This window comes from Rattus norvegicus, chromosome 11 (assembly GCF_021556685.1).
Source record: "Rattus norvegicus strain SHRSP/BbbUtx chromosome 11, alternate assembly SHRSP_T2T, whole genome shotgun sequence".
Taxonomy (NCBI): domain Eukaryota; kingdom Metazoa; phylum Chordata; class Mammalia; order Rodentia; family Muridae; genus Rattus; species Rattus norvegicus.
In genome coordinates this window covers 38960466-39032554 of record NC_141544.1, presented here as the reverse complement: position 1 = coordinate 39032554, position 72089 = coordinate 38960466, and the positions used below count along the sequence as shown (strand labels likewise).

The window sequence follows — 72089 nt, the reverse complement described above, 5'->3', positions numbered from 1 at the left end:
TATGCTGACTCTGAGATATTTACCATATAAAATTAATTCTTAAAATACTCTTACCAGCTACAATCATTTTATTACTTTTTAGTACAATGATGATCCATTTTCTTCCAGCAAAAATCCATTATTTAAAAAAAATTGTAGTTCGTGTATGCACCATTTGATTTCCAGTAAGTAAACCTAACAAGACTAATATGCTTTCTGGAAATGAACTGAGAGAAAAAAATTTGCCTGTTCTTTCTTTTTTTATTGATGATATTTTTATGAAATTATTTCTCAGACATTTCCATTTTAAAGTTACAAAATATAAGTTTACAATAACCAACAAATCCAACCTCTTAGAAAGTGAAGAACTTTAAGACAATGTGTCCTGATGGGTAGACGGCACACCCTTCACCCTAACATAAGCCACATTGAGTATATTACAGCAATTACACAGTGATTTCAAGTATCTTTTCCTCAGCATTCTTTCTTGAAATAGTTATGCTTTCTGTTCCCATTCACTTTGTTCTTGGAGAGTGTCAGTTCCATGTGAACCCAACAAAGTTCTAGAGGACTTCAGACCAAATAGATCAAGCTGGTGGAAAGTAAGCACACGTTGAATGGGTTCTTTCCTCTTACTGGATATAAATAAAGATATAAATCTTCCTCAAGATTCTCCAAAGACATGAAATATTGACAGCAGAGTATCTTGGACATTGAGACTCGGAATGTCTAAATGTAAGAGGCCACTGGATATCTGAATCTACCTTGACACAGAAAGATCACAATTTAGTATTTGCTGATAGCTTAATTGTCAAATTTTACAGAAATTTGCTTGCTTTAATTAATAGGATTATTTCAACATGATAGAAAATAAGGCTTGAGTTGGAGCTTATCTGTACTATCAGTACCAGTAGTAGAAGCACAAACTATTACCAATGTGTGATGAAGGTTATCTTCACTTTGGAAAAATAAATCTAGATGTTAATTCTTTGCGTTATTTTTACACTTTAAGAATTTTTGGCATCCTATAATCTTGTATATTCACCTTAAAAGCAGATTTGGGGTCTTTATTAGTTGTCTGTGAAGCACAGATAATTATAGCTAACAGTTGCATTAAATCCTCCAAATTCTATTGTTCTAGCTTCAACACCAGAAGTTGAATAAGGAACTATGTGTTTTCTTTATCTTGTCTGGATAGACACATGGAAGAGCTGAATTTTATGACTTCCAGCAGGATCAAATTATGCATGCTGTCAGTGTATATAAATCCAGCTTTTCTAATGACATACTTGTTCTAAAAAGAAGCATGATATGAGATTTTCTTTTAAGATCATACAGAAGGATCATCCAACAAAGCGAATTCTTCTGGTAAATTATCACAAGCTCTAATTTGAAAAAATTCTACTTACAAACAAAATAATTACAGTGCACAAAGGCTAATTAATATTCACACTATATAATCAGCACTTTCAAGTTAGAAATAAAATGAATAGTTTAAAGCTGAAGGGGTAAGAGTCCTTCTGTTGTTATGGTAGATGTTTGAGTACTGTATTTCTAGGTTACAACTGCAATTCTGAACTAATGTGGCAAGATTTAACAAACTTATCAGATAAAATGTCAAACATTAAATGTTAATATTTAGTTAATGTATTATAAATTAAAAGTGGGGGATAGGTAGGTAGTCTATCTGTTAAGAGAACTTAGATCACAGTAGCTCCATGATGGCTCACAATCATTGAAACTATAATTTCAGAGGATCTGATGCCTTTTTCTGGCCACGCTGTGAATGGACATGCAAATCATACACAAAACTCATGTGGATTCACACACAAACACACATACACACCCACACCACACTCATACACACACACATACACACACATGCACATACACACACACTCACACCACACTCATACACACACACACACACACACACACACACACACACACACACACCAATATAAAGCTTTAAAAAGTTTTCATATTGTACAAAAGAGTTACATTTGACAGGTAGCAACATACTGACATATGTTTGTCTGTCTGTAACACTACTACGTATCTGGCTGATAAATATTCAATCAAACCATGTCCAAAATCTCATGTTGAACACTCTGTCTAGATGATTTTGTTTGGTTTTTAGTTGGTTTGTTTTGGTTTTGCTTTGGTTTGGTATGGTTTTGAATGGTTTGACTAATCATATCTTCTTAATGTTAAACTAATTGCTATTATTGTAAGTTTCAATATTGTGTGCTCTCTTTGATAGATAGTAGAGAATTAATATTTGTGGCTTTAATCTAAAAGAAAAACACAAAGGGTAGATGCAAGAGTCACTTAGAAAGTTTAACTCAGTAAATGAAGAGCTCTGTCTTTGTCATTTTATTTCTATCTCTCTAATTTCCTTCCCTCCTGCTGCCTCTTGCTCTATTTGTGTCTATGCTTCTTTCTCTCTCTGTCTCTCTGTCCATGTGTCTGTATGTCTGTCTCTGTCTATATATATATATATATATATATATATATATATAATATATATTATAGATATCAACATTCTCTACATTGACCTGGCAAGGTGCCCTCTTATGAACAAGAAGGTCATAAGAATCATGGCTGCTTAAACAGAAATTACAGAGCAGGAACTCCCAAATATAGGAGTCCACATAAGTTATACAACAGTTGCTGGTCAAATGAATAATGCATATTCATTTTAAATCTGTTATCCTAGTTTAATGTATTTACTTACTTGTCCAAAAGCCGTAAGTAAAAAATACTGAACTTTGTTTTGTTTTGTTTTTAAGAATAGATATGGAGTCCATGGCTTTGTAAGGGGTCTAGAGTACTGGTATACCATCCACTCACTTGGTCTTCAGCTTTTTTATTTTGATGCTGAAAGATCTGTACAATTTTTACAGGGATATCACATGAAGAGCATGCTTAGAACCTTGACATGATGATCCTGAGATATCATCAATTCATTCCCAGATGTATCTTATCAACCAATGTAAGTCTTCAGGGGGAAAAGATCACTTGAGGATAAAGAACCTCGGATTGCTGCATAGCCATAAATTACAAATTCCAACCAGTTGACAGACTTAGAGCAGGGAACAATGAAAAAGGAAAGAAAATGTCAACTCTAAAGTTTAAACTGTAAATATGTTGCCTAAAGCCATTAAAAAGTCTCTTTGTATGAAACTCTCAGAACAACACTATAAAAAGCCTGCTGGAAAAAGACAGGGTTGCTTTTGCTTCAGGATACTTCACAGAACTGGGGATCTGATTTTCTTCAACTGCAGTGGCACTCAAAAGTCCTGATGTTGCGACCCTCTGACACAGCTCCTCAATTTGGGCTGACCCCAACCATAAAATTATTTTCATTGCTGCTTCAAAAACTATAATTTTGCCACTAATATGAACCATCATATAAATATCTGTATTTCCTAATTTTCTTAAGTGACTCCCATAAAAGGGCCATTTGACCCCCAAAGGGGTCATGACCCCACAAGCTAAGAACTACTTCTCTACTACCAAAGAAAATAAAAAATGCAAGTACTTGACACAAGAGTTGTTGTAAGGCTGCTCTGGTAATTTCTGCCACTTGTAAACTTGTTCATAGGAATCTATAGAAGGCCACAGCTGTAAGAAATACCTTTGCTCATGACCTTTATCATGGGTAACTACACATCTTTATCACAACCTCATGAATGTGGTTTCCTAGGCAAGTTAAGAGGATGGCAATGTAACAAGAGATACAGAGTTTTCCCAACTCTGAAAAACTTGCTGGAACTCCATGAAATGATAGGCAAGGCATCATTTTGAAACCAAGTTTGGCCCTTCCTGTAGGGTGACTATAAAGTCTGTGAGGGGCCAAATCACCCCAACCTCTCACCACGCATAAATCATAAATCAGGTGGGATTTAATTAGAATGTTCTTACTCCATATAAAGCTGTGTCTTAGTGACAGGAGCACTTGGAGAAAAGATGGCAGAATGTTATAGCCCTGGATGTGAAGGACCCTATAGCCTCATGGGAAGACTCAAGCTCAACTGGCAATGATTTTCTAGGAAGTTCATGTGCTTCAAGATTGCATAGATTCTTCCCCTTCTAGACCCTGTATCTGTCTATTTCCTTCTCAACTTCCAAAGTACAGTCATTCTCCTAGGGTTGTGCCATAAAGTGCAGAAAAATTTATTAAGTTTGAGGCATAGCTTTCTTAATTTCAAGTTTCTTCCTGAATCTATGGTCAGTGTAAATCTGGATCGGTGTCCTCTTGTAATTATAAGAAGAAATATATGAAGGTAAATGGGTGATGTCACCTAGATCATTTTGTCAGTTATGTCAGTGAGACAGGAATTAAATATTATAGACACATGGTATAAACACAGGTCTCTTGGCTTTGATACCATGTGTTATTATTTTTTTTTTTTTTGGAATGACAAAAGCTACATAGACATTCACTCAGCTGTGCTTGAAACTTCTGGCGAATATATGATGAAATAAAATAGTTCTAAGTTAAACACAATATTGATTGTAAAACACCAGATTTTAATCTAAGTGAATAAATATAAAGAGTAATAAATGGATACTATATTTATAATATAATTGATAAAATAAATTATGTGAAATGGAAGAAAAATAAAAATGAGTGAAAATGGTTCATATTTTTTTTCATTTTTTATCCATTTATGGTAATGTTAGAGATTGAATTTCAGTTACACAAATGTTTGGGAGGCCCTCACTGCTGAGTCACATTCTCAATTCATCCATTTGTTTAGAATAAAAAATAACTAGGCATTATTATAAGCAGAATATATAAATAGCATTATTTTCAAAACCATACATTTTAATTGAAAACATATGCATGGTCTATTAAGGTAGAGAATTTTTAATGTACATTTTCTTTCTACAATCAAGATTAGGTACATTTTGGAAATTGACTTCCTATAATGAACTAATGTGTGTATTTTAAAAACATATTGCAAGTAATTATTCAAAGCTACACTTCAGGGTTACACTCTCAGAACCAGAACAAGAAACTTACGTTATTTAAAGACAAATCCATCAAAGGTTTATTTTCTACATTTATGTTCAATATTTCACCAGTAGCTTACTCTGGCAATTTAGTGTTATTAATAATGAAAATGGAAAATTCTGAATTTTCTCTTAAGTATTTGATAGGAACTGTAGGTAATACATTAATGTTGACATGATAGTTATACATAATATAATAAAATACAGATAGATACCCAGAAGTGTTTTAGTTTGAAATTTGACTGTTGGTTTTATCTCCAATTGAAAACTATATTTTGTTTTTGTTGTATTCTGAAAAATTAGCATCTGTAGCTTTACACAATTTATCATATAAAGCTGACTTCTAATATTTTTTAATCTAGCCCCAGGTTTATTCAATATTTCTAACACTTTATATAGTTTCTTCTCTTGATGATCTTGTATGTCACTAAATTAAAGTCTCTACTAGGACTCTACATCATCCCATGTTAAATATCAGAATTCTGAAGTCAGTGCATTAGCACTTTTGTACATGATAGGCCCTGCTATGACAGGCAACACTGATCTGAGGTGTTTTTTCACAGAAAGACGTTGACAATCAGACCAATCAGAGAATCAACATATATTCTGGTGAAAGGACCTTGGTGGAGTAGTTTTCTCACATATTTGCATATGGAGGCCACAAATTATACTTGATGTACAATCCCAAATCTTGTGATAGAGAGCATGATTTGATTGGACCTGTCACTACACTTTGAACCAACTTTTACTAGCATTTCAGTAATTTTGTTTTCTGTGGATGTGCCAGTTCAAAATGGTAATTCAAAGGAAGCCAACATAGCGGCAATATTTATATATGAAATGTTGAATGTTTGCATATGTAAACTTACTAATTCAATATTCTTTATATTTAAATGTTTCAGCTTTAACATATTTTTACATTTTTTGATAAATATTTTATAAGAGTTGATGGTTTTATCACTTTCTTATTTAATATATTCCCAGAAATCATGGCTTTAGTGCATTACCAGTTATAGTTAGAACACTAATCTCTGAAGAATAGAATTTATTTTTTAATTAATTAATTATTTTATTTACTTTCCAAATGTTAGCCCTTCCCAGTACTCCCACCCACTCAGAGTTCTTCACCCCATCCCTCCTCCTCTTTGACTCTAAGAGGCTGCTCCACTGTGCCCCCAGATATCTTCATTCCCTGAGGAATGAAGACTTTAAAGGATTAGGCACATCCTCTCCTATCGAGGTTAGACAAAGCAGTCCTCTACTACATATGTATCCGGAGGCCACATATCAACCCGTGGATGCTCTTTGGTTAGTGGCTTGGTCTTTCGGAATTCCTAAGAGTCTGGATTAGTTGACAGCATTGGTCTTCCTATGGGACAGCCATCTGCTGGAACTCCTTCAATTCTTCCTCTAACAAAGCTGAGGGTACATCTCAATGGTAGTGTGTGTATATTTACACACATCCACACATATGTATAAATATTTTATATGTAAACTATATAAAATATGTGTGTATATGTGTGTGATGGTTAATTTTGTACCAAGATGATTGAATCAGCCATCTCATGCATTGAGATACCAATCTAGACATTGGCACCTAAATCAATAGAGGTGGGGCAAAGCTGATTACCCTTTTTCATGATGGTCATCTTCTTTCAATATCTAGAAGCTGTCTGTGGTACTCACAGAAGTAATATCATGGCTAAACTGAAGACGCATTTATGTCTCACAGGTTAATTTCACTGAATAATCCTGACAGAGCAAGACCTCACCTTGATTCACATGAATAACTTGGAAGAAGTTTATAAGGGACAAATTAGTATTTTTAGTTCACAGTGTTCATGTTTTACAATTATTTCTTTTATTTTTAGGTTGTACTTTAATTACAAAATCCTCCTCCTTTTTTCTCCTGCCAAATACTCCTATGTACCTACTCTTGCTCTCTTTTATAGTCATGTCACATTTTCAATGTGTTAGGTTTGTTTTATCTTATTATATTATATTTTGTTATTATTCCACAGATGCATATTTGTTTTCTTGTTGTTGTTGTTGTTCTTTGGGGAGATTTATTTAGTTACACTTCAAATGTTATCCCCTTTCCCGTTTTCCGTCCATAAACCCCCTATCCAATCCCACCTCCCCCTTCTTCTATGAGGGTGCTCCCCCACCCATCTACCCACCCCTCTCGGCCCTGGCATTTCCCTACACTGGGGGGTCCAGCCTTGGCAGGACCAAGGGCTTCTCCTCCCTTTGGTGCCCAACAAAACCATTCTCTGTTACACATGCAGCTGAAGCCACGGGTTTGTCCATGTGTGCTCTTTGGATGGTGGTAATACTACCTGCAGTTTTGTTGAGTGCCATTTCATTTTTTATTTTATTGGATATTTTTTATTTACATTTCAAATGTTATCCCCTTCCCCGGTTTCCTGTCCATAAACCCCCTATCCCATCCTCCTTCTCCCTTCTTCTATGAGGGTGAGATAACAGTGATTGAAGGTTATGATAAAATTTTTGCCACCCAATAGTGATATAAGATGACAGAAGAAAAATGACTAGAATTGAAGTCAAAATGCTTATTACAAGGATATATGCATCTCGGCAAATGTGTTCTGGTCACAATGAGGAGCTTCATAAGTAATGAAAATTACACATCCACTAAATAGTCACTGGGTTTCCAGTGAAAATTCAGAATGATGGTTGAACAGAGAAAATTGTGGAAGCATTTTTTGTTGCCTTTTCTATGAAAACGTAAGAACTAGGGCTTTTTCTAAATGTTATTCTGGACTTGGTTCCATTAAACTGTGTACCGTACATGTGGTTTTCAATTCAGTAATGTGAATGTTTTTACACACTTTGAGTTTGCCTTCTGTGAGGTTGATTTTGAATTGAGAATTTTTTCCAGTGACTCCACATCAAGGAATGGATGATTTTAATTTGCTTCAGTGAAAACTCATCCTCTTTCTTTATTTATATGGGGTCTGATTTTTTTCCATTGCTAGTTCCTAGTCATTCCACATCTATCTTATAAAGAAAGGTATTTGTGAACAAGATGACCAGTAAGTATTATGTAAAGAGTTAGTAAGTACTTATTAGCCATTCCAGACTCTTACAAATTTTATTTTTTAATCTTTTTGTTTTTTCCACAAATTTTATGTTTTAATCCTTTTGTATTTTTATAGGCTATAAATCTGTATCCATAAGGTAAGGTCTACCAATACGAATGGATTGGCTCATTAAGTGGATGTATTAAAAGTTTAACTGCTGTCAGAACAGTTTAAATGCTTGCCAGAGTATGATCTCATTTTCATGAATGCTGCACTGTGTTCACATTTCAAATGTAGATGTGTCCAAATGATACTGTGCTCTCAGATAGACATTAATGTGAGAAAATATATGATCAAGTCTAGAATTATTTGTCATGTATTTTACCTTTTAATTTATTTTTTGGAACTTTTTTTTACACAAAGGTATAGTTGTCTATTTTTTCACTCTTCTCTTGAATGTGAGAATTATACATTCCCTCAAGTTGATGGAAGACTGTCAGCTTGTTAACTTTGCCCCAGCATATAGGTATGTATGTTCCTAAGTTAAGTCATTCTCTGAATACCCAAGATACAATTCACAAACCACACGAAGCTCAAGGAAGACCAAAGCCTGGTTGCTTTAGTCCTTCTTAGAAGGGGGAGCAAAATACTTAATGGAGGAAATATGGAGAAAAAGTGTGGAGCAGAGACTAAAGGAAAGGCCATCCAGAGAGTGTCCCACTGGGGGAATCCATCCCATATACAGTCATCAAACCCAGACAAAATTGCAGATGTCAAGAAGTGCATGCTGACACAAGCCTGATATAGCTCTCTCCTGAGAGGCTTAGGCAGAGCCTTACAAATACAGAGATGGATACTCACGGCCAACAATTGGACTAAGAATGGGATGAAGGAGTTAGAGAAAGGACTAAGGATAGGAAGAACAATATCAACCACCCAGATTCCCAGAGCTTCCAGGAACTAAACCACCAACAGAAGAGTATATATGGAGCGACCGATGGCTCCAATTGCATGTGTAGCAGAGGATGGCCATTTTGGACATCAATGTGAGGAGAAGCCCTTGTTCCTGTGAAGGCTTGATGTACCAGTGAAAGGAAATGCCAGATCAGGGAGGCGGGCAAGGATGTGTGGGTGGGTGAGTAGTGGGGAAGCAGAGTAGGAAGGATGGGAAAGGGGTTTCCAGAGGGGAAAGCAGGAAAGGGGATAACATTTGGAATGTAAATAAATAAAATATCCAATAAAGAAAGCTGTTGAAGATGATGAAATATAATTCTTCACAGTTGATGGTTTCTGGGGATAAATGGCGGGGAAGGTGAGGATGCAGTTTTCTTTAAGGGGCTGAATACAGTGAGTTTAAGTTCCAATGAGAATGTGGGCAACACAAATTGAACTAGGTGTTTTGTTTTGTTTGGAGCAAAGGTGGGAGGGTAGACCTGGAAAAGAATGAGCAATGAGTGTGATCGGGATATATTGTACGAAATTCCCAAATATTACAAGTTATGTTGGAGGTGGGGGAAGATGCAGAGAAAACATTTGACAGAAGCCGAATCTACTCAGGGTAAAATATCTTTTTAAAAGTTTTTTTTTTGCAAGTGTTGTCTGACTTACTGATTCAACAAACCAGAAGTAGTTTTGTGAGAGTTAATAAAAAGAAAGAACTAAAACAAACAAACAAAAACAGGGCTGAAACTCAAGAGAGGGTTTTTCATTAAGGTACTTATAATAATCATTAACAATACTAGAAATCTCTTAAAACAAAACAAAATAAAAAATAAAAAATGACAAAAAACACCTCTTCCCTCATACGCTGATTATCGACTACAATGTATTTATGTATATATGTAGGATGTTGAAAGTGTAGATAAAGTCTAAAAACACTCTAGAGAAGAATGTGAGAGCTATAAACTTAGATAATGAGATAAGATGGGAATATACCAAAAATATGTGAGACATGAAAGGGTGAAAGATTCTGTGGAAGAGGTAGGCTCCAGTAGGAGGAAGAGATGGGGGTTTGTTGGAAATAGGGAAGGAGAACCATAAAGTTACACTTTGTTTGAACAATCCTGACAGTTTCGAACATGTAACGTGCTAATTTTGCAAAACAAAAAATCCTTTTTATAATTAACTAGCTATGTTTAAAATGTGTTTTGAAAAGCTTCAACCATAAGATTAAATTAACGATCAAAATTTAATTCTGTTACTATAAAATTTATATTTCATGTAATCTATGTTTGACAATATATCATGTAAACTATTAATTTTTGTTAAATTATAGTAGCATGTCAGTTGAAGTATATATATATGAATTTCAGTAAAATCACGTTTAATAATTTTCTTTTAACTGATTACACATCTCATCAAGTCTAACTGTGCATGTCTATAGCCCCAGCACCCATGAAAGAAAAGTACTGCAATACATAGGAAATTTTTGGCTAGCTGGAGGTAAGGCCTCAACAGTATATTTACAGTTTCCTCCGACAAAGGAAGAACATCATAATGATAAATCTAATAAGACTTTAGCTTACAGTTAAGTGACTACCTTCTTAGATTATAATTGCACAGAATTTCCTAGCTCTGGGTTTTATCCACATCTTACCACTTCAATCTCAGTTTGCCATTAACACACTGTTAGATAACAACAGCGCCTTCCTCGAAGTCATCATGAACTTAGCTACTATTAGAATAGCTGCTCCAGAGAGTCACATGCCAACAAGTATCAAGGTTTCTGCTGTGTCCTTGGCTGAAGGAAACTACTTTTGTAGAGGAGAAGTATGATAAACAAAAGGATAGAATGGGCAAAAGTTAAGATGTTATTTCTGGAAATGCTCTGAAGAGTTCAGCACATAAAAACAAGGCAAAAATAACACTAGCGAGAGCGAGTCTTTCAGCAGAATCTAGAATTGGCGGGAACTGAGGACAGGCAGCAATGTGTTTAAGTTGGAGTTCATTCAGGCTTAGTGAGTGTAAAAGACAGAGAAGAGGCTCAGTAAAGAGAAAAACACAAGTATGTGATGTAATTTGAATAATGTCCGTCAACCATAACCACCCTCCGACTCTCTCTAATGTCACCTTAGGAACACCAGAGCCCAGTTATTGCTTCACCTGTGAAGCATGAAGTGTTAAGATAGCCACTGTGGCATGAGCTTCCTTCCAGACATCACTTCCCCAAAGGAGACTCACTCTCCTTCCTTCTGTATCCATAAACTAACAATTTCTGTCTCGTAGAAAGCGTCCTGGAATGTCTGCATTGTCCTCAAAAAGACTTTCACTTCACTTCTTTGCATTCACCCATCCATTTCTCCCAATGCAGGTAAAACATTTATAAAAATGTATGGTAGATAGTAAGTTCTCAAAAGCACATTTTTTCTATTCTCTCCATATCATGGAACTGTACACTAAGGCTTTGCTTACCAATAAATTATCAGTTCAGTTTTTATCATGGCCATGCACTTTATCTTTAGATATGAATCTGCACTAGAGATGAAGAAAATGTCTATACCATGGTACTGGAGTTGTTAACACTGAGGTTTGAATGACCCTACCTACTTGAGACTGTGCAGTCTAGCTTGATTCCTTTTCACATCACAGATTTCCATCCATCCCTTGGTTCTCTGGAGAGAAGAAAATGTCGTTTCTAAGCAACTGCTGCATTATGAATCCCTAGTGACTTCTATTCTATTCTCACTGAATGAGATGATAAGGGGTACCTCGTCTACAAGCATGGAGCTTTTAGAAGACATGCTTTCTCTAACATTCTGTTGTGCAAATAGACACAGATGGATCATGTTGAATAGAGGACTGTATTCCTTGCCATGTTTCCATTCCAATGTATTAACTTTGCAAACTCATTTTTTCTTTTCTTTATAATTTTATTGGATTTTTTTATTTATTTACATTTCAAATGTTATCCCCTTTCCCGGTTTCCTGGCCATAACCCCATATCCCCTCCCCTTCGCCCTTCTTCTATGAGGATGTTCCCCTACTTGTCTATCCATCCCTTCCTGCCTCCCCACCTTGACATTCCCCTACATGGGGGACTCCAGCTTTGGCAGGACCAAGGGCTTCTCCTCTCATTGGTGCCCAACAAGGCCATCCTTTACTACATATGCAGCTGGAGCCATGGGTCAGTCCATGTGTCTTTGGGTAGAGGTTTAATCCCTGGGAGCTCTGGATGTTTGATATTGTTGTTCTTATGAGGTTACAAACCCCTTCAGCTCTTCAATCCTTTCTCTAACTCCTCCATTGGGGACCCAGTTCTCAGTTCAATGGTTGACTGACTGAGCCAAATATTATCGTTGTGCTCATAGCTTATCATGACATGTCTTCTTGCCTCTTTATGGATTAGTGTAAAGTTGGTTTTGCTGTCTCAAAAACTGATAATTTGTGCATATTTTAGGTCTCTATTTTTTTTAAATTAGCCAATTTCATTTGTATAAACTAACTGAAATATTCCCTGTATGAATGAGAGGAAAAATTTCCCATATACCATCTGCTCAATGTAAGACACAAAGACACAGAAACAGAGAAACACACACACACACACACACACACACACACACACACACACACACTTATACAGATACTATTAGTAACATCCCATGTTATATGAATTATATATTAAAACATGTGATCCTATATTAATACATCATTAGTACTTCTAAATTCATAGTATGCATTAGGGATTATTATTCTCTAGTATATAGATTTTGATAATTGTGTGCTGATGCCTATTCAGCTATAACATCCCTAAAGCACTGTTCTTTTTTTTTTTTTTTAATTAACTTGAGTATTTCTTATATACATTTCGAGTGTTATTCCCTTTCCCGGTTTCCGGGCAAACATCCCCCTTCCCCCTCCCCTTTCTTATCTGTGTTCCCCTCCCCTCCCCATCCTCCCCCCATTGCCGCCCTCCCCCCATAGACTAGTTCACTGGGGGTTCAGTCTTAGCAGGACCCAGGGCTTCCCCTTCCACTGGTGCTCTTACTAGGATATGCATTGCTACCTATGAGGTCAGAGTCCAGGGTCAGTCCATGAATAGTCTTTAGGGAGTGGCTTAGTCCCTGGAAGCTCTGGTTGCTTGGCATTGTTGTTCATAAGGGGTCTCGAGCCCCTTCAAGCTCTTCCAGTTCTTTCTCTGATTCCTTCAACGGGGGTTCTATTCTCAGTTCAGTGGTTTGCGCATTCGCCTCTGTGTTTGCTGTATTCTGGCTGTGTCTCTAAGGAGCGATCTACATCCAGCTCCTGTCAGCCTGCACTTCTTTGCTTCATCCATCTTGTCTAATTGGATGGCTGTATATGTATGGGCCACATGTGGGGCAGGCTCTGAATGGGTGTTCCTTCAGTCTCTGTTTTAATCTTTGCCTCCCTCTTCCCTGCCAAGGGTATTCTTGTTCCCCTTTGAAAGAAGGAGTGAAGCATTCACATTTTGATCATCCGTCTTGAGTTTCAATTGTTCTAGGCATCTAGGGTAATTCAAGTATTTGGGCTAATAGCCACTTATCAATGAGTGCATAACATGTGTGTTTTTCTGTGATTGGGTTACCTCACTCAGGATGATATTTTCCAGTTCTGACCATTTGCCTACGAATTTCATAAACTCGTTGTTTTTGATAGCTGAGTAATATTCCATTGTGTAGATGTACCACATTTTCTGTATCCATTCCTCTGTTGAAGGGCATCTGGGTTCTTTCCAGCTTCTGGCTATTATAAATAAGGCTGCGATGAACATAGTGGAGCACGTGTCTTTTTTATATGTTGGGGCATCTTTTGGGTATATGCCCAAGAGAGGTATAGCTGGATCCTCAGGCAGTTCAATGTCCAATTTTCTGAGGAACCTCCAGACTGATTTCCAGAATGGTTGTACCAGTCTGCAATCCCACCAACAATGGAGGAATGTTCCTCTTTCTCCACATCCTCTCCAGCATCTGCTGTCACCTGAGTTTTTGATCTTAGCCATTCTCACTGGTGTGAGGTGAAATCTCAGGGTTGTTTTGATTTGCATTACCCTTATGACTAAAGGTGTTGAACATTTCTTTAGGTGTTTCTCAGCCATTCGGCATTCCTCAGCTGTGAATTCTTTGTTTAGCTCTGAACCCCATTTTTTAATAGGGTTATTTGTCTCCCTGTGGTCTAACTTCTTGAGTTCTTTGTATATTTTGGATATAAGGCCTCTATCTGTTGTAGGATTGGTAAAGATCTTTTCCCAATCTGTTGGTTGCCATTTTGTCCTAACCACAGTGTACTTTGCCTTACAGAAGCTTTGCAGTTTCATGAGATCCCATTTGTCGATTCTTGATCTTAGAGCATAAGCCATTGGAGTTTTGTTCAGGAAATTTTTTCCAGTGCCCCTGTGTTCGAGATGCTGCCCTAGTTTTTCTTCTATTAGCTTGAGTGTATCTGGTTTGATGTGGAGGTCCTTGATCCACTTGGACTTAAGCTTTGTACAGGGTGATAAGCATGGATCGATCTGCATTCTTCTACATGTTGACCTCCAGTTGAACCAGCACCATTTGCTGAAAATGCTATCTTTTTTCCATTGGATGGTTTTGGCTCCTTTGTCAAAAATCAAGTGCCCATAGGTGTGTGGGTTCATTTCTGGGTCTTCAGTTCTGTTCCATTGGTCTGTCTGTCTGTCTCTGTACAAATACCATGCAGTTTTTATCACTATTGCTCTGTAATTCTGCTTGAGTTCAGGGACAGTGATTCCCCCTGAAGTCCTTTTATTGTTGAGGATAGTTTTAGCTATCCTGGGTTTTTTGTTATTCCAAATGAATTTGCAAATTGTTCTGTCTAACTCTTTGAAGAATTGGATTGGTATTTTGATGGGGATTGCATTGAATCTGTAGATCGCTTTTGGAAAAATGGCCATTTTTACTCTATTAATCCTGCCAATCCATGAGCATGGGAGATCTTTCCATCTTCTGAGGTCTTCTTCAATTTCTTTCTTCAGAGTCTTGAAGTTCTTATTGTACAGATCTTTTACTTGCTTGGTTAAAGTCACACCGAGTTACTTTATATTATTTGGGTCTATTATGAAGGGTGTCGTTTCCCTAATTTCTTTCTCGGCTTGTTTCTCTTTTGTGTAGAGGAAGGCTACTGATTTATTTGAGTTAATTTTATACCCAGCCACTTTGCTGAAGTTGTTTATCAGCTTTAGTAGTTCTCTGGTGGAACTTTTGGGATCACTTATATATACTATCATATCTGTTCTTTACTGTAGTCTATGATCTACATGACTTTATCACTGAACGATTTTTCATTTTGGAAACTGCATATTCTTTCCTATCCAAGAACATAATTTGCCTCTATTTTATTTGTTCTCAGTTTTGGCAATTATAAGTTAAAAAAAATCTATAAGCACTCATGGGTGATTTTTGTTTGGATATAAGTTTTCAGTTCATTGGAACAAGTATGAACAAAATATGTTCACAAAATATCTTCTGAATATTTTTCAGAATTCTCTGAAAGTTTACTAGTACATTAACATTTTATGCACTGAATTTTAGTGTTTCTCAATAATCTCCTTGGTAATTATTCAAGTCTTTGAATAATTGAATGCTATTATAACATTGACAATTATAGGGTATTAACAAGCTATTGCATCTAACCTTTACTCTGATTATAATTAACCTTTTATGAAAAAGCATAATAAATTAAAGTGCCATTTACATAGTGGTAATATGATTAAAAGGAAAGAAAAATACTCATGATCAATATTGCATGATTTCTATATTTCAAGCACTTTATCAAATTGGAAATGCAAATTCAGCAGTCTGGCTTCTCTTTTAGATGTAGAAGCTTAGGGGAAGCTTGAACCATCCCTCTAAGAACAACACTGCAGTCTCCCTCTGAAAGACTAGGAGTTCACATCTTCATGGTGCCTACTAGTCTTGACTTTGGTGGAGGCCCATTTCAAATGTACTAGTTCACTTCAGTTTTATTTCTTTTCCCCACAAGAAACTTTTAAACTGCATGCCTGGGCATACATCCCCTGTGAATTCTCACTGTGTAAGTGGGAGGTGGGGCTGCAAATGATTTTGTAATACACAGCTCAAGAATCTAAACCATATGGCTTTATTCTGTGTTTTAACACAAATAGAGTGTTATCTCTACTCAGCAGTAGCAGTACATGTGTAATTATATCTGCACACATCAAGCCTCCACCACTCCAGTGCAATCCACAGTAACTATGGAGACTCAGAAACAATGGGATCGTACATGTTCATAAAAGGAGAATGAAAATGTAAGCTTCCGTGAAACTCAAAGGTCTGTTTTGGATGCAAATTATATTTATGCTAATGACGATGGTAGCAAAATTCCTTGCATAAATTAATAGGCATAGAAGTTCTTTCAGTTCCTTAGTAATTAATGTTTTCTTCAGTGTACATCTTAAGTTTCTCTGCTTCTGCAACAGGCAAGTATGTGTCTTTAGGAATAAAATGGCCTTCTTTTGCACCTCAACAGTTTGTAATTTACCTCAGTGGTCAGCTTTAAAATTGAGTAAATAAGCTGCAGGTCAGGCACATTTGTCAAAGTCATTACTGCTTTAGTCGAGCAACTGAAAGGAAGAGGAAGTCTCCAGCATCCAAGGGGAAGCTAGGGAAAGGAAAAAGCCCCCAGGAGGTAAACCCCTAGAATGATTCACTTGATATGGGGACCCCTGAAAAAGAGATGTGTCTTTTCAGCTCCTGCAGTGTTCTTATAAAAGACAAATTACCAAGTAGGTGACTCTTCCAGCAACCAGACAGAATTTCCCTTAATCACCCTCTCTAAGCCACACACAAAAAATATATAGAATGATTGTATTCCATTCCTACTTTCCTTTTTTTCAGTGTTATGATAACCAATGTATTATTTAATGAAATTATCAGGCTCGACTCTTTTGAGAGGAAGGACATGATATTCCTTGAGATGGCAATAGATGGTACTTTGTTTTTTTTTTGTTGTTGTTGTTTTGTTTTGTTTTTTTTTTGTTTGGTTTTTTTTTGGTTTTTTTGTTTGTTTTTTTTTTGTTTGTTTTTTTTTGTTTGTTTGTTTTTTTTTTTTTTTTTTTTTTTTTTTTTTTTTTTTTGGAGCTGAGGACCGAACCCAGGGCCTTGAGCTTGCTAGGCAAGTGCTCTACCACTGAGCTAAATCCCCAACCCCTAGATGATACTTCTTAATGAAGAAAAAAAAATCAAAGTTTCTTAAGTATTCCTGTGTGAGTATGAGATGTTGTATTTCTATCTTAAATGTGATGGGACAAAAAGAATATTATCCACTAGACATTACAACAGGCACACAAAACACCAAGCACTCATACCTCTTAGAACTTGTGGATACCAGTGGAATGATAACACAGCCATGTGAATCTGAGTGTCTTGCCTTCCCTGGGTTTGATTATAGGAATACGTGTTTGCACAATGAGTCAGTAACAGGGAGCAATGAGCAGAAGATTTTCCTTTTAACAATAAGTTGTATTTCATGGCTTTAAAGTTGAACATTGCTTGTAAAATCATTGCACTGTTTCTGGCTCAGAGGCTCTTCAAGTCTAAAATGAAATTAAATATTTAGAAGTAAAATGTTTAGCCAAAAAACTAAGCCTCTGAATTCTTCATTATTTTCTTGTATAGGTATAAGTGCTTATAAAAATGAAGATTTAAGTGTTTGAAAGATGCTGGGAAGTAATTTGCTGATTTAATTGTAAAAGGCTCCAAACATGTGGCTTACATTTCTCAGTTCCACTACAGTCCCATTGGGTTTTCGAATAATGGGTGAAAACTTCATTTAAAAAAATGTGAAAAATGGCTTGAAGGTTTCAACAACCTCAAAATCAGCAGGATGCACCCTTCCCAAGTGAACAATTGACCTAAATCAGAGCCTTTCTGTACAAAAGCATACTTTGTCCTTGTCAGCGTGTTCAACAACATCTATTAGGCAAAATAACAGTGAATTTTTGTTTTTACACACATTTTTTAAAAACTGATAATGAATTGAAGTTGAAAAATAAACTCGTCAGTACTGCCAAATGGGAGAAAACTAACAAATAAAACCAATTGACACAACATAGTCTTTTGTGTTGGCTATTTTTTTTAAAGTTGCTTTGCAAGTCATGTTAGACCACCTAAGGAATGTCACTAGTCTCTGCCCATAATTCTGCTTCTTTCTTGATTTTGACACACAGGCTGAAAACACAATTATGTCTCATGTAAATCTCTTACTCACCCTCTTGAAAGCCATCTCCCTGAGCAACTTTGCTCACCTCAATTTGTTTTGCAGTGGCAATTGTTATGCTTCTAAAATGTAGTTTTCACAACTATTAGAAAGTGAACATGTGACCTGCCAACCCTAACCTGATAAAAGTCATAATCTAGTGATCATGGACTCTGTCATTTAAAGCATTCTGTGTGAATTGTGATGGGGGAAAACAGGCTTATAGTTTGGAGTTGAGGGAAATAGACTTGAGGAGATATATGATCAATAGACTAGAAGTGTATATGCCAATCACATTTCAACCCTGGGTAACACATTCAGGTGGTGATAGACTAATTTTGTTACTGTTATTAACACTTGAAAAAGGAGACATTTAATTAGGTAACAAATTTATGGTTGGCCACCTGGGTTCTTCTGAACTGCTATAATGGAATCTAGCAGGATGGATAACATAATTCATAGAATAACCTTTGGTTTATACTTCTAGAGTGTGTGATGTCCTAGCTTAAGGAGTAACAAGTAAGAAGGACTTTCAGATTTTGCTATAATATGGCAGAATGCATTGTGTAGAGACAGGGCAAGAAAATGGAGTTATTTGCAGAAGGCACTTCATAACTATCTTGAATATATTTGTAAGTGTGGAATCCTTGTGTTTTAAAATTCTCTCACTAGGCCTCACACCTAGCACTTTCAATTGGGTATTAAATCCTGAATATATATGGCACTGTCTGGTTTAGTTCATCAACTTGACACAAGCTGAAGTCAACAGAGAGGAAAGAGTCTCAGGTGAGGAAATATCTCCAAGAGATTCAGCTGTAAGGCATTTTCTCAATGGGGAATGGTTCCACCTACTGTGGGTGGTGCCATCCCTTGGCTGGTGGTCCTGGATTCTATATAAAGGTAAGTCAAGAAAGTTGTAAGAAGCAGGCCAGTAAGCAGCATCCCTCCATGGCCTCTGCATCAGCTCTTGTCTCCAGGTTGCAATCGTGCTTGAGTTGATATTCTGACTTCCTCCAATGGTAGACTGATCTGGAAGTATAAGCCAAATAAACCCTTTCCTTCCACTACAACTTACTTTTGAACATGGTGTTTTGTCACAGTAATAAAAACTCTAAGACCAGTTAGTTGGTACCAGTATAGTAAAGTATTACTGAGACAGACCTAATGATGTGTTTGAGGGAAGCTTGTGGAAGTACTATGGAACCTTGGGCTAGAAAAGCAAGTGAGTGTTAAGAATATGGTGGGATGTTCTGCAGGAAGCTGGAAGGAAAGTATGTTGAAAGCAGTGAAGAGGATGGAGACCTGCCTTGTGACATTTCATGTGGAAGATTAAAGACTCTGTTTGCCAGGGCCTTTTGCTATTTTTGATTTAAGATTCTGTGGTTCTGGACTGCTGGAGATGAAGACTCAGTTGTGATTATCAAGATAACAGAACTACTAAGTTGAAATCTTTACTGGGACAACTGATGCTGGTTAACTGGAGCTAAGAAATTAGTGGCGATTAAGAGACCATTGGTATCGAGGTATAATTTTTTGAGAAGTGTTTTCTAAGAGCACAAAGAAACTGTGTTTCTGGGATCACGTGCTGTCGCCAGGCTTAGTGATGTGTAAGAATCACTCATGTGTACTGGTTTTGAAGGTATGAAAGTGTCATGGAATGAAGATGAGCATTGGCACTGTGACAGATCAGGAAAGGCCATTGGTGAGGGTGTGTGTTTGAAGGGCTAGGACTGAAAGAGCCACTCAAAGAGGTTGAGCCTTGGTACCATGAAGAGATCCTATGAGAGGCTACTGGTGAAAGTGCAGCCTAGTTGCAGCAGAAGATCTCAGCATTTTAGTGATGCCATTACCATGGGATGGCTACCAAGAATAGCAGCAGCAGTGGAGTGGAAACATCTTGAGCCTAAAAGACAAGCTGTCTGTGCTACAGAGGACAGAGCTGGAGAAGCAAGCCAAGCCCTGTGGATGAGTCTCAAAGATTGACTGGATCCCAGACATTGGACAGTTGGTGTTTGATTTTGATATGTCCTACACGTGGGCAAAATAGTCAGAACCCCTCCCTTGTGCCCAACACACACACACACACACACACACACACACACACACACAGTTAAGGGTCCAACAGAGCATAGCATGTGTGCAGATCCATGAAGAATCTGAAATTGCTCTTTCACTCTCTGTGAACCCTCCTTAGTTGATTCTGGAGGCCATGACCTTATGGTGCCTTCTATCCCTCTGGATCCTATAGTCCTTCCTCCACCTATTCTATGCTCCAAGCTTCACTAATGTAAGGCTGTGGGTACCTACCTCTGCTCCCATTAGCTGCTGGAGAAGTCTCTCTGATGATAATTAAGCTATGTACAGATCATATGAGTACAACAGAATATTATTGGGAATCATTTCATTAACTCTGTGTGTGTGTGTGTGTGTGTGTGTGTGTGTGTGTGTGTGTGTGTGTGATTTTTGGTTCTATCCTAGATCTCTGAGCCATCCAATTTCTCAACCCCCACCGTTTAGGCAGTGTTGGGTGTCACACCCACCTCGGCCAGCAAGGAAGACACAACAAGGTTGGATTCTTCTCAACAGCCTTTACTGCAGGACACCTTCATTATTGACACGGGGACCACGAGCGGCAAATTCGCTCACCTTATATACACAACAGTATGCTAATAATCTCTCAAGGATTGGTGGGGCACGGGTCACCCCACTATCACCCCACTACTTGTCCTCCAGGGATTGGCGGAGAACGAATCACCTCACCAGCATGGTACCGCCCCCCCATTAGCATGTTACCAGCCAACTGACACCAGGTGCAAAACCTGCGCACCACAGGAGGGTGCCAGATCATACAGCTGACCTGACCAGGGGACAAGCCTGCACATGCTCAGTAAGTTGTTTACATTCAGACGGGGCTGGCTGTTGGTGCCATCTTTGTTTTGCCGCGCCACTCCCTACAGTTGGGAATATGGTCCCACTTGTAGTGTGGTCCTCGGAATGAACCAGTCATTGGTCAGACATTCCTACAAATTCTTTTTTTTTCTTTATTGACATGAGTATTTCTTATTTACATTTCGATTGTTATTCCCTTTCCCCGTTCTGGGCCAACATCCCCCTAGCCCCTCCCCCTACCCTTCTATATGGGTGTTCCTCTCCCCATTCTCCCCCCATTACTGCCCTCCCCCCAACAATCACGTTCACTGGGGGTTCAGTCTTAGCAGGACCAAGGGCCTCCCCTTCCACTGGTGCTCTTACTAGGCTATTCATTGCTACCTATGAGGTTGGAGCCCAGGGTCAGTCCATGTATAGTCTTTGGGTAGTGGCTTAGTCGTTGGTTGGCTCTGGTTGTTCATATGGGGTCTTGAGCCCCTTCAAGCTCTTCCAGTCCTTTCTCTGATTCCTTCAACGGGGGTCCGTTCTCAGTTCAGTGGTTTGCTGCTGGCATTCACCTATGTATTTGCTGTAATCTGGCTGTGTCTCTCAGGAGAGATCTACATCCGGTTCCTGTCGGCCTGCACTTCTTTGCTTCATCCATCTTGTCTAATTGGGTGGCTGTATATGTATGGGCAGCCACTATTTCCCCAGTGCATCTTGCAAGCAGGTCTGATAGGAGATTTTGTGTCTGGATTGGTGTCCTACCCTCACCACTGGGAGCCGAGCCTGTCCAGAGAAGATAGAGAGTTCAGATCCCCCATTAGAGGATCCCTCATAGGATCACAGTCACAGGTTCCAGGAAGTTTCCTTCATCGTCCAAACAGTATTTAACATATAACATTTCTATTTTATTTATTTTTATTCTTTTTGTTAAAGGGACTTTTCATAGAGCTGAATGTTTGAAATCACAATCTTCCTACATCAGTCTCTCAAGGATCCATATTGATTAACTTATGTGTGAATATAGAAAATTCACAAAACCCATCTAAAGTTTTTGCCAGTGGTTTTGGTCTACTTTCTTCAACACCCTTGATTTTACAAATGTAGAATTGGAAAAAAGTAAACAATGTCCTTGTGGGCATAGCTCTGTTTCTGTCCACAAGCGGGATGCAGAAAAGATTTTATTGCTTCACTAATTCTGAGGACAGTCACTTGGGAAAACTGGAGCCTAAGAAAGTAGGTCATCTGCATGGTAGAGTATTGGAATGCATGGAATGGCCATAATTTTGTGATGCTTTCTTCTATGCAGACAGCTTAGCCACAAAACACACAATCCTTACCCTTAAATTTCAATAAGCTATAGACATGCATGTAGAAATCATTGTATAATACTTGGCATGCATATTTATTGAAAGATGAATTTCCTATTTAAAAATTCCTTTGGTGTTTTTTAACATCTGTAAGTTTCAGCTTCCTTATGCAATTTGACTGTTTTTCTTTGTCTACTTCTTCTTTAAAAATAGACTGAGCATTTCTGAACTCAGAAAGTGTTCATAATTGAGTTTGATTGTTCTCATCTATCTTCATTATAAAGTGACATACCTTTTTCAGAGGCTTGTCTAGTTAATAAAATGTTGCTCATTTTAAATAAACTAACAAATTTAAGTATCTATCATATGTCTAATTCACAGAATATTTTTCCTTGGGAAAAAGGTAATGAAATTTGGTTTTTCAATAAGATATATACACACAGGTATAAGGTAATTTAAATGCATTAGAAACATGCATTATAATTTGTATTTTCATTAATAAGAAATTCTAATAATATATGTCACATCTACACTGAAGAAGATGCCAAATAATTCAAATTTCCATTTGTTGCTATAAATTATTTTATAATTACAAAATGTTGTAATGTATAAGAGTTGATAGTTGACTTATTTTAGCTACCTCAATGAGTACTTTATTTATAGGCAAAACCAAAAGTACATTTTCTAAATTAAACAAATAATAGTTGAGGCTGTCATGTCATATAGCCAGAAGTATTTGAGGGATTTTTTTCAGATATGTTTCCTCCATAGTTTCACATTTGTCTATTTTTTTATTCTACTAGAAGATAATCTGACTTGCCTTTTGACTATTTGTTTTGTTAGGAACCCAGGACAACTCAGGACAAGTCACAACACTGTCTAATACAATGCAGTCTTGCATGTCTTCTAAATGAGCAGTAGAGTCCTATGGGTAATTGAGACCAAATCTTCAAACCAAAGTTAATTATGTTTCTGTTATTCATTGAAGTTGGACAAATGCAGAAGATTTCAGGAATAGAACTGTTTGAAGTTTGGCTTCCTCTTGAGCTAACTTCCTCTTTCTGGAACATGTGGTTTCATAGCACAAATACATTTTCTTAACATGCATTGCTTTGAAGGAGCTGAAGGGGTTTACAACCCGTAGGAAGAACAACAATATTAACCAACCAGACCCGGACCACCAGAGCTCCCAGGGACTAAACTACCAAGCAAAGAGTACACATGGAGGGATCTATGGCTCCAGCCGCATATGTAGCAAAGGATGGCATTTTTGGGCATCAATAGGAGGAGAGGCCCTTGGTCCTAGGAAGGCTAGATGCCCCAGTATAGGGGAATGCTAGGGTGAGGAGGTGGGAGAGAGTGAATGGGTGGGTGGCTAGGTGGGGGGAGCATCCTCATAGAAGCAGGCAGAGGGAGGATGGAATAGGGGTTTTCCAGAGTAGAAACTGGGAAGGAGGACAACATTTGTAATTTAAATAAATAAAATGTTCAATTTAAAAAAGAAAGAAAACTATGCTAAATTGTTGATTATGTTAAGGTTAAGTATTACCAAGGAAAGTACTAAGTTGGAATGGGAATACAATTATTTCAGGTCCTCTGAGAAGCCATCAGGAAAGTATCAATGAATGGGATCTTAGGTCTGTAACCAATTATCTCTTCATGCATTTCAATTAATCTGACATACTGAAATGATTAAAATTAAATTATTACTATATTGAAACTTTCTCATACTTGAGTCCAAATTGATCTTATATTTTTTCCAATTTTCTTCTCTATAACTTAAGGTTTCTGGAATTGTGGCTTCAATTGGACAATAGACATGTTTTCTGGAGTAAAAGTTTTCATGACACATGTTTCCAATACATCACCTCTCCACCCATAATTCACATATCCTCTCATCCATTCATTGATTTGATATTCATGTAATTTGTATATTAATTTCATGCCAATTTGACATTATGTATAGCAATAGCTTAGTATTGTGAATTAAGAAGTTTTAACTCAATACCACTTCTTCAGCTCACTCTCTTTTATTCTTCTGAAAAAGTTGATTGAATGCTACTTTAATTAATGTACTAATGGTCAACATGTTATGCTGATAATAATTGTGAATGACTACTCTTAGACATGTGCTGGCCAAATTTTTCATAACAGTTTATGGGCAGTAGTGGTACCAGAACCTGCAAGTTTCATAATCATGTTTCAAAACAACTAAACAAATATTCTATTCTATCCACTTGGTAGGACCTCTTTAATTTGTTTCCTATTACATTGATGGTTAATCTCTGTTTTTTTCTCCAAGGTATTTAAGAGAAATCCTTCAAAAGGAGAGGCATACTATTTACAGATTATTTCTCTGTTGTTCTGTATAGTCAAAAGAATGACTTCTCATGGGCATTAATTTGTTTTTTGAATATGTGTGTTCATTAAATATATAACAAATCAAACTAAAAAAAGCAGAGATACATAGACAGGTAGACAGACAGGCAGACAGCAAAACATCAATTAAATCAGGCACTCAAAAGTTCCAGTGCAAATCACCTGGAAGATGTTTAAGGACAGTCAGCTGAAGTTATTGTCAGCAACAGTCCTATACAAAGAAGAGTGTGCAGTCTGGAGAGACTTACAGATAATAAAATGACATAAAAGAGATACCAGATATCCTGAGATCCACAGCCTATAGCAGAAACAAACTAGGCAGTTGATAGAACAAGCTGGAGTTCCCAGAAGAGCTTTTTCACCATGAAAGAGGCTGGCCTTCAATCTTTTCTTTCCCATCATAGGCACTTGCACAGTTTAGGATAAATAGCAAACTCTATTACAGGACTAGTGTTCTAGCTGTTCTCAAGGATCCTTGGGCTGTTTAGTTGCTCTCTTTCTCTATTACAGAGCTGGTGGAATAATTCCATCTCTAGACAAAGGACCCTAATCTGGAGGACACACTAAGATAAGTATGTTTGTGTCTGTAAGAAACGGCAAGTAAGTCTGCTCCCAGACATCACTTCTGAGTGAGTTCAAGAGACACATAATAATTTGGCAAAATAAAGTGCGTTATGTCTACCCAGAGAGATTTTCTCTGAATAACTTGAAATATTTATGGGATTCATTTTTCTTCATTGTGCAAAATCGTCTCTTGAATTCTAATGACATATTTGTACTTTATTTATGAATGGTTTTTAGTGTTGGTTTGTCACAAAGACTTTTTGATGTGATTGAAAGAGGTTACAAAGAAACACTGAAACAATTATTCAGAAGATGTGCCAACACAGCATGGTCCCAGACCTGAGTTTGCCCATCCTTCTCTAAGGCTCAGTTAACTTCTAATTCATAATTTCTTTCTATCCTCATGGCTCAGTGTATGTTCTTCATGATCTTGAAATATTTTAGAACTGTGCTCTATGCTCATGGACTGAGAGTTTGCTACTTTGATTTTAATTTACAGAAGTCCTTGATGTGTGTCATTTTGACCTAATCTTTAAACTTAAACAGATCTGCATCTATACTGAAAAACAACCATGATAACAGTACTAACAACAGGATGCCAAGTTGACTTAGTGGTAAAGTTGCTTGCTGGCAAACCTGAGGACCTAAGTTCTTTCCCTGAATTTCACATGAGTAAAAGAGAAAACCAATTCTTGCAAATTGTTTTTGGACCTCCAAACATGTGAACCTTGTCACATATAGGCAATAAAACACACAAATTAATTAATTTTAAAAATTGCACAAATTGTATGTACTTTGGTCTTGACTTACTATGTCAATATCTAAAATATTTAAGTCAATGCATACAATTTCCATGGACTTGTGGCAGATTTTGAAACGCTTATGTAAATTCTTCAGCTCTTCAGAGGCTGAAACAGTAGTATCACGAAGGAGAAGACAACATTGGCTAGGTAGAGACACATTCTATAAATAAACAAATAGTAAGAGGTTCCTGTAACTTTAATTTTGTCTTTGTTTTATTTTAAACTCAGCATGTCTTGTTGCTGAATCCTTTCCATTAGCTAATCATAACACTTCTCTGAAATATTTTTCAAAACTTTAATGCTGAATACATAAAGAACTGGTTTCTGCGTTTTCAGAAAGCAAATGTATAACCTACGCGTCAGTTAATCTAGAATAGTAGCACTTTCCCCAGCATTTAGGAGGTAGAGGGCTGTGATCACAAGTTTGAGGTCAGTTTCAGCTATGTAGAGAGCTTCAATCTCTCTCTCTCTCTCTCTCTCTCTCTCTCTCTCTCTCTCTCTCTCTCTCTCTCTCTCTCTCTCTCTCTCTCTCTCTCTCTCTCTCTCTCTCTCTCTCTCTCTCTCTCTCTCTCTCTCTCACACACACTTACACACACACAGACACAGAAACACACACATACACACACACACACACACACACATAAATATATATATATATTATATATGGAGGATCAACATTGACTATATGAAGAAACACTCTGTAAATTAGCATACATAGCAATACTTTAGTCTTTGTCCATGTTTTATTTTAAGGTGAATATGTCTAGAAACATTCTGTCTTCAGAAGTTGGTACTTTTATGAATTCATTCTTTTTTCATTTCTCCAAATGAAGTTTCTTGAACTCTAAGGACCTATTTATACTAGATACAATCATGTTTTGGTTTTATGATTTTGTTTGTTTGATATCTGATGTATGTCAGGCTGCCCTTAAGCTTTCTGTAAGTCAGAGATAGGACCTCTAATTTCCTCACCTTTCTGTCTTTACCTCTCAGTTGTGGGTTTTCAGGCATGTACCACCATACTTGATTCATATATTTCCAGGGATCAAGTCCAGTGTCTCCTGAATGCTATGTATGCACTCTACGAAACAAACAAACAAAACAAACAAACAAACAAAAAAAAACCTGAGCTGTCGATTCAGTACTAGTCCTATATATTTAAAATGCAGAAATATCTGAAATATCCAAATCTTCAAAGGAAGAAAGAAAGAAAGAAAGAGAGAAAGAAAGAAAGAAAGGAAGGAAGGAAGGAAGGAAGGAAGGAAGGAAGGAAGGAAGGAAGGAAGAATCTAGACCAGTGCTCACATGATCCAGAATCTCTTCACCATTCTCTTAAGGGAATCTGCCAGACTACAGTGTTTAATAGAGTAGAGGCACTCTTAGTAATGATCTTTGTTCTAGGACCTCCTTTTTTTCAAAGCAAATCTTTGTTCCTTTGATCAGAATATCAAGATGAGCACATGATAAGTATCACAAATTGTGACAATCAGATTCTCACTGTTTTACTTCATTGACAAGAGCTCAAAGAATAACTTTCCCTAGGAGTAGACTTGAAATTAAGAATACAAATTACCCCAATTTTGGAGAGCTTCTGGGTTCAAAGACCAGCACAATCATTAAAAACTACTCTTCAATTATAACTCTTAAACACACTGCTCACTGAGGGAACACTGCACAGAGAATTGTCATAATGTGAAAATGATTCACTCCTGCACTGGAATGGTCAATCCTGATTACAATTCATGGTATTGAATTTATCTTACATTTTTTTTCTTTGTCAAGAACACAGCACTTTTGACACCTTTCTCCGTGTCCCAACCCTTAACAATTTCACTTTGGGCAGACAAGCCTGGGAAACCAGAGGAGACTGCTCTCTGCACACACATCTCGGACGCCAGAGGAAAAAGCCAAAGACCATCTGGAACCCTGGTGCACTGAAGCTCCCAGAAGGGGCGGCACAGGTCTTCCTGGTTGCTGCCGCTGCAGAGAGCCCCTGGGCAGCACCCCGCGAGCAAGCTTGAGCCTCAGGACCACAGGTAAGACCAACTTGTCTGCTGCAAGAGAGCTGCCTGGTGAGCTCGGGACACACGAAGGCAGAGTTCATCTAGGACTGGGCCCTTCCTGTGTTTACCGGAAGTCCCACACCCTCGGATCCCAGCCGGCAGCAGCTCTCTGCTCCCAGACCCCTTGGGAAAGAGGCCTCACCGCCTGGTCAGGTGGGCACTCATGAGGCTGCAGAGCGGAAGACACCACCAACACTGCCCACCCCTGCCCACATCCCTGACCCAAGAGGAAAATGTATAAGGCCTTTGGGCTCCCGTGGGGGAGGGCCCAGGAGCGGCAGGACCCCTGCGTGAGACACCTCGTGAACCTGAGGGAAACAGACCAGATAAACAGTTCTCTGCACCCAAATCCCGTGGGAGGGAGAGCTAAACCTTCAGAGAGGCAGACAAGCCTGGGAAACCAGAGGAGACTGCTCTCTGCACACACATCTCGGACGCCAGAGGAAAAAGCCAAAGACCATCGGGAACCCTGGTGCACTGAAGCTCCCGGAAGGGGCGGCACAGGTCTTCCTGGTTGCTGCCACCGCAGAGAGCCCGTGGGCAGCACCCCGCGAGCAAACTTGAGCCTCGGGAACACAGGTAAGACCAACTTTTCTGCTGCAAGACAGCTGCCTGGTGGATTCAAGACACAGGCCCACAGGAACAGCTGAAGACCTGTAGAGAGGAAAAACTACACGCCCTAAAACAGAACACTCTGTCCCCATAACTGACTGAGAGGAAAACAGGTCTACAGCACTCCTGACACACAGGCTTATAGGACAGTCTAGCCACTGTCAGAAATAGCAGAACAAAGTAACACTAGAGATAATCTGATGGCGAGAGGCAAGCACAGGAACACAAGCAACAGAAACCAAGACTACATGGCATCATCGGAGCCCAATTCTCCCACCAAAACAAACATGGAATATCCAAACACACCAGAAAAGCAAGATCTAGTTTCAAAATCATATTTGATCATGATGCTGGAGGACTTCAAGAAAGACGTGAAGAACTCCCTTAGGGAAACACAGGAAAACATTAATAAACAAGTAGAAGCCTACAGAGAGGAATCGCAAAAATCCCTGAAAGAATTCCAGGAAAACACAATCAAACAGTTGAAGGAATTAAAAATGGAAATAGAAGCAATCAAGAAAGAACACATGGAAACAACACTGGATATAGAAAACCAAAAGAAAAGACAAGGAGCTGTAGATACAAGCTTCACCAACAGAATACAAGAGATGGAAGAGAGAATCTCAGGAGCAGAAGATTCCATAGAAATCATTGACTCAACTGTCAAAGATAATGTAAAGCGGAAAAAGCTACTGGTCCAAAACATACAGGAAATCCAGGACTCAATGAGAAGATCAAACCTAAGGATAATAGGTATAGAAGAGAGTGAAGACTCCCACCTCAAAGGACCAGTAAATATCTTCAACAAAATCATAGAAGAAAACTTCCCTAACCTAAAAAAAGAGATACCCATAGGCATACAAGAAGCCCACAGAACTCCAAATAGATTGGACCAGAAAAGAAACACCTCCCGTCACATAATAGTCAAAACACCAAACGCACAAAATAAAGAAAGAATATTAAAAGCAGTAAGGGAAAAAGGTCAAGTAACATATAAAGGCAGACGTATCAGAATCACACCAGACTTCTCGCCAGAAACTATGAAGGCCAGAAGATCCTGGAATGATGTCATACAGACCCTAAGAGAACACAAATGCCAGCCCAGGTTGCTGTATCCTGCAAAACTCTCAATTAACATAGATGGAGAAACCAAGATATTCCATGACAAAACCAAATTTACACAATATCTTTCTACAAATCCAGCACTACAAAGGATAATAAATGGTAAAGCCCAACATAAGGAGGCAAGCTATACCCTAGAAGAAGCAAGAAACTAATCACCTTGGCAACAAAACAAAGAGAGTGAAAGCACACAAACATAACCTCACATCCAAATATGAATATAACAGGAAGCAATAATCACTATTCCTTAATATCTCTCAACATCAATGGCCTCAACTCCCCAATAAAAAGACATAGATTAACAAACTGGATACGCAACGAGGACCCTGCATTCTGCTGCCTACAGGAAACACACCTCAGAGACAAAGACAGATATTACCTCAGAATGAAAGGCTGGAAAACAATTTTCCAAGCAAATGGTCAGAAGAAGCAAGCTGGAGTAGCCATTCTAATATCAAATAAAATCAATTTTCAACTAAAAGTCATCAAAAAAGATAAGGAAGGACACTTCATATTCATCAAAGGAAAAATCCACCAAGATGAACTCTCAATCCTAAATATCTATGCCCCAAATAAAAGGGCACCTACATACGTAAAAGAAACCTTACTAAAGCTCAAAACACACATTGCACCTCACACAATAATAGTGGGAGATTTCAACACCCCACTCTCATCAATGGACAGATCATGGAAACAGAAATTAAACAGTGATGTCGACAGACTAAGAGAAGTCATGAGCCAAATGGACTTAACGGATATTTATAGAACATTCTATCCTAAAGCAAAAGGATATACCTTCTTCTCAGCTCCTCATGGTACTTTCTCCAAAATTGACCATATAATTGGTCAAAAAACGGGCCTCAACAGGTACAGAAAGATAGAAATAATCCCATGCGTGCTATCGGACCACCATGGCCTAAAACTGGTCTTCAATAACAATAAGGGAAGAATGCCCACATATACGTGGAAATTGAAAAATGCTCTACTCAATGATAACCTGGTCAAGGAAGAAATAAAGAAAGAAATTAAAAACTTTTTAGAATTTAATGAAAATGAAGGTACAACATACCCAAACTTATGGGACACAATGAAAGCTGTGCTAAGAGGAAAACTCATAGCGCTGAGTGCCTGCAGAAAGAAACAGGAAAGAGCATATGTCAGCAGCTTGACAGCACACCTAAAAGCTCTAGAACAAAAAGAAGCAAATACACCCAGGAGGAGTAGAAGGCAGGAAATAATCAAACTCAGAGCTGAAATCAACTAAGTAGAAACAAAAAGGACCATAGAAAGAATCAACAGAACCAAAAGTTGGTTCTTTGAGAAAATCAACAAGATAGATAAACCCTTAGCCAGACTAACGAGAGGACACAGAGAGTGCGTCCAAATTAACAAAATCAGAAATGAAAAGGGAGACATAACTACAGAAACAGAGGAAATCCAAAAAATCATCATATCCTACTACAAAAACCTATATTCAGCAAAACTGGAAAATCTGGAGGAAATGGACAATTTCCTAGACAGATACCAGGTACTGCTGTTAAATCAGGAACAGATAAACCAGTTAAACAACCCCATAACTCCTAAGGAAATAGAAGCAGTCATTAAAGATCTCCCAACCAAAAAGAGCCCAGGTCCAGACGGGTTTAGTGCAGAATTCTATCAAACCTTCATAGAAGACCTCATACCAATATTATCCAAACTATTCCACAAAATTGAAACAGATGGATCACTACCGAATACCTTCTACGTAGCCACAATTACTCTTATACCTAAACCACACAAAGACACAACAAAGAAAGAGAACTTCAGACCAATTTCCCTTATGAATATCGACGCAAAAATACTCAACAAAATTCTGGCAAACCGAATCCAAGAGCACATCAAAACAATCATCCACCATGACCAAGTAGGCTTCATCCCAGGCATGCAGGGATGGTTTAATATACGGAAAACCATCAACGTGATCCATTATATAAACAAACTGAAAGAACAAAACCACATGATCATTTCATTAGACGCTGAGAAAGCATTTGACAAAATTCAACACCCCTTCATGACAAAAGTCCTGGAAAGAATAGGAATTCAAGGCCCATACCTGAACATAGTAAAAGCCATATACAGCAAACCAGTTGCTAACATTAAACTAAATGGAGAGAAACTTGAAGCAATCCAACTAAAATCAGGGACTAGACAAGGCTGCCCACTCTCTCCCTACTTATTCAATATAGTTCTTGAAGTTCTAGACAGAGCAATCAGACAACAAAAGGAGGTCAAGGGGATACAGATCGGAAAATAAGAAGTCAAAATATCACTATTTGCAGATGATATGATAGTATATTTAAGTGATCCCAAAAGTTCAACCTGAGAACTACTAAAGCTGATAAACAACTTCAGCAAAGTGGCTGGGTATAAAATTAACTCAAATAAATCAGTAGCCTTCCTCTACACAAAAGAGAAACAAGCCGAGAAAGAAATTAGGGAAACGACACCCTTCATAATAGACCCAAATAATATAAAGTACCTCGGTGTGACTTTAACCAAGCAAGTAAAAGATCTGTACAATAAGAACTTCAAGACACTGAAGAAGGAAATTGAAGAAGACCTCAGAAGATGGAAAGATCTCCCACGCTCATGGATTGGCAGGATTAATATAGTAAAAATGGCCATTTTACCAAAAGCAATCTACAGATTCAATGCAATCCCCATCAAAATACCAATCCAATTCTTCAAAGAGTTAGACAGAACAATTTGCAAATTCATCTGGAATAACAAAAAACCCAGGATAGCTAAAGCTATCCTCAACAATAAAAGGACTTCAGGGGGAATCACTATCCCTGAACTCAAGCAGTATTACAGAGCAATAGTGATAAAAACTGCATGGTATTGGTACAGAGACAGACAGATAGACCAACGGAATAGAATTGAAGACCCAGAAATGAACCCACACACCTATGGTCACTTGATTTTTGACAAAGGAGCCAAAACCATCCAATGGAAAAAAGATAGCATTTTCAGCAAATGGTGCTGGTTCAACTGGAGGTCAACATGTAGAAGAATGCAGATCGATCCATGCTTATAACCCTGTACAAAGCTTAAGTCCAAGTGGATCAAGGACCTCCACATCAAACCAGACACACTCAAACTAATAGAAGAAAAACTAGGGAAGCATCTGGAACACATGGGCACTGGAAAAAATTTCCTAAACAAAACACCAGTGGCTTACGCTCTAAGATCAAGAATCGACAAATGGGATCTCATAAAACTGCAAAGCTTCTGTAAGGCAAAGGACACTGTGGTTAGGACAAAACGGCAACCAACAGATTGGGAAAAGATCTTTACCAATCCTACAACAGATAGAGGCCTTATATCCAAAATATACAAAGAACTCAATAAGTTAGACCGCAGGGAAACAAATAACCCTATTAAAAAATGGGGTTCAGAGCTAAACAAAGAATTCACAGCTGAGGAATGCCAAATGCCTGAGAAACACCTAAAGAAATGTTCAACATCTTTAGTCATAAGGGAAATGCAAATCAAAACAACCCTGAGATTTCACCTCACACCAGTGAGAATGGCTATGATCAAAAACTCAGGGGACAACAGATGCTGGTGAGGATGTGGAGAAAGAGGAACACTCCTCCATTGTTGGTGGGATTGCAAACTGGTACAACCATTCTGGAAATCAGTCTGGAGGATCCTCAGAAAATTGGACATTGAACTGCCTGAGGATCCAGCTATACCTCTCTTGGGCATATACCCAAAAGATGCCCCAACATATAAAAAAGACATGTGCTCCACTATGTTCATTGCAGCCTTATTTATAATAGCCAGAAGCTGGAAAGAACCCAGATGCCCTTCAACAGAGGAATGGATACAGAAAATGTGGTACATCTACACAATGGAATATTACTCAGCTATCAAAAACAACGACTTTATGAAATTCATAGGCAAATGGTTGGAACTGGAAAACAACATCCTGAGTGAGCTAACCCAATCACAGAAAGACATACATGGTATGCACTCATTGATAAGTGGCTATTAGCCCAAATGCTTGAATTACCCTAGATGCCTAGAACAAATGAAACTCAAGATGGATGATCAAAATGTGAATGCTTCACTCCTTCTTTAAAAGGGGAACAAGAATACCCTTGGCAGGGAAGAGAGAGGCAAAGATTAAAACAGAGACTGAAGGAACACCCATTCAGAGCCTGCCCCACATGTGGCCCATACATATACAGCCACCCAAATAGACAAGATGGATGAAGCAAAGAAGTGCAGACCGACAGGAGCCGGATGTAGTTCGCTCCTGAGAGACACAGCCAGAATACAGCAAATACAGAGGCGAATGCCAGCAGCAAACCACTGAAGTGAGAATAAGACCCCCGTTGAAGGAATCAGAGAAAGAACTGGAAGATCTTGAAGGGGCTCGAGACCCCATATGTACAACAATGCCAAGCAACCAGAGCTTCCAGGGACTAAGCCACTACCTAAAGACTATACATGGACTGACCCTGGACTCTGACCTCATAGGTAGCAATGAATATCCTAGTAAGAGCACCAGTGGAAGGAGAAGCCCTGGGTCCTGCTAAGACTGAACCCCCAGTGAACTAGACTGGTGGGGGGAGGGCGGCAATGGGGGGAGGTTCGGGAGGGGAACACCCATAAGGAAGGGGAGGGGGGAGGGGGATGTTTGCCCGGATACTGGGAAAGGGAATAACACTCGAAATGTATATAAGAAATACTCAAGTTAATAAAAAAAATAAACATACATGATTTGAAAAAAAAAACAATTTCACTTTGTATTTTCTTAATGGGTCATAGATACAATTTTACAGCAATCATTCTGTCTCAAAGCTAAAAAGAAAGTAAAATAGAACAGTGTCAAGAAGCAATTAGGCACATAGCTGCTTATCAAATGTCTTTGTCTAATGGAGTCAAGATTCTTCAACCCTTCCTGCACTTAAGTTTGGCTTCAGCTACTATGTCTTCATAGAATTACTTCATGAGAGCACTGAGAAAACCATGCTTGTTAATGTTAAGAGTATGAAGTGTTTCAGTGTTGACATAAACTTAAAAGTTGAAATATCTAGTCACCTAAATGATATAATTTTGAGCTTAGAAATGTTTTCTTTTGAGGAGTGGATGTTCATGACATATGCAAGGATTGAGAGAGGGGAGTCTGCATACTGTGTTCAGAAAAATTCCTAAAACCACATTCTCCCAAACTTAATGTAATACGTTTCGTAAACGACTTTTACAGATTCATTTAGGTTTTGTTACACCCTTTGGGGAGTTAACTTAGAAAGTGTTCCGTAACATTCAAATGTTAGGGATGCATTCTTTAGAAATTAATATCCTATTGGCATATGAGATATATTACCTCATCCTTTCCTCTGCCTAAAATTTTATGACATTTTGGGAGGGGTAAGAAAAGAGTGGCCTATCAGTGACATTGTATTCCATTATTAATGTTATGAATTTAAGCAAGAAGATCTTGACCATCATGTGTTAATGGAAAATTCATACCAGAAACACAAAATACAAGATTCAAAGTTGATGTGCGTTAAAATCAGTCTCTATTATATTATAAACATTGAATAAAAGATTAAAATGTAAAGATAAGAAACAACAGATTTCTTTAACTCTCTGTGCCAGGCAATGAGATATGTGCATTTCAACTATTTTCTCTTCATAGTTCTGACATCCAATGTTCTTAAACTACATGCACTCGAGCCAGAGAAGAAGAAATGTAGTTCTTTATATCTGTAAATTCCTGCAATGTGAACCAAGTCCAGCAATTTTATATGATATGCTTGTCACATAAATTCTCATAAGAGAATTTCGACTTGTTTATATTTTCATTTTTGTTCAAGAAAAATCATACTGGCAGATTGTCTTTTATCTCCTCCTGAGGAATGTGCTCATTTGAGGAATCTTGGAAAATCCTATTCAGATTTAACATCCATTGACACCTTGTTCTCTTTGCAACAAATAAAGCTCTAGCAGATTTTAACATCAACTTTAGTTTTTGATTGCCTAAAATACTTTGAAGCAACAAAATTATTTTTATTTAATGAAATATAATTTTTACATATCTCCCTCTGCATTAGCTCTCCTACATGTCTCATGTTCCCTCACATTCCCTCTTTCCTAAATTCATAGCATCTTCTTCTTCAACAATTGTTATCGCACACAGACAGACAGACAGACACACACACACACAAATGAATAAATATACAAATACCCCTTGGTGTATCTTCTCAGCATTGCTTGCATTATTTAAGCACCAAGACAATGACTGGAGAACATTTTAGACAGAGAACTTAAGATTTGAGGTTCACCTGAACAGGATTGATTGCAATTGCATATAATAGCTGTGAATTTAGGAACAGGAATGATTTATGTTTTGTTCTTCAAATAAATATCTTGGGGAATCAAACACATTGACATGTAAGACTTAGGACTTCCAATCTCTGAAGGAAACTTGATTATCTGCAAAGAAGAAAGTGAACCAGGATCAAGACTTGTCATTAGAAAGATCAGAAAGATAATCTGAATTATAGGGACACAATAAAAACCCAATGAAGCTCCTTCACATTACAGCTGGCAAAACAGTTTATAAGCAATGTCTTGAACTGAGATTAGAAATAAACAGTTCTGCTACATACTAATCAAGATATTAAATAGGATAGGATTACATGCCTCCATAGAGAAACATCAAGTTTCCTACGTAATTCTCTACTTCATTCTGTCTTGCCTGCAAAATCTGTTAATCCCTGGTGCAGCATGAAGCAAGAATATCAAGTGGTACCAGCAGTAAGGCTGTACTCCATATTCCAATTGTGAGAGAAAAGCAAAGCTCCTTGAATCTCCACATTGTTGCATTTGAAGACTGATGGATGTGTTTCTTTGTCCTCAATAATGTTGTGAAAACAGATAATGAGAAGTGATGATAACTCTTGATGGCGTTTAGCCGCTTAAGACTTCCTGGTGTGGAATAAGCAGAAGCTTGCGCTGTAGCAGAGCACATGTGTTTCCCTTAAGGGAATTTGTGGATTGCTGTCCATATGTAGGTGAGGGCAGGTGAAATGTAAGACTGGAGTCTGTGATTGGGTAGTGAAAAAAAAAGAAAAGAGAGACAGGACAAAGAGGACAGGGAACAGAGAGGACGGAAGGACAGAAAAGATGGGAGAGAGAAGAGGATGAACCCAGTACACATGGCTGTAAACAGCCACAGGTAGCTATGAATATCTTAATATAGGGAAAGTTGTCCAATCTAGGTGGGCAGCTTGTTATCAATATTAATTGGTTTGGAGCTCATTGTTTGGGCATTTTGTGAGTTGAGAATTTATTGTTATAAATCTGACTGATAAATTACAAGCCTTTAGAGTTTTGATTTTACTGTGTTACAGGGATTTGTGACAGCTAGCCCCCAGGAGCAGATGACAGAAATGTGAGCAATTCCAAGGCAAGGGAACTGCAAGTTGAGCAGCTACCACAGAGGGATCATAGGGGCAGAGAGATTGCTTTACTAGAACATAGCCTGCGATAATGTGGTTGAATTGATTTTTGAATATTACATGCAACAGGGAGTGTTCTACTATAACAATCATTGCTTTTGCGAAATTTGCTTCCTAAATGTTAAAAAACAATGTTTGAGTTAGTAACATTAAATTTGGTACTGTTGATATATATATATATATATGTATATATATATATATGATATGATATATATATATATATATATATCCTAGAAATCATGGTATTAATCATGATCTGGTGATCTCATCATCACTGTAGTCTATAGAACTTCTTTCACAAGTAATTCGGTACTAGAGTTCTGAGGATTCCTTCAGAAGGTAAAAGGGAAGTGACAGCTATTGACAAATAGGTTTGTTAATCACTGGCTAAGAATAGTGCATCATTGATCATCAGTGAGGCTACGTAGGAGGAGCCAAATTTTATTTGGCTTGTTGTTCTATTTTTACATTTGGACTGTGAACACATAGCTACACCAAATAATTACATATCACATGTGTCCAACGGTAGTATAAAATCATAGACCAGTTCAAATGCTAGCCAAGTCTCTGAATGCAAACATATTTTCCTGTTTTTTTCCCTTACAATCAGTTTCCTTGTGTATTATTGTATTTAAATGTGTCCTACTTTATCACAAATAAAATAAATATATGCTAAGACAGTATTTTACATAATTTTAAAATGTAAATAATAATCTAATTAAATAACTTCTATAATAAACTGTATTAATATATTTAATAATATTCAGTAGTATATAAGCTAGAGATATTAATGTATAAAAGTAATATAGATATTAACATTAATTAGATAATTAATATTCGATAAATTAGTTAATATAGATGTTAAAATAGCTGCTAGTATCTACAATTATACATATTATAAGAATAAAATTAAACACAGATACATAGACAATGTAACAATCACTGAACTGGGCCTATTCAGCACAGAACAAAAGTATCAAAGTAGAATTTGAAAAATTTTAAAGCAGATTGTCATTGATTCACCTGCACTCCATTTCTTTGCAGAACGCAAGTCTTTCTTTGGTAAATAAAGTCAACATGGGCCATACTTAGCCACCTAGCTAGAGTTTCTCCATGCTGAGGAAATCATGAGAGAAATACAGCACACACAATGGAGTTTTCAAACCAAATACCTTAACTTTGAATCTTTTAAAGTTGTGTGGTGATCACCCTGGAAGACTCTGCAGTGGAGTGTTTTATTTATTTACAAGATTTAAAAAAAATGTGTTCATGTTAGAATGGAAAAATTACATGGGTCTTCCAAACATAGAATCAAACAAAAGATATCATAAAAAAAAAAAAAGAACAAGCTTCTAGTCTCCATCTGCATTCAGAGCTAAAGCTGTCCCGTAGCCATTCATACCCAAATTCTGCCCAAAGAGAGCTGGTCACCAAGGAGTGCTCTCACTCCTAAGTCCACAGGTGAGACCCCACTTTCACTTCAATAACCGTCCAAAGAGAGACTCACCAGGAGCACACAGGACACAGGAACCGTTGAGCAGCCTGGAACAGGATTCTTCCAGTCTCTATCTGCATTCAGAGCTAAGGCTGTCCCACAGCCCACTATGGCCAAATCTGCCTGTAGAGAGCTGGTCTTCCAAGAGTTCTTTCACTCCTAAGATCATAGGCTCATAGGCCCATGAGAGGTACAAATTCCAGTCAGAGGCAGCAACCAGCTAACACCAGAAACCTGATGGCAAGAGGCAAGTGTAGACACCTAAGCAACAGAAACCAAGACTATGGGGTATCATCAGAACCCAGTTCTCCCACCAAAGCAAATACTGGATATCCAAATACAGCGAAAAAGCAAGATTTGAATTTAAATTCACATCTCATGATGATGATGATGAACTTTAAGGAAGACATAAATAAATTGCTTAAAGAAATACAGGACAACACAGGTAAACAAGCAGAAGCCATTAAAGAAGAAACACAAAAATCCCTTAAAGAATTACAGGAAAACACAACCAAACAGGTGAAGGAATTGAACAAAACTGTCCAGGATTTAAAAATGGAAATAGAAACAATAGGGAAATCACAAAAGAAAACAACTCTGGAGATAGAAATCCTAGGGAAAAGATCAGGAGTCATAGATGCAAGCATCACCAACAGAATACAAGAGATAGAATAGAGAATCTTAGGGGCAGAAGATACTATAGAAAACATTGACACAACCATCAAAGATAATGTAAAACCCAAAAAGCTCCTAGCACAAAACATCCAGGAAACCCAGGACACAATGAGAAGATCAAACCTAAGGATAATAAGTATAGAAGAGAGTGAAGACTCCCAACTTAAAGGGCCAGTTTATCTTCAACAAAATTATAGAAGAAAACTTCCCTAACCTAAATAAAGAGATGCCCATAAACATACAAGAAGCCCACAGAACTCCAAATAGAGGGCACTAGAAAATAAATCCCTCTCTTCACATAATAATCAAAATAGCAAATGTGCAAAACAAGGAAAAATATTAAAAGCAGCAAGGGCAAATGGTCAAGTAACATATAAAGGCAGACATATCAGAAACACACAAAACTTCTCAATAGAGACTACAAAAGCTAAAAGATCCTGATCAGATGTCATACAGTCCCTAAGAGAACACAAATGCCAGCCCAGGCTACTATAGCCAGCAAAATTCTCTATTACACAGAAAAAGAAACCAAAATATTCCATGACAGAACTAAATTTTCACAGTATATTTCCACAAATCCAGCCCTACAAAGATAATGAGTGTAAAACTCCAACATAAAGAGGGAAACTACACCCTAGAAAAAGCAAGAAAGTAATCTTCTTGCAACAAACCCAAAACAAGAGAGTCAAATATACATAATTCCTCATCTATAACAGCAATAACAGGAAACAACAATTACTTTACCTTAATATCTCTTAACAACGATGGACTCAATTCCTGAGTTAAAAAAAGAAAAAAGACATAGACTAACAGACTGGGTACATAAACAGAACCCAACATTTTGCTGCATACAGGAAACACACCTCAGTAACAAAAACAGACACCACCTAAGAGTAAAAGGCTGGAAAAATTTTTCCCAAGCAAATGGTCCCAAGAAACAAGCTGGAGTAGCCATTCTAACATCAACTAAAATCGACTTTCAACCAAAATTTATTTAAAAAGAACAAATAAAATGATCCTTATTTTTAATGATACAGAATAATTATGTTTATTATTGGAATGCTGAGTATACTTTTAGTACATGTATGCAATGTACACAGATAAGGCTGTTCAAAATGACTTCCATTACTTCACGCATTCATCTTTTCTTTGTTTTAGGGACAATCAAAATCTTCTTAAGTTGCCATTCTGATACATCCTAATTTGGTCAAACACAGAGATTCCCTGTGCCACAAAAGTTGTGAATTGAATTTTCTTCTCCATCTTCAGTCTGATTCCTACTTAAAAATTTTGCATTCTCTCTAGTACAGACTTGGAAGCCTATGCCTTTTTGTTGTTGTTGTTGTTGTTGTTGTTTTGTTTTGTTTTGTTTTGTTTTGTTTTGTTTGTAACATGTACTGATGACTTGGTTCCTGCTTCATATAATGAGGATCATTTGAGATTTAATGAGAATTAACTGACCAGTCACTACAGACAACATATTACCAGATGAAATAATGCCTTTTAAAATGACTGTTTATCACAATAAAAGAGACCTTTCTCCCTCTTCAGTAGTTTTAAGGACACAGGAATCATCTTCTGTCTTATTACACCAGAATTCACCGTGTTGAGATGAAAGGTGCTACCATCTTCTCTATTATATTAAGCAAGTTTTATAAAACTAGTATAATTATATATGTTGCTACTACCTGATAGAATTTATTCCTGTGTTGCAGCAGAATACAGTAGAGAAAAATCAGACCAATTTCAACCATAATGGCAAGCTTTGGTTTTTTAATTAAGTTCTAGTATGTATATAATATATATTATCTCTCTATCTATATTTGTGTTTACATCTATCTTTCTATATATCAGTTTACATCTACTTTTTATGTTATCATCAAATTAACACTTCAAAAAGTTACATAGATTTTTATAGGTGTTTGACATACGGTATCAGTTAATCTTTTCTAATGCAAATTAGAATATTCTAAGAGAGACTACAATCTCAAAATGTCAGTGACCAAACAGAACATAATATATTTCTTGTAGCTGTGAAATGTAGAACCTTGTAGGTAATGACTCAATAAACATGACTTGTCATCCTATTTACACCATTTCCTTAGCAATAGCCAATCTCTTCAAGACATTGAAGAATATGGCACACATAGAGCTATACAGGAACTTACTACTGCTGCAGCCTAAGAATGTCACCCAATAAATACTTTGGAGAGTAGGACCTGCATGGACTTGCCCCTGCAACACCAATAGCAGTCTCAAGAGTAACACCATACTGTCAGACACATACTTCCTTCCACTCTGTGTTGCCTATTAATGGCCTAGGTCTCCAAGCTAGTGTTTACCATATTGTCAAGAAAAAAGATAATAAGGTATTTGAGTGCTATTATTTTCTGGTCAATCTTGACAAAAGTTCTTTCCTTCCCCTACCATAGCTACTCATTTTGCTTTATAGGCACATGTTCTTGCCATAGTCACTGACAAAGCCAATCTCCCAAGCCTTGAAACAGAAACTTGATAATAACACAAAAATTTAAAACATCAGTAGAGTATACTAGAGAATTAATATTATACTTTCGTTCAACTACCTCCTCTATTTTCTTTTCCTGAAGTATTGCCTGCAATCCTCTTTAAACAATGCAATCTGAAGTGTTTAATTTATCTACAATATTATTTCAAAACAGCACAGTGCTCTGGACTCATTCCACGAAATGAGGTTAGACTGAAGCTAGAGAAAGAAATGTTATTTTTTTTATCAATAGACAACCAAATGTTACCTAAAGTGTAAAAGATCTTAACATACATACATACACACACACACACACACACACACACATATATATACATACAATCTCTGCAATCTGAATATTACTACATGTATGTATGTTTTCAATCTGATCATTTGTGTTCTCCTTCCTACCGAAGACTATTTCTTTCTCTCAGTGCCCCTTAATTACTTATGGTCCTTTGTGTAGAGTTAAGAACACATGGCCTTTCTCCCACCCATATTAATATGTCTACTGCTTTGATCTTGATATATCTAGTAGAATATGGTAGAATATGACAATCAAGAACATTTCAGAGTCCTAAAGCCAAGTCCCAAGGAATATATCTACAAAAAAAGACTCACTGATTACTGGGAGACTATAAGAGCCAGAATAATATGGAGTCTGTTTTGAGTTTACATCTTCTAGGAATGAGAAGTAATTTTTATCCATAATTTTTAATTTACTCATGCCATAACATTAATCTTCATTGTAGGTTAAATCTTTGTAAGAATATTGTATACCTTTATATGGCAACTCATGTCTCAGATAATACCTGCTAGGGTTATCTTCTTGAGTTCAGCATTATAAATGTTTATGCCTGTGATGACCATAAACTGCTCCATAAATAGCATTCCCAATAAAAATATTCACAGGATCACCTATAATAATAGTGTACTGTTTGGATATACTCACTTCTTACTGAGAACTTAACCAAAATTGAATTTTAAAAAAAATGTTAAAATAAAAGAGAGATCATTTCTTGACAGATAAAAATCAACCAGGCCATATGAACAAACTACAACTAATATTATGTCAATGTTCCTGATGGTCATTATTTAAGTGATGAAAGACTACAGCTAATACTCTGTTATTCTGAAAGATTACAGAATCCATAGTCATTGTCAACTTTACACAAATGTCTTCATTTGCTTTTCCAAGCCAGTCTGCAAGTCCATGTGGCTGGCATTCCTCTGTCTGTCTTCAATTTGATTTTTCCTAACTCCGATACAGTTCTTCCCAATGAACCCTAGACTATAATGCATTCGTAATTTAATTTGATTCTACTCTTGGCAATATGATATACACAATTTTATTTAAAACAATGCTATGACATAAAAATTATCTTCTTACCTTGACACCATAAACCCTGGCCAGGAGATATGTGTTAGCATATAATTTATTTTGTGAATTTTTTTGAACTACAGAAATTACAAAGGAAAGTATTTAGGTATGAGTCACATGAAAACTTTCATTTCTTTATTTTAAGATCTACAACTCCTGGATAAAGAATCCCTCCATTTCTCAGACTGCTCTGTGTCCCTTTGGTACAGGCTACTCTGTGTTTTCTATTTTGTTTGATTCTTGGAAGTCAATGCTGGAACACAACTAAGAAAATCTCTACTTCAATGTATTATGAACTGATATTGTGTAGCATTTAATAGACTTCTAAAGCTAAAATTACTAGAGCTTGATTTTAATGTATTTTTCCAAATGTGTCTTTTCTAGAATCATAGGCATCTGCATTATTTAAGAAATAAATTAAAGAATTGCTTCATACAATAGTGCTATTACACATTCCTAAGAGTTGGAAAAAACCTTAGATACTCTATAGTTTTAACCTTACATGTAGCAAGACCGTATGGAAAGTTCTTTATTAGATACGAAAGAGACAAATCCTAGAAATAGTTACTATTATAAAATATTTTGCTTTAGATGTTTTACTAATGTGACCATGCTAATAGTCTCACTTTGTCTAGGGACATATACTTGAGTCTGTGAAAATAACTGCATGTGTTCTAAAGAAATATCAAGTCCAAAAGTCCAAAAGAATGAAACAACATACACACATACACACACACACACACGCATGAATGCACAGAGAGAGACAGAGACAGGGAGAGAAACAGAGAGAGAGAGAGAGAGAGGGAGGGAGGGAGGAAGAGGAGGAGGAAAAGGAGATAGAAATATAGAGAAATAATAAGAAAGAATTGTGAGTGAATACCACAGAGATACGGTGACATTAAAGAATGTAAAAGAAAATAAGACAAAACAGTAAAATTATAGTGTGTCACCCTATAGATTCTAGTAGTCAGGAAGATGGCAGAGGAGTAGTGTCACAGCTCTCAGGCCAGCCTGGGCCATGTGGATTTAAACAAAACAAAGCCATGGGTCTTATCATAGAAGATGTTTATCAAAACAATTATGCATAAATATTATGCATGATAATCAATGTTTCACATTTCTCAGAATTGATAGAAAAATATTACATTACAAATAACCAAAGACAAATTCCCTGGCTTTTTTCTCTGTTCACATTATTCTGCTTAAGAAAATGAAAACTATTAATAAAACCCAAGTTCATTAAGCATAATACATAGAAGCAACCATGGGAGTCATTCATATTTTTGTCATAATTATAAACACATTTTGAGTTACATAGTAACTTAATGCTAATTATTTTTTGAAAATACAGTAGTAGTTCCATTGGAGCATCTTAAATAACTTAGCTGAAGGACCTTCTACTCCTCTAGTATATTGGTAATACTAGCATGTTTATGTAGTCTAGAAGTTAAGATACAGTTTTGAGAAATACTATTTCTGTATGAAAAAAAAAAGGATGTATGACATTAAAGTGAGAAGAAAACACAAAGAATGTCTGAGATCCAGACCAGGAACAGAAAGGTAAGTGGAAGGGAATTTTCCAGATTCATGGCATCTTTTCAGTACATTTCAACCCAGAGTTCAGCTAAATGAAGTATCTTATGGTGTCATCAAATGTCTAATCTCCATTGTTGGTGGGTGATTGGAATATGAATGCCTTGAACAGCTAATACAAAACACTGGCTTAGGCAGTACTCCATGGGGTACACTGTTAGAACAGCGTGCTTGATGAGAATGTATAATGCAACAATGAAATTTCCCACAAAGATGTTGTTGAAAAGATAGTTTAGCTTATGACCTGTAATAACTACATGAGTAATGCTTGATGTGGCAAAGAAATGCTAAGTAATTAATAGGCTGAATTAATAACTATGGGGATTTCATCTTGAAAATTATGCAAACCAAGAGGCAAGTTTAGAAAAGATCTACTATCTAATATAGTAGAATAGATATATATGTATATAATAGAAGCATGCCAAAGTGATATAAATTTATCAGAATGGTTGTAAATATTGATATTTCACTTATGTTAGGATTAACTATCTTTATTTTGAATTTTTTATTAGATATATTTCTTTACTTACATTTCAAAAGTTATTCCCCTTCCCCATAAGCCCCCATTCCCTCGGCTCCCCTTCCCCCATACAAGGGTATTCCCCCTATACATTTCCCTTATTGTCCCCCACATATTCCCTGCACTGGGGATTAACAGTCTTCCAGCATTAATGGTGACATCTGAATGTAACTGCACACTGATACAGAGACATATTTTCCAAGTGTGAGAAGGTGATACATCTTACCACCAAGTCAAAGGTTCATTTTCCATATTCATAACACTCACATAGAACATAGCACAGATAATGGTTTATCACGCTGGCTGGATTCCCAACAATTCCAGTGGTATATATGATGACAGGACTCCATTTGAGCTGTTTTTTAAAGTATAGAACTCTCTCAAAATTAATTGATGAGCTTCCATAAAGATGAAGTACGCTATGTGTGAGAGATCATAGAAGCATTATTTTCCAACCAGGACAAAAAGATTATTAACCAGTGAAAGAGAAATTAAAATTCAAGGAGAAAGTGAAAACCCAGTGTCTTCCATAGTTTAAAGTAGTTTTAATTCCTTTTAAATAGAAAATAGTTCCCTAATCATAATATCTGTAATAATTTTAAAAGAAAATCAAATATAATTAGATAATATTTTTCTCTTATTGTAAATAATTGTTTTTCAGGTTATACTCCACCCCTCTGACTCAGATTTTTTCAGGTTTTAGCAGGGTTCCCCAGACACTAGGGGAGAGAACTGATGGAGATTAGACTCTCTTTCTGCATAATGTCTTGCTGTCTGTTTCTGTACCCACTCCCACTCTAATGAAGATTCTATGAATATAGCAGAAAAACATTAGCAATCATTTTGTCAATTTTTTGGGGAGGCTTTATCCAGTAATGTTTAGTTCTATGCTAGGTCTCCTGGATAACAGTCTCCATGTAGGACTTATGTGACCTCACAGGGACCGAAACAGCAAGCATAGGGCCCACATGGGTCTTTACAAGGTCCTCCACATATATACTACATACATGTGCATATATATAGTTATTAGCTTGGTGTCTCTGTGGGTTTGCTAACTGTTGGAGCATGTATGTCTCTCTCTGGATCTTTTGTCTGCTCTTTTCCTCCCACTGGGTTATGATATCCACTCTCAATATGAGAGCTTTCCCTCTGTCTTAATATATATTGTTTTTTTGTGTTTGATTTATCATCTCTAGTAGGTCTGCTGTTTTCTGAAAGAAAACAGAGTTGGAGTGGATCCAGAAGAAAGGGAAGGTGCAGGAGGAGCTAGAAGGGGTAAGGTTTATGAAAACTGTGGTTGGAGTTATGTGTGGAAGAAGGGAGAAAGATTTGGGAATTGATATAAATATATTTAAGGACATAAGTTTATAAATATATATATATGTGGTATTGGAGCTTTGTCTAAACAATTAAAAATTTTAGGGACTTCCAATGCATTGTACTTTATGAAGTCAGGTTTTGAGTTTACAGTTCTTTACAAGTATGCTTTTCTTATTTACATCTCCTGATGTTGTGGTTAATCAGACGCTTTCAGAAAAGCACCTGAAGAGAAAGGGTACACAGTGGCTCACAGTTCCACAGGAGTGGATAGCAGCAACAGGACACCTTGAGGCTAATCACCCATCATATCAGCTGTTATAAAGTATGGGTGAATGATAAACACATTTGTGCAGTTAGGCTCTTTCCTTTTTTGTGATGCAGGATCCAAGACCAGGTAGACATGTTTATTGAACCCCCTAGGAGCAGTCAGGGAGAGGATCCTTCCAGTCTCTGCCTGCACAAGAGCTGAAAGTCAGTCACCAGGAGCTCTGACACACCCGAGAGCACAGGTAAGACCACCACTTCTGCTCCAAGGGACCCACCTGTATCCTTTATGACACATATCCAGGAGCATTCTGGGACAGGACCCTTCTAGTTTCTGCCTGTGCCCAGAGCTGACCAAGTCCCACAACTCTCTGTACCCAGATGCCAATGGGAGAAAGCCTGTCTCCAGGAGGGCTGTCACACAGACTTACAGGAAGGTCAAGCCACTGTCAGAGATAGCAAGACCAGCTAACACCAGAGACAACCAGATGGAAAGAGGCTAGTGCAGGAACCTAAGCAATAGAAACCAAGGCTACTTGGCTTCATCAAAGCCCAGTTTTCCCACCAAAGCAAATAATGGATATCCCAACACACCAGAAATGAAATATTTGGATTTAAAATCACACTTCATGATGATGATAGAGGACTTTAAGAAGGACATAAATAACTCCCTTAAAGAAATGCAGGACAACACAAGTAAACAAGTAGAAGCCCTTAAAGAGGAAACACAAAAATCCCTTAAAGAATTACAGGAAAACACAACCAAACAGATAAAGAAATTGAACAAAACCATTCAGGATCTGACAATGAAAATAGAAACAGAGAAATCACAACATCAATGCAAAAGTACTCAATAAAATTCTTGCAAATCAAGTCCAAGAGCCCCTCAAAATGATCATCTATCATGATCATGTAGGCTTTAACCAAGGTATGCAGTGAAGATTCAATATAAGGAAATCAGTCAACTATCCACTATATAAACAAAGTCAAAGAAAAAAAACACATGATAATTTCATTAGATGCTGAGAAAGCATTTGAAAAATTCAATGTCTGTTCATGTTAAAAGTCTTGGAAAGATCAGGAATTCAAGGCCAATACCTATACATATTTAAATCAGTATACAGCAAACCAGAAGTCAACATTAAACTAAATGGAGAGAAACTTGAAGCAATCCCAATAAAATCAGGGACTAGACGAGGCTTCTCACTCTCTTCCTATTTATTCAATATAATACTCAAAGTCCTAGCCAGAGCAATTAGACAACAAGGGAAAAGGGATACAAATGGGAAAGGAAGAAGACAAAATATCACTATTTGCAGATGATATGATTGTATATATAAGTGACCCCAAAAGTTTCACCAGAAAACTAATGAGTCTGATAAACAAATTTACCAAAGTGGCTGGATATAAAATTAATTCAAACAAATCAGTAGCCTTCCTGTACTAAAAAGAGAAACGTACTGAGAAAGAATTGGGGAAATGAAACCCTTCACAATAGTCACAAATAACATAAAACCTTGTTGCGACTGTAACCAAGCAAGTAAATGATCTGTAGGACAAGAACTTCTGTTTCCAAAGAAAGAAATTGAAGACGATCTCAGAAAATGGAAAGATCTCCCATGGTCATGGATTGCCAGGATGAAAATTGTAAAAATGGCCATCTTGCCCATAACAATCATCAGATTCAATGCAATCCCCATCAAAATGCCAACTTAATTCTTCATTTAGTTAGAAAGAGCAATTCTCACATACATTTAGAATAACAAAAAACCCAGGATATTGAAAAATATCCTCAACAATAAAAGAACTTCTGGAAGAATCACTGTCCCTGATCTTAAGCTGTACTACAGTGCAATAGTGTTAAAAACTTTATGGTATTGATACTGAGTCAAGCAGGTATATCAATTTAATAGAATTGAAGACTGGGAAATGAACTGCCACAACAATGGTCACTTGGTCTTTGACAAAGGAGCTAACACCATCCAGTGGATAAAAGATAGCAATTTCAACAAAAGACCCTGGTTCAACTGGAGGTTAGCATGATGTAGAAGAATGCAAATCAATCCATTCTTATAGATCTGTACAAAGCTCAATTCCAAGTGGATCAAGACCTTCACATAAAACTAGATACACTCAAACTAATAGGAGAAAAAGTGGGGAAGAGGCTCGAACATGGGGGCATTGGGAAAAATTTCCTGAACAAAACACAAATGGCTTGTGATCTAAGATCAAGAACAGACAAATGGGACCTCATCAAATTGTAAAGCTTCTATAAGGCAAAGGACACTGTCATTAGGACTAAACGGCAACCAAGAGATTGGGAAATATCTTTACCAATCCTACATCTGATAGAAGGATAATATCCACTATATACAAAGAATTCAAGAAGTTAGACTCCAGAGAATCAAATACCCCTATTAAAGAAGGGGGTACAGAGCTAAACAAAGAATTCTCAGCTGAGGAATATCTAACTGCTGAGAAGTATCGAAAGAAATTTCAACATCCTTAGTCATCAGGGAAATGCAAATCAAAACAACCCTGATATTTCACCTCACAACAGTCAGAATGTCTAAGATAAGGAAAAAAACCCTCAGGTAACAGCAGATTCTCTGGAGGATGTGGAGAAAGAGAAACACTTATCCATTGTTGGTCAGGTTGCAAGCTGTTACAACCACTCTGGAAATCAGTCTGAAGGTTCCTCAGAAAATTGGACATTACACTACCTGAGGACCCAGCTATACCACTCCTGGGCATATACCTAAAAGATGCCCCAACATATAACAAGGACACAAGCTCCACTATATTCATAGCAGCCTTATTCATAATAGCCAGAAGCTGGAAAGAACCCAGATACCCTTCAACAGAGGAATAGATACAGAAAATGTGGTACATCTACAGGATGGAGCACTACTCAGCTATCAAAAAGAGTTATGTCATGAAATTTATAGGCAAATGGATGGAACTAAAAAATACCATCCTGAGTGAAGTAACCCAGTCGCAAAAAAAAAAAAAGAAAGAAAGAAAGAAAGAAAGAAAGAAAGAAAGAAAGGAAGGAAGAAAGGAAGGAAGAAAGCATGGTATACAGTTACTGATAATTGGATATTAGCCCACAAGCTCTGATTACCAAAGATACAATCCACAGACCACATGAAGCTCAAGAAGAAGGACAACCAAAGTGTGGAAGCTTCAGTCCTTCTTAAAGGGGGAAACAAAAAGATTCATAGGAGGAGTTATGGAGACAGAGTTTGGAGCAGAGACTGAAGGAATGGGCATTAAGAGCCTGCCCGATATGAGGGTCCAGCCCATATACTTAAAGCCACCAAACCCAGACAATATTGTTAATGCCAAGAAATGCATGCTGACAGGAACCCGATATAGCTGTCTTCTGAGAGGCTTTGCCAGAGCATGACAAATACAGAGGCAAATGCTAGCAGCCAACCATTGAACTGATAATGGGGTCCCCATTGGAGGAGTTAAAGAAAGGATTTAAGGAGCTGAAAGGGTTTACAACACCATAAGAACAACAATACCAACCAATGCATGCTCCTAGGGACTAAACGACTACCTAAAGACTATACATGGACAGACCCATAGCTCCAGCTGCACATATAGCAGAGGATAGTCTTGTTGGGCACCAATGGGAGGGAAGCACTTGGTCCTGCCAAGGCGGGACCACCACCACCAAAACCACCCTCCCAATGTAGGGAAATGTCAGGGTGATGAGGAGTGGGTGGTTCAGTGGGGGAACACTCTTATAGAAGAAGGGAGAGGGGGGATGTGATAGGAGGTTTATGTACGAGAAACTGGGGAAGGGGATAAAATATGAAATGTAAATTTAAAAAAATGTCCAATTAAAAAAAAGTCTATTCACATCTCAATTAACCCAATACATATAATCATCTTAGAAACATGCACAGAGGCTAATCTAAGGCAAACTCTCCCTGGTGAAAGTACCCACTGTCTTATCTTCTGTGTGATTACAGATGTCACCATGTTGACAATCAGCACTGACTATCACAAAATCATGTTGTCAATTCTTACAAAGATTCACTCAGACACAGAGAGTAATGTCAAGATTCAGTGCATACCCCACTGAAGCATGGCTGTATCAAGTAGCATTTTATTACTATTTCAAAGAATATGAGAAATAAAGTGAAATGTTACCATCATCTTTATATTTGGTTGTGAGCCTAGCCTTCAACGGCTGAGCCATCTCTCCAGCCCTACCATCATCTTTAAAATGTAGTAAAATTATATTTTCAAAACTATTTGAAATAGAAAAGTTGAGTAGAGTCATTGCTAGGGGAAATTAATTAATTAATAATAATTAAAATAAAGTAGCAAAAACGTAAATCAATCAAGTTCAAAATACTGACTTAGCCACAAGTAGTCTTATAGAGCATCCACCTATTAGTAAGTTATATCAACTAGGAAACAGTCAGTAGCAGTACAATGTCACTCAAGTGGTTTTAATCTCTTGATTCTGATTATTTATATCATTAATTGTGTTTCACATTAAAATGTTTTACATATTTTCCTTGATATTACTTTTATACTTCAGTAACTCAAAACAGCAATGAAACAAAAATCACATATTTAAATCATTACTATACTTTATACATTTAAAATTTTATATGTGAACAGCTATTGTGGATAATATATTTTCAGTGATAAGGCAAACATTCACTCACTCTACTTTTGACAAGGGTGGCAACAGGGTTATATCACAAGGGAAATATTTTCTGGTGGGTTTTTATAGGAAATCTACTTTAAATATTAACCATTTCTTAGTAATATGTTCAATTATGTTATGAAAGTAATTCTAGAAAATTGTAAAACATTTTTATGAATAGTTTTACACTGATTATAAATGTAAAATTGGTCTTTCCTCAATTATTTAACTCAAACATTAGCAACTTGCAAGCCAAATATATAAAGTGAATTTAGTGCATTCTTCTAATCACAAAACAATCAGCAGCCATATCTACAAGTGTGCAGGTACATTGGAAAGCTCAAAGTTATGTATTTTCCTGGGCCTGAAATACACACTATTAATTAGTGTTGAATATCTATATGTAGAGCTAATCAAAAAGTAAAGGAAATATTAATATGTACCTGTGTCTATTTAGTCAGTATTTCTATCCCTGCACTAACATTATGACCAAGAAGCCAGTTGGGGAGGAAAGGTTTTATTCAGCTTACACTTCCACATTGCTGTTCATTACCCCAGGAAGTCAGGACAGGAACTCAAGCAGGCCAGGAAACAGGAGCTGATACAGAAGCCATGGAGGGATGTTTCTTACTCACTTGCTTCCCCGACTTGTTCAGCTTCCTTTCTTATAGAACCCAAGACTAAGGGCCCTGGGATGGCACTACCCACAAATAGCTAAGCCCTCCCCCCTTGATCACTAATTGAGAAAATGCCTTTACAGCTGGATCTCATGGAGGCATTTCCTAAAGGAGGTTCCTTTCTATGTGTTAACTCCAACTTATGTCAAGTTGACACACAAAATCAGTCAGTATAATTGAAACCCTATCAATTTGGTACACAAACACATCACTCTAAAGTCTCAACCCTTACTTTCTTATTCATCCCCAAGATCTAAATAACTTTAAAATCCCACAGTCTTTACAAATTCTTACATATTAAAATTTCCCTTTGAAATATCCAATCTCTTTTATAGTTCAAAGTCTTTAAAATTCAAAGTCCCTTAACTGTGGTGTCTACTAAAATATTTTCTTACTTGAAGAGGGAAAAATATCAGGTCACAGTCACAATCAAAAGGAAAATCAAACTCTATGTCTGGGATCCACTCACAATCTTTTGGGCTCATCCAACTTCTTCAACTGTCACTTCTCCAACTCTGCCCTCTGTAGCATTAAGCTCAGCTTGATCTATTCCACTGATGTTGCTGTTCTTGGTGATCATTCCATGACACTGTAATCTCCAGTACACTGAGGTCTTGTGCTGCAACTAGGCTTCACTAACAGCCTCTCATAGGGTCTCTTCATGGCAGCAAGTGTCGAATTCTTTACATGGTCCCATGAACCCTAGGCTATCAACTGCAACTGAGACGACCAACACCAATGGCCTTCCATGGCCTCTCACAGTAGCAAGCCTCAGTTGCTCTTCATGGTCCCTTCATTCCTTCAAAATCAGTACCACCTGGGTGGCCCTTAAGACATTACAAGGGGTTGGGGATTTAGCTCAGTGGTAGAGCGCTTGCCTAGGAAGCGCAAGGCCCTGGGTTCGATCCCCAGCTCCGAAAAAAAGAACCAAAAAAAAAAAAAAAAAGACATTACAAACTCCAACTGCAGCACGAAGTACAACCTTGGCTATCTCTGGAACACAGCTTTTTTGTGCTCTCATAATACACTTCCCAGAAGATTTCACCTCAATGGTGCTTTTCTTAACCACCACTAATTTCTTAGCTCTGGTTAATGAGCATCAATAGTCCCAGAATGCAAAGTTTCACTTAATAGTTCAGCAGAACAAGATACCAATCCTGTTAATCACAGCTGACCAAAACCACAGAATCTGCACAATCAAAATAGCAACATCCCTCATAAGAGTCTTTAATCTTCCCTCTGAAATTTCACAAGCCAGGCCTCCATCTTCTGCACTGTTGACATTATCCTTCAAAATCCTACAGAACATCCCACAGAACTCTTAACATCCCAATGGCTCTTATAGCTCAGAGTTCCAAAGTCCTTCCACAGTTCTCCCCAAATATGGTCAGGTTGTCCCAGGAATAGCCCACTGTGTTGGTACCATTTTTCTTCTATCCCTGCACTAACACCATGATCAAGAAGCAAGTTGGAAGGAAAGTGTTTATTCAGCTTACACTTCCACATTGATGTTCATCACAACAGGAGGTCAGGACTGGAACTCAAGTAGGCCAGGAAGCACGAGCTGAGGCAGAGGCCATAAAAGAATGTTACTTACTGGGTGGCTCAACTTGTTTCCTGATAGAACTCTCAGGACTACCAGCCCAGGGATGGCACCACCCACAATGGGCCCTCCCACCCTTGATCACTAATTGAGAAAATGCCTTACAGCTGGATCTCATGGAGGCATTTCCTCAAGGGAGGGCTCCTTTCTCCGTGATAACTTCAGCTTGTGTCAAGTTAACACAGAAAACCAGCCAGTATACTATGTGACATTACACATGAACAAATAGAAATCTTGAGTCAATTTTTACATGTAAGGTTTAAGAAATAGGGTTAGGGACTTAACCAAAAGGTAAAAGAAATACATGTAATCTATTCAGAACCCAAAGTGCCTTTTTACTCACACCTGAGGGATAAAGATAAGTTTTGGGATAGAGGAGTAGATCCAAGTTTGGATGATTACAAGTAATGTACTCTTTCAATTTTGCATATGTATACGTTCAGGTGTTTTTTTTTTTCACAAGATTCATAGAATATGGCATCACGATCTCAGTGGCGTACACCTATAATACCTGCACTTGGGAGACACAGACAGGAGGAGAATCAAGAGTTTTTAAATTAAGGTCAGTTTCAGTTACAGAGTGGGTGTCAGGCCAGCCTGGGTTAAATAAGACTTTGTCTCAGTTAACTAAATGACTAATTAGTTTGACTCCTTTGAGCTTTGTTTTATGGTTATGGAAATTGAGATTAGAAGTTTTCATTAACTTTCCCAAGATCATGCTAAAGAGTGAACAAGCAAAAACATGTGTCTCTGCTTCACGGGCTGTGATCGCAGGGGCCCTCGCTGGTTTTGCTCCCATCTTAAGATCCTAAAGGAGTCTCTTCAGTTTCCTTGCCCTAAGACTCAAATGTCATTTCTCTTTTCTTTGGATCTTCTATTTTCCTGCAAACTTCTGCCTCATTCTTCCATTGTACTTGCTGTGAATGTTGTCTTTTATTCCAATTTGTGCAGACACATTCAAGCAATAAGGTGTCTAATGCCAGGGACAAGCTGGGCATCATGTCCATGTTGGGAGGAGTATACAAAAGAGTGTGACTAAATGCAAACATAATTTTTAAGTATTGGGAAATAGCTACTATGTATGGTTGTTTTCTAAAGCACTTTATAACACAACAGATCAATCCTTCTATCTTTCTTCCTTTTCCTTTTCTTGCTTTATGACTTAGTTTCTGTTTCCCTGAAAAAAAATTTGGTGGGCTTTGGCTTTGAAATAGAGAACCTCTCTTTTTCAATGTCCACATACATTAGTCCCTGTGATCACTACATATGAATAAGTTAGTCAATATGAATGCATCTTAATTTTTTAAAATCCCATAATTTTGCTTGGGAAAAAATTTTCCTGCAGAAAATTAGTTTGAGGTAGAGGGAGAGAAAATGGCTTCAAGAGGGTACCATTCTACTAGCTGTTTCTCAAATTTTCTAGGCATTACAGGGCATGAACTGAACAACTATGGTAACTCAGTTCACATTTTAGGCCCGTACTTTCCTAATAGGAACTGCTGGAAGGTGCAAGCCTAACCCTACTTCTGGCCTGCTGGAGAGAACTTCCTTCTGGGTTTTTCAATAGAAAATATGCCAATGGGTTTTGTCTTGTAAAACAGTGCAACCAACATGGACACAATGTCCCTGGGACTGCATGTTTCATTGCTTGCATCTGCCTGCTGTGCTCAACACAAGTTGGCACAAAAGATATTATTCACAGCTAAGATAATTAAAGAATAAGACAGAAATTTGCAAGAGAAATAGAAGATCAAAGAAAAAAGAAACTGCATAGTGAGTCCCACCCTCTTGACACCAGTATGGCCAATACAAACTTTGTTAGAGGAACATGGCCAGTCAGTAAGAGAGAGAGGTGCTGACTCTAGAGTCGAAAGCATATAACCCTGCCAGGAGTGGTTCATTAGTTTGGTTTAGAAAATAAGGAGGAGATTTATACTGAGCAATGAAGGGAACTAGAATTAATGTTTTGTTCAGTGAACTAGAATTGCTTAAAAATATAGCACATGTTTTGCAACATGTGTCTATGTGTTTGTTTGAACATTCTATGCTGAAATTATTAAACTAAGAGTCTAACATACTTTCTGCCATGCCCTTATGCAGGGAAAAGCATCAAACATTTATTGTTTTGCACATCACAGATTCTGATGCCTGTTTTTCATTAATCTCTACAAATTGCTTCTGTTAGCTACTTTCTACATTGTCAATATATCAATCTAGGCACATCATTTCAGAAGATAACATGAAAATCTTTCTGGAAACTTTACACATTACAGATTCCTTTTCTGATTTGGGCTATCAGAGGGAATACAGAATGTATTTCCTAAAGAGGTCATTATAGTATTGATGAGCTAGCTAACGCTGAATGGACTGTTTCTCCATATAACTTCATTCTATAGAGTTTTCAAGGTTTGAAAATCTAATTATGTTTATTTCTCTTATTCTGGGGGTGTTCTTACATTACTCCGCCAACCTTTCCTCCCACCCAATCCTTCCACGTACCACTCACTACAATCTTTTATATTCATGTTTGCTTTTATTCATTAATTGCTATTACATGCATATTCCTAATGTTTAAATACAACTGCTTACTCTGTGTCATGGGAATTAAGTGTATGTTTTCAGGGCTCACCATTTAGTATTAGATAGATGCTACTATACCTCTGCTTCTTCCACTCCAAATCTTGCACCCTCGATATGCAGATATATTTAGTCCCCTTCTACTCTCTTTCGTGTAATGTGAAATTTGGCTAAAATTAGAGGACAAGGAGTGACTATTATAAGACCAGTATCCTTAATAATTTCAATCAACAGTGAAAGAGAAACACTGGCAAACATGGTATTTAAAACCATGAGTTTTGGAGTGACACATCTCAAAGTTCAATTCCCATCTCATCTTTTCCAAATGTCAATTTTATTGTGGAGATAACACATGACCATGTATCCAGTTTGACCTCAGAATTCAAATCTTCCTACCTTTACTTGAAGATGCCTGCTATCAAATCTAGCTGTGGTGTACTATCATCCTTTTTACTCATTCATAAGAGAGGTCCAAGAAGAAGCAATTAACTCCAGAGATTGCAAAAGATTGGAAAGATAATTTTAGTCTATTTATTTTCTACTTCTATTTTCTCTCTGTCCCACAGCCCTCCCTACCCAAATCCAGTGAGAGCCCCAATTCTCGCAGGACTGCTCTCACTCTCAAGCCCTTATGTGAGACCACCACTTTTGCTCCAATAACTGTCCAAAGAGAGACATGCCCAGGGTTACACAAGGTGCAGGAACAGCAGAGCAGCCTGGGACAGGATCCTTCCTGTCTCCAGCTGCATCTGCACTCAGAGCTATGGCTGTCCCACAGCTTTCTGTACCCAAATCCTGCCCAGAGTGAGTTGGTCTTCAAGGAGGGCTTTGAATCCTAATATCAGAGTCTCACAGGACCACAGGAGAGGCAAGCTCCAGTCAGAGACAGCAAGACCAACTAACACCATAGATAACCAGATGATGAGAGGCAAGCACAAGAACCTAAGCAACAGAAACCAGGACTACTTGGCATCATCAGAACCCTGTTCTCCCCACACAGCAAATCCTGGATACCCCAACACGCTGGAAAAGCAAGACTTGGATTTAAATCATATCTCATGATGATGATAGAGAACTTTAAGAAGGACATAAGTAACTCCCTTAAAGAAATACAAGAGAACACAGGTAAACAGGTAGAATCCCTTAAAGACGAAATACAAAATTTCCTTTAAAAATTACAGAAAATTACAACCAAACAGGTGAAGGAATTGAACATAACTATCCAGGATCTAAAAGTGGAAATAGAAACAATAAATCACAAAGGGAAACAACCCTAGAGATAGAAAACCTAGGAAAGAGATGAAGAATCATAGATGCAAGGATCACCAACAAAATACAAGAGATAAAAGAGCGTGTCAGGAGCAGAAGATACCATAGAAAACGTTGACACAATAGTCCAAGAAAATGCAAAATGCAAAAAGCTCCTAACCCAAAACATCCAGGAAATTCAGGACACAATAAAAAGAGCAAGTCTAAGGATTATGGGTTTAGAAGAGAGCAAGGGCTGAAACATAAAGAGCCAGTAAATATCTTCAAAAAATTAGAGAAGAAAACTTCCCTAACCTAAAGAAAGAGATGCCCATAGCATATGAGAAGCCTACCAAACTCCAAATAGATTGGACCAGAAAAAAATTCATCTTGTCACATAATAGTCAAAACACCAAATGCACAGAACAGAGAAAGAATATTAAAAGCAGTAAGGGAAAAAGGTCAAGTAACATATAAAGGCAGACTTATCAGAATTACACCAGACTTCTCACCAGAGACTATGAAAGCTAGAAGATCCTTGGCAGATGTCATACAGACCCTAAGAGAACACAAATGCTAGCCCAGCTATATCCAGCAAAACTCTCAATTAACATAAATGGAGAAACCAAGATATTCAATGACAAAACCAAATTTACACAATATCTTTCCACAAATCCTGCCCTACAAAGGATATTAAATGGAAAATTCCAACACAAGGAGGGAAACTACATCCTAGAAAAAGCAAGAAAGTAATTTCCTTGCAATGACACCAAAAGACAAGAGAGACACAAACATAATTCTACCTCTAACAACAAAAATAACAGAGAAGAACAATCAGTAGTCCTTTTTTCGAAACTTAGGACCAAACCCAGGGCCTTATGTTTGCTAGGCAAGCACTCTACCACTGAGCTAAATCCCTAACCCCTCAGTATTCCTTTTTATCTCTTAATATCAATGGACTCAATTCCCCAATAAAAAGATATAGACTCATAGACTGGATACTCCAGGGAACCAAATAATCCTATTGCAAAATGGGTTATAGAGCTAAACAAAGAATTCTCAATTGAGGATTATTGAATGGCTGAGAAGCACTTAAAGAAATGTTCAACATCCTTAGTCATCAGGGAAATGCAAATCAAAACAAGCATGGGATTCCACCTCATGCCAGTCATAATGGCAAGATCAAAACTCAGGTGACAACAGATGCTGACAAGGATGTGTAGAAAGAGGAACTTTCCTCCATTTTTTTTTTTTTTTTTGGTATTGCAAGCCGGTACAACCACTCTGGAAATCAGTCAGAAGCTTGCTCAGAAAATTGACATTGCACTACATGAGGACCCAACTATACCACTCCTGGGCAAATACCCAAAAGATGCTCCAACATACAACAAGGACACATGTTCTAGTATATTCACAGAAGCCTTATTTATAATAGCCAGAAGCTAAAGAGAACCCAGATGTCCTTCAACAGAGAAATGAATACAGAAAATGTGGTACATCTACACAATGGAGTACTATTTAGCTACCAAAAACAATGACATCATGAAATTCATAGGCAAATGGAATGAACTAGAAAATATCGTCCTGAGTGAGGTAACCCAGTCACAAAAGAACACATATGTTATGTTCTACTGATAAGTAGAAATTAACCCCAAAACTCATATTACCCAAGATACAAATCACAGGCCAATTTCAAGAAGAAGGAAGACCAAAATGTAGATGCTTCAGTAGGGGGAGTTGCTTAGAATAGGGAGCAAAATATTCACAGGGAGAAATACAGTGACAAAGAGTGGAGCAGAGACTGAAGGAAAGACTGTCCAGAGACTACCCCACATGGTGATCCAGCACATATGTAATCACTATTGTTGATGCTAAGAAGTACTTGCTACCAGGAGCCTGATATAGCTGTCTCCTGAGAGACTCTGCCAGAGCCTTACTGATACAGATGAGGATACTTGCAGCTAACCATCGGACTGAGCACAGGGACCCCAATAGAGGCGTTAGAGAAAGAACTGAAGGAGCTGAAGGGGTTTGCAGCTCCATAGCAAAAATGACCAGAGCCCCCCAAATCTTCCAGGAACTAAGCCACCAACCAAAGATTACACATGGAGGGACCCATGGCTCTAGCCACTTATTTAGCAAAGGATGGCACTGTCTGGCATCAATAGGAAGAGAAACCCTTGGTTCTGTAAAGACTCAATTCCCCAGTGTAGGAGAGTGGCAGTGTGTTGAGTTGGGAGTGGGTGGGTGGGAAGGAGAACATCTTCATAGAAGCAAGAGAATGGGGGAGAGGAAAGGGGAAACTTGCAAAGGGGATAACATTTGAAATGTAAATACATAAAATATCCAATAAAAATGTGAAAAAATACAGTTTCTATTAAATACTGCTTCTAAGCCTGCACTCATATGACTGGATCACATAGATATAAAATTTAAGCAAGATAAAATAATTCAGAGTATCCTCAAATCATAAACCATTATTGAAAATGAGTCACTCAGCCTTTTTTTCTGGGTTTATGGAGTACCTTGGTGATTTGTGAAAAGCAGAGAAAGAGTGAATGAGACAAGTGGATTAGAACACAATCATGAAGGTGTCACTAATACAGGATTAAAACAAAGCGAGACGGCCTTAAGAAGTAAAATCTACCCAGCAGCTGAAGCTAGCAAATGCAGAGCCACTAGGCCTAGAAACACAGGAACTAAATCTGGCCATCAACTTGAATGAACTTGAAGACAGATTCCTCCCAAGAGTCTACCATCAGGGACCCACCCTGCTGTCAAGCTGATTGTGGTCTTGGGAAGCCTACTTCAAGGACAGCGTCCAGCATACCCACATTACTGGACCACAGGATGTGTGAGGCAATACAATTTTTTTTAATGATTTAAGCTGCTACGTTTGTGGTAACTTTTTGTGGCTGCAAAATTTACCTATCATGAATTGTTAATGTAATTTGGCTACCAATATCTTCAATAATTTATTGCAAATATCTATGATCCCGAAAAGCTGCACAGATTTACTCTAAAACAAAACAAAATGTAGGGTGAGGTGAGCATCATTCTTGACTCTTTAAAATTGAGAGAATATTTGTTCTGGGGAAGGAAACTCAAGACAGACCATAGTTTCCAAGACTTGTATCATGGCCAAAACCCAGGCTTACTTTTCTCAGAAACCTAGCTTGAGATTCAATCTTTTTGTGAGGCTAGAGGAAAAACTTCAATGAGAACCAGTCCAAAAATAAAAATGCATTATGACTCCCAGATGTCAGGCCCAAGGTTACCAAAACAGTGAGGAGCCTACCCAAGATGCTTTTCCACTCTCTAAGGATGCTGTAGAATGAAATATATATAAAATATCCTCTTCTGTGGAAATTCTCCAGTTTAAAAACATCACTTAGTTTTAAAGAATAATTTTAATGACTAAATTACTACAATTAACACATTTAGATATATTTTTACTCACCATTATCTTTTGAAATGTACCAGGGCTAAAGAGCTTTTGTAATCTTTTTTTCCTATTTAGGGTAGAGTGTCTATGCTAAAAGATAACTTAAAATTTCCCTCATTCTGATGTCAATCTGCACAATAATATTTCTATGTAGATGCAAATTCTGTAATGTGCAAGTATTACATCATGTTTTCATGTAAGTAATCACAAATCTTTTCTAAGCAATTGGGAAATAGAATAAAAATCTTGTTTTAGCATGTACAAGTTGTAGATTCAATCTCAAATACACATAAAAATACACATGCCACAAAAGGGACATGCAATTCCTTACTTTGGTAGCACATGTACTAACATGTGATGGAAACACAGAAACTGTCTTCTGTAAGTATCTATACAAAGACATCACTCAAATTTACAAAATAGTCTATATTTTAATGCATTTACCAAAACTCACAAAATATACTCATGGTTTCTATTCATTCATAATAATATAAGAAAAAGGAAAACAGAAAGCCAAAATGCCATTCTGGAATATTACAGAAAAAGTATAATCATATTTATAGTTTACATTAAACTACACAGAACACAAAATAAGGTAGTGGATAAAGAATGTATAAATAAATGAGCATGTGACAGGAGGTATTGCAAAATTTTGATATTAAAATTAAAATAGTATATACTTTAGGATGCCTACAGTGAGGTTCAGAAATACATATCTATGTAAGTTTCTATTATTTAGCTGTCCTACATGACATTAAATATGTGTGTATGTACAAAGTGAGGGTCACAGCACAAGTGTTCACTAGTGACTCTTAGTTCTATGGATAGTTAATCCTTTTAATTTACTAAGACATTTTTTAGTCCATATCTAAGTATATTTCTTCATCTAGATAAAGCACAGCCAAAGTTGTTAGGATTAAACGAGAAAATATTTGTGATTCAATAACACCATTGAGAATAGGAGAAAAGAGTGTGGCTTCCTGCTGAGCAAGGCTGGACTAACTTCCACAGCAAGCCTACCAACCTGAAACAGCAGAAAGGAAGGCTCAAATGAGAACAGTGTTTACTTACAGAAAGTGGTCATCACACAAAGTACACCAGACCATACTGAATGACTATGCTCTTAGACTGATTGAGGCCAGCATCTGGATGAGACTGATAGGTCCTCAAGCATGTGAAATGTGAAGAATCTAGTAGATGACAAGAGTAGCAGAGAAAAAGTGGAGTAAACTGGAGTTTGAAGAGGATGCACAAGAAGAGAGAAACATATTAGCAGATATATTGTTCAGAGTTTCCATAACAAAAGAAAAATCAAATATCCTCTCCCACTGAGGCCAGAAAGGGCAGCCCAGTTAGGAGAATGGAATAAAGGCAGGCAAATGAGTCAAAGTACACCCAACTCTAAGCGTTGGGGGATCCTAATGAAGACCAAGCTGAAGACCATATGTGGGTTGGACCTAGGTCTAGTCCTTGTATGGTCTTTGGTTGGTTTATCCTCTATGAGCCTCCATGGGTCCAATGTAGCTGGCTCTTTTGGTCTTCTTATAGAGACCCTAGCTCTGCTATGTTCATCAATCCTTCCTCCATGTCTTCCCATAAGATTTCCCCAGCTGCGTTTGGCTATGGCTCTCTGCATCTGTCTTTATCAGCTTCTGAGTGCAGCATCTCAGAGGACAGTTTATGTTAGCCTCCTGTGTACAAAAAAACAGCATAGGTATCATTGATAGTGTCAGGGATTGGATCTTGCCCAGAGGATGGATAACATGTGGGGGGAGTAATTGTTCCATGTTTGTGACTGCAAATCTTGTAGGCAGTAACAATTTTGGGTCAAAGATTTTTGCGGGTGGGTTGGTGTCAATATCCCTATCCTGGGAGTCCTGCTGTACCACAGAAGATGGCTACTTCAGGCTCTATTTCTCTATTCCATACCCTTTCCCACCCACTTCCCTCCCTTCATCCACTGCCAATGATAATTTTCTTCCTTCTAAGTAAGATTCAAGCATCTTTGGGCTTCTTGTTCTTTAGCTTTTTGGGGTCTGTAGAATGCAGCCTGGGTATCCTGTACTTGTAGGCTAATATCAACTTATAAGTCAATATATACCATGCATCCTCAGTCTGCGTTACCTCACTTGGGATGATACCTTCCAGTTCTATTCATTTGACTGCAAATTCCATAATGTCCTTGTTGTTCATAGACCAGTAATATTCCATTGTGTAAAGAAACCACATTTTTTTATCCATTTTTTTTCATTTAGGGGAATCTGGGTTGTTTCCAATTTCTCGCTATTATGAATAAAGCTGCTATGACATAGTGGAGCAAATGTCTTTGTTATAAAATGGAGCATATTTTAGGTATGTATGTCTAGAAATGATATAGTTGTGTCTTGAGGTGGAACAGTTATCTGTTTTTTTGAAAAACACCCAGATAGATTTCCACAGCAGTTGTACAAGTTTGCACTCTCACCAGCAACGGTGGAGGAGTGTTCCCCTTGTTCCACAATCGTGCCAGCATGTTCTGTCATTGCATTTATGATAAGAGTCATTTTGATTGGTGTCAGGTAGAATCTCAAAATCCTTTTGATTCACATTTTCCTGATGACTAAGTGCTTTAAACATTTATTTAAGTTCTTCTCTAAATTTAGCGATTCCTCTGTTGAAAATTCTGTTTAGTACTGTGCCTGATTTTTTAATTGGGTTATTTGATTTGTTGGTGTCTAACTTCTTGAATTTTTTTATATATTTGGGATATTAGCCTGTTGTCTAACGTAGTGTTCCCATTCTTTAGGCTGCCATTTTGGGCTACTGACACTGTCCTTTACCACACAGAAATATTTTAGTTTCATGAGGTCTCATTTATCAATTTTTGTTCTCAGTGCCTGACCTTGATGCTGAGCTATTGGTGTTCTGTTCAGGAATTTTTATATTAGACCCAATCTTTCTTCTATTAGATTTAGTGTATCTGGTATTATTTTGACCTCTTTGTATCACTTTGACTTGAGTTTTGTGTAGGGTGATAAATATGCATCTCTTTTCATTCTTCTACATGCAGACATCAAGTTGGACCAGCACCATGTGATGAAACCGTTATTTTTTCAATTGTATAGTTCTGGCTTCTTTGTCAAAAGTTAACTGTCTGTAATATGTGAGTGCATTTCAGTGTCTTCAATTTGGTGCCATTGGTCAACTGTCTGTTTATATACCAATACACTGCAATTTTTATTACTATTGCTCTGCAGTACAGCTTCAAGTCAAGGAAAATGATAACTCCAGAAGTTGTTCTATTGTGTAGGATTGTTTTTGTTATCATTGGTATTCTTATTGTTTGTGTTGTTGCTGTTGTTTTACCATATGAAGTAGAGACTTTTTCTCTCAAGATCTGAAAAGAATTTTTATGGTAACTGCACTGAATTGGTAGGTTCCTTTTGATAATAAGGCTTTTACTATGTTAATCCTACCTGTCCATGAGCATGGGAGATCTATCCATCTTCTGACATCTCCCTCCATGTCTTAGACTTTAACAGGTGTTTAACATATTTGGTTAGAGTTACACTAAAATATTTTATATTATTTGTGGCTATTGTGAAGGGTATCATTCCCTGGTTTATTTCCCAGAGCCAGAAAGCTTTAGTGCAGAATTCTGCCAGACTTTCAAATAAGAGTTAATACCAATACTCTTCAAACTATTCCACAGAATAGAAACAGAAGGAACATTGCGAAACTCATTCTATGAGGCCACATTTCCTTTGATACAAAACCAAAAAAATGACTCAATATAGAAAGAACATTTTAGACCACTTTCTCTTATAAATATTGATGTAAAAATACTCAGTAAAATACTCACACACTGAATCCAAGAACACATCAAAAACATCATCTTCCATGATCAAGTAGGCTTCATCCCAAGGATGCAAGCGTGGCTAAATTATCAACCATATAAACAAACTGAAAGGAAAAAATACATGATTATTTCACCAGACTCTGAAAACTTCTGACAAAAGCCAACACCTCTTCATGTTAATAGTGTTGGAGAGATCAGGGAAACAAAGCTCATACCTAAACACAATAAAGGCAATATACAGCAAGCAAATTGCTAACATCAAATTAAACAGAGAGAAACTTAAAGCAATTCCACTAAAATCAAGGACAAGACAAGGCTGCCCATTCTCTTCCTATCTATTCAATACAGTACTTGAATTTCTAGCCAGAGCAGTAAAACAACTAAAAGAGATCAAGAAGTTACAAATTGGAAAGAAAGAAGTCAAAGCATTGCCATTTACCCATGATATGATGGTATACTTGGCCCTAAAAATTATACCAGAGAACTCCCATATGTGATAAATACTTTTAACAGAGTGACTGAGTACAAAATTATCTCAAAGAAATCAGTATTCCTCTTTATACACATGATAAACTGGCTGGGCAAGAATCAGGGAAACAACACCCTCTACACTATCCACAAATAATATGAAATATCTTCATTTAATCTTAACTAAGCAAGTGAAAGACCTGTTTAAAGAGAGCTTCTCTGAAGAAAGAAGTTGAAGACATCAGGAGATGGAAAACTCTCCCATTCTCATTGATAGGTAGGATTAATATAGGAAAAATGACCATTTTACCCAAAGAAATATACAGATTCAAAACTCATTTTCTTTTAAACAGGAAAAGACAAATGCTTCACAAAATAGCTATTAGCTTGGGCTGGATATTCTCAATAGCCAGAATAAAAATAGGAAATAACATAAAAGCTCTCGAATGAAAGAAATTGATGTTCAAAATATTTATCTTTATTTGGTCTCAGCAATATATTCATTCAGTATAAAACTCATCTGTATTATTAAGTTTATACACAGTGGATAATTATAGAAGTCAAGGGCCCTTTCATTTTAGCCTTTCGATCACTACAATACACTAATGTAAACCAATAATGAAACACCAGTGCAATAGAGTCAAATAGTTTGCAAAGCTCACTTACGTTTCAGCAATCCCAATTGTCTTCTTTCGACTCCTGAGAGAAGGGCTCTTTTGAGTGGTATTAGTGACCCCCCCACACACACACACAGAACAAAAACCCTTTCTGATCTTATTTCTTTTTCTGAAATTTGTCCATTGAGTAAGGTAAACCATTTTTTAATCAGGAGCAGGGCTGCAGAGGGTAAGTGGCAAAACCAGGAAGGAAATTAAACAGCAAAAATCCCATAGTAAGGCAGAATTAGCAAACAGTATGAAATAATAGGTCCCAAGAGCAGACACAATAATCAGAGACACCCTTCTTCAGAGTCCCCCACCTCAAAAAATAATAAAAAACAAAAAAAAAACAAAAACAAAAAACAAAAACAAAACAAAACAACAACAACAAAACCAAGCTAAAACAAGGATAGCATGTATGCAGCAGGCTTAGGACATAGCTCAGTGAGATTTTTGCCGAGTTTAACCGCATCTTGTTATGCCAGGTTCTGTTGATATCCCGTGGGGACTGCTATTTTCTAAATAAAAAGGCATGAGCTGTGGATTTAGGGGAGAGGGAAGTTGAAGGAGAGGGGACTGGGAGAAGTGGAAGGAGAGGAGGCTGCAGTTATGATGTCTTGAATGCGAGAATAATAACTAAAAAGAGTAAAGAGCCAAAAAACATTCTTTGAAGCATGGCTATAGGAATAAATTCTTCATTAAATATGCAACAGAGCAATATGTGTATATCACGGATAGTTTCAGATACATATTTTCCTCTTTTAATTGAGTACTTAATGTGTAGATGTGCATTTTTTGCTCTTTACCTATTTTAGAGCATTGATATGCTTCAGAATAAGTTTAAAAAGAAAAATAGGATAAGGTAAAAGAAGGAAAAATCTGAATTTTGAACCTATATTTCCTATTTGTGGATTTTAAACTTGAAAAACATTTACCCACATGTATTTCCCCTGATGTTGGTAATTGGTGATATCATTCTCTGATGGTCTCACCTCTATTAAGAAGCTCAATGAAATAATGTATGTGAAATATCTTGTGAGTTATACAAAGTAAATGCATTATATATAAATTATGTGAATATCAAAAAACACATGCACCTTTCTTAAAATCATGCAGCTTTCACTACAATGGCACTAATATTATTTAATGCAATCAATATAGAATGTAGTTTTTGAAGTTTTGGTATCTTTGAAAGTGAGATTCTAAACAATCAGTGCCAACGGACTTTTCCAAATAGCATTATGAAATCAATATTTTTACCAGAATTAAATATTGAGAAACAGAAAATGATGTGTATTGGTTTGAGCAATGTAGTAATAAATTATGATCACAACAGTCACCAGTTATGATGAAAGTTTAAACAAATACAAAGCAACATATGAATCACTGTGTAAGAGATAATTATTCTAATACCTGGTGATAGGAATTAAAATCATCCCAGATAGACAGATTTAAGGTTAGATTTAATTTGTCACATGCTCCTAAGTCAATGAGACAGATATTTGAAGATACTATCAAGTGACATATATGAAGAACAATATACTTTTATTAATCATTTTATTCATTCACATTTCAAATGACATCATGCTTCCCAGTTATCCCTCCACAAAATCCCCATCCCATTCCCCTGTCCTCCTTCCCTTTTGCTTTTATAAGGATGTTCCTCCACCCATTCCCCTTACTCCTGCCTCACTGGTGCCTCTAGTATCCCACTATGGTGGGGCATCAAGGCACCTCTTCTCCCATTGATGTCAGATAAGATCATTCTCTGCTACATATATCTGGAGTTATGGCTCCCTTCATGGATACTCCTTGGTTTGTAATTTAGTCCCTGGGTGGTACAGTTAGTTGACATTGTTCTTCATATGGGGTTGCATTTTTAATAAAATGAACTAGAAAATGAAGCAGGAACTTCTTGGAACATTAAAGCGTTGGGCAAGAGTACTTTTACCCAAGTATTACTGACTAAAATATGCCTGTATTTTTACAAATAGGTTTGTAAAATGGTCAGAAATGGTTAACTATTGTTAAAGAAAAATAGGTTTTCTTACTATTTGCTAACAAACATTACCCTTATTATGGTCTATAGCCAAAAGGAAATAGTTATTTTCTCCAAGCAATCCACATAAGGGATGTCATAATACAGTTCTGCTTTGTAAATGTTGTCCAAATTAAGGTTCTCTGTTTCTGTTCTTTATTGTGATAGTCCCAGACTACAAGCACATCTAAGTAGGAGTCACAGTTAGAAACGTCAAGCAAGGGCTTTACAATAGCCTGAGTATAAACTTCATCTCCTGTACCTGGACTAGAGGGCAATAACAGTGAAAATTTTCCTCTGTATTCCTGCTAAGTTGAGTAAGTGAAGGCATGTACCATGATGAAGCAATATCTGGAGCACAGAATCTCATCAACCACCCAGTGATGGTAAATTGTTAGCCCAGGGAGTGGCATTATTATGAGGTGTGGCCTTATTGGAATAGGTGTGTCACTGTGGTTGTGGGATTAAGACACTCACCCTAACTACTTGGAAGTCAATATTCTACTAGCAGCCTTCAGATGAAGATATAGAACTCTTAGCTCTGCCTGCACCCTGCCTGCACACTGCCTGCCTGGACACTGCCATGCTCTCACCTTGATGATGATGATGGTGGTGGTGGTGATGGTGGTGATGGTGGTGATGGTGGTGATGGTGGTGATGGTGGTGGTGGTGGTGGTGGTGGTGGTGGTGGTGGTGGTGATGGTGGTGGTGGTGGGGGTGGTGGGGGTGGTGGTGATGATGATGATAGACTTAACCTTTGAACCTGTAAGGCAAGCCCAATTAAATGTTTTCCTTTATAAGTCTTGCATTGGTCTTGGTGTCTGTTCACAGCAGTAATTGTTCAATATGGCAGAATATGCAGGCTCTGAATTAGACAGGTATATCATTCCTTCCCAACACACACACACACACACACACACACACACACACACACACAGAGAGAGAGAGAGAGAGAGAGAGAGAGACAAAGAGAGAGAGACAGAGAGAGACAGAGACAGAGACAGAGACAGAGAGAAACAGAGACAGAGACAGAGACAGAGAGAAACAGAGAAGACAGAGACAGAGACAGAGACAGAGAGACAGAGAAACAGTAAGTAAGTACACACAAACCTAATGCTTTTAAACTATTTCTAGTCCCCTTTTTCATCATTTCACAGAAGTTCTTTTTGAATTCAAGGCCTGTACTCATCTAGAAACTAGGATAGTGTATGTTAAGAGTTCAAAGGAAATGCCTTCAGTAGATATTCAGATCTTTGCAAATGGTTAGTTTGTGTTTAAGTTTTCTATCTTTAAATTATTTTTCAGCAGTTTCTTTTAATGTATTCTGTTTAGAAGATATCTAGTTTCAGGTTTTGGGTAATAGAACAGATTACACATCAGGTTAAATTTTGACTGACAAACATGCAGAAAGGTAAACAGGTTCAGCAACACTTGAAGTGCAGACGTGAGAAAATTGTTACAAACTCACTCTCTAGAAGAGGAAACTAAGAAGGGTAAAATTCCAAGGGGATAGAATGTTCTGAACTCCTAAGACACCCTGCCTGCTGCCAGGAATTTTCCTTTAGATGGTCAGGAAAGTGTCATAGTGGCGAACCAAGGATTTCATCTTTCCTTTGGAGAATCCATAATTCATTGATATGGTCTTTGAACTCTTTCATCACGCATTCCCCACAAAGTCTCCAAATACCAAGCTGCTTGAAAGTGGTTAAAATGTTACAAGCGATGTCAAAATGAATGAGTCTAGCTGTTTTTCATTGCAACACTGTATATTCCTTAACATGCTTATAATTTTTTTTTATAAAAATCATTCAACAGGACCATAAATATTTGTCATATTAAGAATTTTGCCTACTCTGGTACATATTTTACACATCTTAAAATTATATTCTAATTATCTACAAAGTGTTAGACTCTATGCTGATCACTTCTCTTACTGTGTAAATAAGCTAAAGTGTAAAGCTAAAGTCAAATAATTCATCTGCTAAAGTTGGCAAATGTGTAAACCCCAAAGAAGATAGCAGATAACCATCTCTATGGAAGCTCTTTGCTCTAAGATTCTAAGGTCTTGGGAAAATGTTTATAGCTGTGTTTTACAAAGTGTCAAGTGTCTTAAGAAGCCTGTACATTCCTTGGGGAGTATATTTTTAAAATGTCCTTTGAAGCTGTAAATTGCTACTGAGGTTATAATAATGGGGATGACAGCGATTATTTGAAGGAAGAAAGAAATGTCTTTATCCCATTTGTTCCTAGGAGTGCATTAAATGCTTTATCAAACCTCTGCAATTTTCAATATTTCACTAAGAGGTACATAGAGATTTATGTGAGTTTGCTTTTCACTCTTGATGAGCATTTTTATCTTTGCATGGCCATATGGCTTAACCATCCTTCCCCTACATATAGTAGGGAAAAATGACATTTCTTCAACTTCTCTTGGAGAAGACAGAACAAACTACGATGCTCATGTCAGCAGCTAAGTCAGCATCACATTATTTCCTTCATAGCATTCATTATAACCTGAAATTATATCACATTATATGAGGATAAACATGTTTCAACAGAAACATGTGAAGCCACATGGATTTGTCCTTAAAAAGCTCCCACAACATTTAGGGCTAAACTGGGAATTCCAGATAGTGGTCCTAACCAAAGCCCACCCCAGTCAATATTTAATTAAAACTTGCTTCAAATGTGGCTCAAAATGGTGAAACATGTTTTCTCTATCAAATTTCAGGATTAACAGTCTATGAGTAGAAAGGGGTTAGGTTATATCCCCTTTCTGGCTTTTCTATTTTAATTCATGTTCAAGTAAGTCTATGCTTATAGTTTTGATTTTTATTTGCATCTTGCCTCAAATAAAAAATGGCAGATATAATAAGGTCTGTATATAATCCTCCATCAAAAAATGACAATATTAGGTTATTCTCTTTTAGTTGCAAAAAGTGAACAGGCTTATAGGCTATGAGGCTAGAGCACTGCATATTTTCATAACCATCCAGATACCAGACATGCCCCTTCCTATCATCTTGCTACTCTCATTATGAGACATTTCCTTGATAGGAGATACAATTAGATTACTCATGACGATCGAATCTGACAATATTTTGGATATAGTCCTGTATATCCATTCAATAGGTTTGCCCTGTCACACAGACAAGCCTAAGGATTTAAGTAAGGAACAATCATTTATTAAGAAATTGCAAAACAATTATTTTTAAGAGCTTGAAGCTTCTGCAGTTGTTAGTGCCATCTTATATTTGAAAATTAAATTTAAAATATGCTACTAGTTCAGAGGTCAATGCTCCTGTAGGATAGATGCCATGAGAATTGAAGGATTTTTAGAACATCCGTGGGGCATGAAAAATAGTTTCATGAAATCCTGTGTTATCATCTTCTGTCATGCTATGAAAATGTGGTTTTAAAGCCCTGGGGCATAGCACAGCTCTGTGAAGCACTTCTTGAGGATCTGAGTTCAAGTCCCCAGTACCCATTTTCAAAATATGAAACATAGCTGCATGGGAACCTGTCACCCCAAGAATATGGTACAGAGACAGGAAGAGCAACGTGACTTGCTGGCCAGTAGCCTGTCTTCAGATCAGTGAGAGACTCTGCTGCAAGGCAGTTAAATTGAGA

General features: G+C 37.3%; 1 long non-coding RNA gene across 2 annotated transcripts; it reads right to left on the bottom strand.

Annotated features, from left to right (window-relative positions):
- Positions 1-34736: 34736 nt before the first annotated feature.
- On the bottom strand, positions 34737-66901 carry LOC148002490 (uncharacterized). 2 transcript variants are annotated; one of them, XR_015633003.1, is made up of 4 exons: positions 66429-66891; positions 65298-65398; positions 38988-39209; positions 34737-36452 (listed from the first exon to the last, which is right to left on the bottom strand). It is a non-coding gene; the product is annotated as an uncharacterized LOC148002490 (long non-coding RNA). The 2 variants fall into 2 exon arrangements; XR_015633002.1 differs by lacking the exons at positions 34737-36452; positions 38988-39209 and adding an exon at positions 61865-63147 and having other exon boundaries at positions 66429-66901.
- Between the last annotated feature and the right edge of the window lie 5188 nt (positions 66902-72089).